General features: G+C 48.5%; 2 protein-coding genes and 1 pseudogene across 2 annotated transcripts; 1 reads left to right on the top strand and 2 right to left on the bottom strand.

Annotated features, from left to right (window-relative positions):
- Positions 1-203: 203 nt before the first annotated feature.
- Positions 204-2,968, bottom strand: LOC125536801 (cysteine-rich receptor-like protein kinase 6). Its single transcript, XM_048700069.1, has 7 exons — positions 2,041-2,968; positions 1,826-1,951; positions 1,582-1,721; positions 1,281-1,491; positions 927-1,164; positions 684-834; positions 204-598 (listed from the first exon to the last, which is right to left on the bottom strand). Exons 1-7 carry the CDS (start codon positions 2,885-2,887, stop codon positions 323-325), a joined length of 1,989 nt encoding a protein of 662 aa, XP_048556026.1. The 5' UTR covers positions 2,888-2,968; the 3' UTR covers positions 204-322.
- A 2,216-nt stretch (positions 2,969-5,184) lies between these two features.
- LOC125536800 (cysteine-rich receptor-like protein kinase 44) lies at positions 5,185-8,591 on the top strand. The gene is made up of 8 exons (XM_048700068.1): positions 5,185-5,719; positions 5,814-6,235; positions 6,373-6,501; positions 6,589-6,710; positions 6,786-6,996; positions 7,475-7,712; positions 7,796-7,943; positions 8,053-8,591. Exons 1-8 carry the CDS (start codon positions 5,307-5,309, stop codon positions 8,371-8,373), a joined length of 2,004 nt encoding a protein of 667 aa, XP_048556025.1. The 5' UTR covers positions 5,185-5,306; the 3' UTR covers positions 8,374-8,591.
- A 44,011-nt stretch (positions 8,592-52,602) lies between these two features.
- LOC125541410 lies at positions 52,603-54,811 on the bottom strand (annotated as a pseudogene).
- Positions 54,812-60,948: the final 6,137 nt, after the last annotated feature.

Below are 60,948 nucleotides of genomic sequence, written 5' to 3'. Positions count from 1 at the left end.
GTTCAGCATCGACGCACCAAGCACATCGAGATTGATATTCATTTTGTTCGTGAAAAAGTGGCTCTTGGCGAGGTCCGTGTGCTTCATGTTCCTACCACTGCGCAATTTGCTGATATTTTCACCAAGGGGCTCCCCACTGCAGCATTCACTGGCATTCGCTCCAGTCTCAACATTGTTACACCTGATGTTGACACTGCGGGGGGTATTAGAGTATATATTCGGTTTGTATATTTGGTAGTTCAAATTGTAATCTATCTCTACTATCCTTGGCCCCCAAGTTTTGTATCTTATATAAACAGTCCTTTGAGGCTCTAATACATATTCAGAATTCAATAATCTTCACAGTGGACGAGATGACCGAGTGATCGGCACCGGCGTTCCTCGCGTAGAACGCCGGCTTGGACGGGGCGCTGAGAGGGACTGTTTCGCCTCCGAGCATCATGACCACCGACGACATCACCGGCCGATCCGCCGGGTTCCCCTGAACGCACAGAAGCCCGACGTGGACGCACCTTCGGACGTCGCTCTCTGAGAAGCTGCTGCCGATGCTCGGGTCCACCGTAGCCAGCACTGTTCCGGCCGTCCAGTGCTCCCATATCTGGGTCATTCGCAGCAGCCATGAGCCAAACATTCTTTCTGATACATACATATATATTCAGAGGTAACCAAACAACAGCACGTACCGTAGTCAAGACATCTTCAGACTGCTGGGAGTTGTAGCAGTCGTTGTTCTTCCTGCCCGTCACGATCTCCAGCACCATGACCCCGAAGCTGAACGCGTCCGACTTCACGGAGTAGTTCCCGCGCATCACGTACTCCGGCGCCATGTACCCACTGGAACAACAGGGTGGTAATTCAGTCAGTTTCTCTGCACGGTGGGACGACTACTGCTGCCTGAACTCGAATATGTATGCTATGGTACTGACTATGTTCCGACGACGCGGCTGGTGACGGCCTGCGTCTGGTCTCGCCCGAAGAGCCTGGCGAGGCCGAAGTCCGAGATCTTGGGGTTCATGTTGGTGTCAAGCAAGATGTTGCTGGCTTTGAGGTCACGGTGGACGACTTTGAGCTGGGAGTCTTCATGGAGGTACTGCAGGCCTCGAGCAATCCCGTGTATGATCTTGTACCTCTTTCCCCAGTCAAGCTGCTCGCGTTTCTCCGTGTCTACCACAGGTTCAGAAAACTAGGAGTGGTGAATGTATGTACGCAAATAAACAGGCAGGCAATGGTATCACAAGTTGCAGAGAAAATGCCACAATAGGATTCGATTCTGTTAGTACCGAATAGGATCTTATCGAGGCTCCGGTTCGGGAGGAACTCGTAGACGAGCAGCCTCTCCTGCTGCTCTAGGCAGACGCCGACAAGCCTCACCAGGTTCTTGTGCTTAAGCTTGGCAACCAGGGCGAGCTCATTCTTCAGCTCCTCCACTCCTTGTGCCGAGCTCTTGGACAGTCTCTTTACTGCTATTTCTTCGCCGTCCGGGAGAGTACCCTGTGCAAATCGAACCATAACTAAAACTAAGCTCACTTACCAAAATTTCGATGAATTTTCTTCAAGATATATGTTTGCTTGGTACTGTACCTTGTACACCGCACCAAATCCACCTTCGCCGAGCTTGTTTGTTTCCGCGAAATCTCCGGTTGCAGCTCGTAAAGTTGAGATGTCGATCAGCATCGAGTCCACACTATCGATGTCCTCGGCTTTGGCGGAATAACCTGGATCTGTTGAAACATCAATGTCGTTTGTCACCACAAGTTATGTCATGCTAGCTAGGCCCTATGAACTGTTAAAATGTCGTAAATTTGAGAAAATTTGTAGGGCATACATGGCTGATTTGCCTCTGCTAGTGGCCGGCGCCTCCTCCAGAGAAGGAAGCAAACGACAAGGTTTATGGCTGCTGCGGTAGGAAGAAGAAGTATGAGAACCATGCCAGGAACACTGTACTTTCTCCCTGTGAATTAACCAGTTCAAGAGGACACATATCAGGCCAGTTGAGATTTGCAAATCTGAACTGGAAAAAACAGCTGGACTTGCACTCACCTTCTCCGGCGGCCGCCGCTGGCGTCAAAACGTTGGGCACCACAGCCGGCGCCGACGCCGGTGCAGCAGAGCTGGCCGACGTTCCTGCCAGTCGCACCATCACCGGGCCATCAAAGAAGGGCGTTGTTTCGTACCGGTAGCTGCACCTCATCCCAAGAATCCTGGCTCCTATAGAGTCCGTGAACACAGGCGCCCATGTCTTGATGTTCACGGTGAGGCAGTCCCGGCACCGCGCCAGCGTCAGGTCAGGCGTGCACTGCGCCCAGGCGTACACCTTGGGGAGCTCCCGGTCGAAGTCGGCCTCTCCGGACGCGTACAGCCGCGTGGAGTTGGCGACGGCGTAGCTCACGGTGGCGTTCAAGAGCGCGGCCACGACGCGCTGGAACCGGGCCGGCTCCGCCGTGGCGTTGACGTTGTTGCGGAGCGGGAGCGTGGGGTTGTAGGTGGTGTCGTCGTCGGGGCGGGACCGGATGTTGGAGTAGTGGAGCACGCAGGAGTCGTAGTAGATGGTGCTGTCCCTGCTGTAGGGGCACGCGTTGGGCAGGTCCTGGAAGGCCTGGTCCAGGCAGGTGAGGCAGTAGGAGGCGTTGGCGTCGCCGCGGCAGAGCGCCAGGGCCCAGACTTGCTGCGGAACGGCGCCGACCAGGGCGGTGGCGAAGAGCTCCGGGGACCGGGAGGCGTTCCTCGGAAGCGTGGCGCCGATGCGGTTGATGTTGGCCAGGTACTGGCTCTTGGCCGTGTAGGTGCTGCGGCCGCAAATTGTCCATGGGTATACTGCCGCGGCGGGGGAAGCCAGCAGTGCGACGGCGACGATGGCCACCACGGACAGGACCCGGTGGTGAGCCATGCTACCACAGATGCTCGAACCGAACGGGGAAGTTGGTGCTAGCTTTTGTACACCCAATTAAATTTGACCGTCGGACACGGCAATGACTTAGCAATTGGAAAAATCCTTGTCCGTTTTCACCATTTGTTTTGTGTATGAATGCCATGTTGATATACCGGGTGTTTGAGCTCGCGAGTGATCAATCCTCATTCAGTTTAACCTTTTCTTATAATAAAATAATCTGGATTCTGCATGGGTATGATGCACACAATCATCTTTATTAAAACTATAACATATTCAAAAGATCCTTCACAAGTTCAAAAAAACAAAGAGAAAAGAGCACAATTGATAAAAAATATTGCATGACTGCTCCCGCTCCAAGCCTCCCCCCCCCCCCCCCCCCCCCCCCACACACCCTGTGCGCGCGCGTCACCGGAGCTAGGGCTCCGGCCCGGCGTCCTTCCTCCCCCCCTTCCCTCCTCCTCACCACCGCCGCAAGGCTTCCATCGGGCAGAGCTGCTACGTCCATGTTGCCGCAAATAACACCCTGGATTATCTCAAGACGCCAGTCCCTGGAAACAATCCGACATCCAGGACACTGGAGGCCATCAGCATGTCCCAACTAAACACACAACTAGCCCTCCAGCAGCGATCACTAGCTAGAGGCCACGACAAGGGAGGCACAGTGGCACGAGACGATGACAAATGAACGACTGCGTCGCGCTTCGTGGCGACCTCCACACATCATCAACGACCTTGCCAACCGTGGTCGACTGTAAGGAGTAGAACAAGCTACAGAAGTGCCATCGCCACCGCCACCGACCCTATCCTGCGGCCTCTAGGCAGCCGCAACACTAGCAGACTGACTTCAAGCCACGCCAAAAGACCCAGTAAAACACAAAATTCTCACCACATAATCGTATGAGTTGTCATAAGAGGCGCCCCTCAACACACAAGTTTCCGACGGGCTTGCCAAGCGGGGATGGCCAAATTGTGGTCTTTGCCCTTTTTACAAAAAGGAGCAAGAGAGTGGGCCACATCTTTTCTTCAAGTGCCGCTACACCATTCGGCTTTGGAAGATGTTCATTGAGAAATTCCGACTAGAACAAATGGACACGTCCTTGTGGCATCTAGATGTTTCAATCAAGAATTGGTGGGCACATAGAACTGGCACAGGAGTCCCCAACAGAAAGGCGATGGCCTCGCTGACCATGCTCGTGACATGGACCATCTGGAACGAAAGAAATGCCCGGGTCTTCCGGCATAAGAGCGCCCCACCGCCAATTTTACTCACTACTATTGCTAACGAGGCAAATCTTTGGGTCACTGCTAGAGCAGAAACTAGGGTATATTCTTTTGCGTGAGTAATCATTTATGCCGTGTAAGGTTGAGTGTATTGTAACAAACTCTCCTCTATGCTTAATTAATATATGTTACAAACCTTTTGCCTTGGTTTTAAAAAAAGAGATATTAGGAAATGTGACTGATGCTCCTCGTGATCGTAATCAATTAGTTTATTTCAACACATTTTTAAAAAGGGGGCGCTTTATTACTTAAAAGGTTTAAGCATTACACCCGGCCTCTGCATAAGTAAGATGCACACAGCCAAACAAAGTCCATTTACCCACATACAAGCGTGTGCGAAAATTCGAGCTATACAATCGTGTGCGTGATGTTATCATAGACTTATCGCACATGCATCAGTCGATGAACAACGTGTAATCACACAGAGTTCAGCCATTGCACATTTTATTGTCTGGCACGTACATACAGTTGGATGATAGTGTGCTATAGGTGTGCACTAGTGCGAATATGTCGTATGCACATAGTCCACGTGCTTAGACTTGGATGGTGGTCAGAGGCGCTCCAATACCAGTTACCCATTTCAACGGCTTCATCCACAGATTAAAAGCCTAGTTGGCTTGCTGCGAATCATGTCCAAAGGCACCTTTTGGGTCAAAGGCGGCATGGAATTCGCATTAGATGGAGACATTTTGGAGGAATTCATCTTCCCTGTGAACTTTGTCAGTGGAAAATCCGCAGCCGTATCTGAGTGCCGCACGCACGGGGTGTCAACAAGTCTTAAAAACGCAGTGACAAAATCATCAATATAAGATGGAGGAAAGATAGGCGACTGCTGACACCCGAGTGGAAAAAGAATTCCTTTTCCACGCAGGGTGGACCTCCATTGTGGCAAGAGACACGAATCTCGCAACCTCCATGCATTGTGGGTCATGAGCAAGATCGCTATCGGCCGATCAACTTTGACTCCAAAAGGAGGTATCCACTTGCGCGGTAGGCAGTGGCAGTGGCGCGTCGTGGTCTCGCGGGTCAGGCTCAGGAGAAACTGGGCCATCTTTGTCGTCGATCGCGGACTGTGTCGTGCCATGCCGAGGAAACCACGATTCCTCCGCGCTCCCCAACCCCCGCCGCCACAGCGATGCTTCTGGCCGTCATGGCCGTCGTCCTGCTCCTGCTGCCGCCGGCCATGCCGTTCGAGGACTTCTTGTGCGATGGCAGCACCTACGCGCCCAACAGCACTTTTCAGGCGAGCCTCGCCCTCGTCGCCGCGGCGCTCCCCGGCAACGCCTCCTCCATGCCGTCCGGCTTCGCCACCGCCGAGGCCGGCGCGTCGCCCAACCGGGCCTACGCCATGGCGCTCTGCCGCGGCGACGTCAACGCCTCCACCTGCGCCGCCTGCGTGGCCGCCGCGTTCCGTGCCGCCGGCGCCCAGGAGAGCTGCCCCAACAACACGGGCGCCACCATGTACGAGGACGCCTGCGTCCTTCGCTTCTCCACCGTGCAGTTCCTCGACTTCCTCAGGGCCGACCAGTGGCAGCCCGGAGAGCTTACGTACGGCCTATTTCAGCTTTCTAATGAACCTCTTGATCTTGAATAATTCTGTGTAAACTAATGGGATTTCTACGGCCCTGTAAACTGGTTCAAGTTTTCAAATTACCCCGGCGTCTCGGAATGTCAAGTCGGCACAGGGAGCATGGTTCAGCGCCGCCGCCACGTCCATCCTCACCGCCGTGGTCGACCACGCATTGGCCGCGGCGGGCAACTCAACGACCGCCAAGAAGTACTTCGCCACGGGCGAGGTGGACTTACAGCCTAGGATCTACGCGCTCGCGCAGTGCCTCCCGGAGATGACGCCGTCGCAGTGCCGGAGCTGCCTCGGGACCCTCCTCGTGCAAACAACGCCCATGCTCAGCACCAAGCCCCGATGGATCATGTCTTTTGTGGTCTGGTGCAACCTGAGGTACAGCGTGCGGCCGTTCTACGAGGGTCGGTCGATGCTGCAGCTCCCGGCGCCACCACCGCCGGCAGTCGTGTCTCCATCTGTAACTCCAGAGCCTGGACCAACAGGTAGCACCTACCACACTCTTTCAATTCTTATTTTTATCTGCAGAACTGTTGCTATCATTTGTCTGCTTGCATAGCTCATACTACTTCATAATTTTAGTTTCAAGGTTAAGGTTCTTGTTTGGTGTATGATGTTGCAGGGAAGAAAAAGAGTGCAGCAGGAATCTCTGCGAGCATTGGTTGTTCCGTCCTCTTGCTATTTCTTCTTTCGGTTTTCGCTTTCGTTCGATTCAAGAGAAGGACTACTAAGCAATCAGAGGACGACCACCGTGAGTAGCATAACATCTAGCATGCTATATCAGTTTAAGGGCTGGAATTTGCAGTTCCTTGATGACATTCTTGTCATACGACACCAGCATTCAAGAAAATTGTGGGTGCACAATGCATGATCTTTGAGTTAGCAGCACTGCAAGAGGCAACTGAAAACTTCTCGGAAAAGAACAAGCTCGGAGAAGGTGGTTTTGGCATTGTGTACAAGGTGAGTAAATAAGCAACACATAACCGGGTGGGTGATATCAGTATAGCACCTTCTCTGAGGAAGACTCTGTTGCAGGGGATACTAGCAGATGGGCAGGAAATAGCAGTGAAGAAGCTCTTGGGAGGAACTGGGAGTGGTTTGCATCAACTGCACAATGAGGTGCGGCTATTGGCAGAGCTGCAGCACAAGAACCTTGTTAGATTACAGGGGTTTTGCTCGCATCGGGATGATACGCTGCTCGTTTATGAATATATCAAGAATGGGACCCTCGACAACTTTCTATTTGGTATTTTTCCTCTTCACTCACCTCTCTTGCTCTCGAGCTACAAATTATTGCACGGATTTTATTTATTTTTGCTTCTAAACACCCTGTAATTTTTTATCTGCCATGGATGAGAACATTTGACTATGCAGCAAAGCAAAGCATGTGTAATAGTGAAATGAATGGTGCATAGCTATACACCGGAGTTTCACTGTTTAGAAACTCAGTACAAACTACTCCCTCCGTCAAGAAATATAAGAGCGTTTAGATCACTACTTTAGTGATCTAAAATGCTCTTATATTTCTTTACAGAGGCAGTACTAAATATGCCCGGTAGCATTTCCGGCACAATAAGTTACCAACACATCCAAGGTTGTTTATAAGGTAAGCGAGTTAGTATTCGATGGAGAGGCCGGGGGTTAAACCCTTTTTGAGTTAGTATGATTATTGTGCATTTACCTTGCACCACCTAATATTATGAATTTAACATTGTGCGCAATAGAAACTAGTGACGAAAATACACTGAGCTGGGAGCAACAGTACAACATCATTCTTGGGATTGCCAAGGGAATATTGTACCTTCACGAGGATTCAAGCATGAGGATCATCCACCGGGACCTTAAACCTAACAACATTCTCGTTGATGACGGCATGGATCCGAAAATCGCAGACTTTGGACTTGCAAGGCTGCTAGGAGAAGGTCATACTCACACCAAGACAGCTAGAGCTGTCGGAACACTGTAAGCCCGTATATATTCACACATCCACGAAACGGCAGATATCGAGCGTGTGCTTGCAAAGCCTAACCGCTCATCCTTTGCAGAGGTTACATGGCACCCGAGTATGCAATACACGGCCGCGTGTCGCCCAAGATCGATATTTTCAGCTTCGGTGTCTTGGTCCTCGAAATCGTAACTAGGAGACGGAACAGCAGTTCTGACGATCGCGATGAAGTGAATCTTATTAGTGATGTAAGTGCTTATTTACTTCATTTTTGGTGCATCTGTACGCTGGAAAGACTCGTGTAAATTATATATGTCATGGCAACTGAAAGTACTGTCGACACTAACAATCTAACAGGTGTGGAACTGCTGGACGAAAGGGACGGTATCGCAGATGATAGACCCATCGCTGGACGAACACGCCCGAAGCCAGGCATTACGATGTATGCACATCGGGTTGATGTGCATCCAGTCGGACCCTGACGACAGGCCTTACATATCATCCGTCATTTTCATGTTAACCAGGGACAACACGGAGATTCAAGCACCCGCGCAACCTGCATTCTTCTTTGGGAGAGAAGCGGCTTTAGCTTCTCCGGCATATGACCGATCTGATTTCATCCTGGGACAGGATGTCTCTGTGAATGCGGTTACAATTACTGAGCCGTATCCTAGGTAGGTAATGTACCGGTGTGATGTTGAGGCCAAAGAGGTGAGTTGGCTGTGGTTTCAGCGAGGATTTTCAGAGATCTGGCCTTGGTTGTAGAATCCCTTTTGTTTAGGGTTGCTTCCATGTCTATGGGTCCAGTTACCCCATTATCTGGTTATATTTGATTTTATTTTGATCGAATATGTAAAAACTTTATTTTATAAAGTAAAATCCCCTGGATCATTTTCTTTGTCCGCCATTTGGTGTAGAGATAGTGCAAAGATTACTTTTTTCACTAAAGAGGCATCAAAATATAGCATCAAACAGATACAAAGCATAATAAGTAACATCTTGCCACTACATATTTAAGATGCACACAGCGACACACCATCAGTCCGATAGTAAAATAAAACCAAACATAACTGCAACAGTAAAGCCATAAAAGACTAACAATATGTCTATGCCAAATATGCAGGAGATGGTGGACCGATCCGGAGGTTATGCCTCCATCCATAATGGGTAAAAACTTGCGTGGCCACCCTCTCCAACCGCATACACACCGTCGTGGATATCGGTCGATACTACGTAAGGTGCAGAAGAGGAGCTTACGGTTGGGTCTTGGCCATCACATTGTGATCCCATTATCAAATGGCAACTCATGTCTATGCTTAAGAAACCCCAACCATCTTTGATCAACGAGCTAGTCTACCGAAAAAGGCTTTCGCCCCGCTTTATAAATAAAGTAACCACCAAGCACGGAGTAACAAGGTAACAACGGAACACGACACACACCCACACAACGCCACCGCAGGCAGGGTCCAACACACACACACAAACACACACAGACCCAAGTTCCGCTGTGGGCACAGCACAACAAGCCCAGCACAGACGCACTACGAAACGCCCCAAGACGGCAGTGGCGGAGGCGTGAAGACGACGATCTAATCTGGTTCCGGAGGTGGTGGGGGAAGCGGTGGAGCCAACCGGAGAGCCATCGCGCGAAGCTAGGTGATGATGGAGGTGATGGCGTCTCTTACGGCTAAGCGGTCGCCAAAGCTGCAAGTAACCAGACCATTTGAACAAAGTGTCAGTAGCACGACGAAGAGGAATACGCTGAATCACACGTTTATTCCTAACAGTCCACAGCGTCCAAGCAAGGACCCCAATGGCCAGCCACCTAACGTGGCGCAACATGGGTGGGATCGCCTGGAGTTCGGCAAAGAGAGCGGGGAAGTTGTTATGGTCCTAGCTTCCACCCACAATCTCGCGGAAACAACTCCATAGGAACTGCGCAGACACGCAGGTGAAGAAGATATGGTTTGAGTCTTTTTCAGGCCCGCAGAGCGGGCAACGCCCATCACCAGGGCCATTGCACTTCAGAACCTCTAGGCCTGATGGGAGGCGGCCACGAATCCATTGCCACAAGAAGATCCTAATTTTCAGGGGGAGGCGAATCTCCCAAATGGAGGAGAGCGCCTCATGGCCAGGGGAGGGGGCGATGGCCAGGTATAGAGATTTGACGGAGAATTGACCAGAAGGCTCTAGTCGCCATCTGGCTCGGTCATTGTCCTCGTGAGATCAGGCTCGTGGAGTGCAATACAGTCGAGCAACTCCTGCCAGTTCGCGTTCTCAGCTGGGCCAAAAGGTCTCAGGAACGAAGGTTGCCCTAAGTCAGCCAGGGTGGTCGCCACGGAAATCCGGGGGGCAACCGTGATGGAGAACAGGTCCGGAAAGCGGGCCGCAAGAGGCGTGTCTCCAGTCCATCTATCGAACCAGAACAGCGTGGCGGTGCCGGACCCAACCGCGATCGAAGTCCCGATCCGGAGGACAGGAAGGAGATGAATGATGGATTGCCAGAACTGGGAGCCCTCAGAGCCACCAAGTCAGGAGGGCAATGTTCATGCGTTTGGAGGACATAATCCCGAGTCCGCCCTAGTCGCGAGGTTTGTAGATCTCAGACCACCTGACCATGTGGTACTTCTGCTTATCACCCTCGCCGGCCCAGAAGAAACACCCCTAAACAGTGGCAATCTCGTGATGAAGGGTCTCAGGAAGGCTATAGAAGCTCATGATGAATAGGAGTAAGCTGGAGAGGGACGAGTTAATGAGCACCGTACGGGCCGCTTTCGAGAGCCACCGACCCTGCCAGGGCTCGATACGGTGCTGAAGCTTCCCCACCGTGGGGCGCAGTTCGGCCACCGTAAGCCTGGAGTCGCTAATGGGTATCCCCAGATATGTCATGGGGAAGGACCCGAGCTGGCAATTAAGCCTATCCGCTATGCGATGTCGCTCGTCTTGGGCGTAGCCCAAGACCATCACCTCACTCTTGTCGAAGTTGATCCTAAGGCCAGACATCTGCTGGAAGCACAGAAGGAGGAACTTGAGGTTCGAAATATCACTCTTCAAACCCTCCACCACAATAATGGTGTCATCCGCATACTGGAGAAGGGAAATCCCGGATCCCCCAACTAGACGTGGCACTATCCCCTTAATGTGCCCTGCCGCCTTGGCCTTATCCAGGATGGCCGCCAGAGAATCAACAACCATGTTAAACAGGAACGGAGCGAAGGGATCACCCTAATGCACCCTACAAAATGTGGGGAAGAATGGGCCGATCTCCCCATTAATGTTCACCGCGGTGCGACCCAAGGATACCAACTGCATCACTCGGGTCACCCACCTGTCGTCGAAACCCTTACGGAGCAGACATTCCCGAAGGAAGGTCCAACTGACTGTGTCATAAGCCTTGTGGAAATCCAGTTTCAGGAAGAGTGCCTTGAGGTGTTTGGAGTGCACCTCATGGAGAGCTTCGTGGAACACCAAGACTCCATCAAGGATATACCGGCCCTGGATGAAGGCCGACTGGTCCGGGTGAGTAATCCGGTCGGCAATAGGGGCCATCCTAATGGCGTACCCCTTCGCGAGGATGTGGAAGATGACATTAATCACCGTAATCGGGCGAAACTGTCGGATGTCCGAGGCCCCATTCACCTTGGGAATGAGACTGATTACCCCATAGTTCAGCCGTGCGAGGTCAATGGACCCAACAAAGAACTCGTCAAAAGGGCCATCACCTCAGGTTTAATCACCTCCCAGAAAGTCTGAAAGAATTTCACTGGGAGGCCATCCGGGCCGAGAGCCGAGGAAGGGTTCATGCCCTTAATTACCGCCCAAACTTCCGCCTCAGTGAACGGGGCGAGGGTCGTGTTATCCTCAGGTGAGACGCAGAAGTGGGCAGGCCAAATGTCTTGCGCCAGGGCAAGACCTCCCTGGAGGGAGGCAGAGAATAGGTCTCTGTAGAAGCCGTCTACATGGGCCCGGATGTCCTCACTAGGGACATAGTATTTGTTTATGTATTCACATGTGTATTTAAGTTTCCGGTCAATACAATTCTAGCATGAATAATAAACCTTTACCATGAACAAGAAAATATGATAATAACCAGTTTATTATTGCCTCTAGGGCATATTTCCAACACTTATTTCGCAACAAGGTTTGTCACACACCATCCTTAGTAAGTAGTTTGGACAACCATTTACTAAGTAAGACTGTAAGACATCATTCTTCTCTTGAAGGTCATGAATGCCTAGGCCACCTTGTATTTTGGTTTGTAGACCACATTCCATTCGCCTAGCCAATACTTTTTATTTTCACTATCTCCTTGCCAAAAGAATCCGAATCTAAAGCAATCTAATCTTTGGAGGACCCTTTTGGGAGTTGGAAGAAGGATAACATAGATAGAATCATGTTTGTGAGGACATAATTGATCAAGAAGAACCGTCCTCTAGCTCAGAGCAACATTCCTTTCGAACTACTCAACCGTTTCTCTAAGTGCTCCTCTAATTGTTTCTACTCCACATTAGTTGGCGCCGATAATGGTCCGGGCTTCCCAAATATTTAATCGGGAACTATCCTTGTGCACTACCAAATAATCAAGATATACGACAACTGCCTCACTGGCTTCTCCGAAGCAGAATAATTCACGTTTATGGAAGTTAATTTTAACGCCCGTCATTTCCTCAAAATATGAAAGCAAGAACTTCAAGTTTCGAGCCTTGTCCAGGTCATGTTCAACAAAATTAATTGTATCGTCGACATATTGCAAAATAGAGAGGCTCCCATCCACAAGCTGTGGCACGACTCCAACAATGTGACCGTCCTACTTAGCGTGATCAATCAGAATAGCAACATGTCGCCGCAATGTTGCACAATATTGGAGACATGGGGTCACCCTGCTATAGATCATTTTCTGTTTGAAAGTAATGGCAAATGTCGTCATTGACTTTGATGGCCATACTACCTCCAGTAACAAAATTTTAGATCCATTGTCGCCATTTCACGAAGAAACGTTTCATTCGGAGGGACTATTGAAGGAACACTCATTTGCCTTTATCATAAGCCTTTTCAAAGTCAAACTTAAATATTATTGCACTCATGTTCTTCTGATGCGTCTTGTGAACAGTCTCATGTAGGATTACTACTCCATCGAGTATATTTCTTCGTTGCATGAAAGATGTTCGAAATGGTCTAACAACATGGCCAGCAATTGAATTGAGCTTATTAGTAGCGACCTTAGCGAATATCTTAAAGCTAACATTAACGAAGCATATGGGTTTATATTGTTGGATCTACTCAACATGCTTAATCTTTGGCAACAAAACAATCTTGCCAAATTTGAGCTTTGATAGGTCAAGTTGCCCGGCACAAAGAGCATTGAACAACAACAAAAGGTCAGACTTGATGACATCCCAGAAGTTCTCGTAGAATTCTGTAGGGAAGCCACTAGGGCCTGGATCTTTTTTATGTTCCATTTGGAAGACAACAGCTCTCACCTCCTCTTTAGATAAAGACGTCATGATGATATCATTTTCTTCTGCTGTGACTCGTGGGATATCATTCGTTCAAGTCTCATCTAGGGTGAAATTCCCTTTGTCCGGCGCCCTAGACAAATATTTGAAGTACATCGTAATATAGCTGTTGAGCTCTGCCAATCATTCAATCCGGCCCTCATCTTGTTGAAGACTAAAAATACTCTTCTTATTATGTCATCCATTGGCGATCAATTGAAAGTCTCTTATTGCTGTCTCCCTCCAAGATGAAGTCAGATTTGGATCTTTGGTACCATTTGATTTCCTATCCTCTCAAAAGTCGTGCAATCTTCTCATTGGATTGAATTTTCAAATAAATCTCCTGTTGAGACAAGCTGCGAGTTTCTGTTATTTTGTCGAGGTCCTCAATAATGGTAGAGAGGCATTTTTTTGCAGATACCGTTGGTGCGTTTTGCCCATCCAGAAAGGAATTGCCTCATGTCCCTTATTTTAAAGTTCCATCTCCGGTTTGGTGTACAACCAACTATATGCCTCTCCCATACATTCTTGATTAATTCAAAAAAGCCACATTGGATATTTTGAATATGAATCTTAACAATATTTCAAGTCAAAAAATATATGTGATGCAACAATTTTTGGTCATTAATAAGGTTGCCAATCATTTTAACTATATGTAAGTTGCCTGACTTTTAAATTTGAGTAATTCGATTTTGTAACCGTTGATTCTCTTGTTAAGATTCATGTTGTCTTTTGTTTTCTTGTGTTATTTTTTATGCTTCTTTGGCTGAATTTTTGACTTGCCCCTATTTGGGGCCAATCAATTTTCTTACTGGGCTTGAAGCCCGTTAGGCATTGCCATTTTTCTACTATTTTTATACTTTTTGCATTTTTTTTCTTTTTCACTTTAGTATTTTTTTCTTTTTCTTTATTGATATTTTTGGGCTGTTGGGTGAGTGTAAACATATACAGGCAAGTATGATATAATATGTGTGTAAATTATAAGAGTCCAAAATTGGCACTATTATATGCTTATTGTCTTCATGTTATAAAAGTGTCATTTCACTGCAAATTAATGTGCAAACTTTTTAAGTTTTTTCTCACTTCTTAAAGGGTAATACCAATTCCACTAATTCATTTTTGAATTAGTTTTTATTATTTTTATTTTTTTCATTCTTTAACGGTAATACAATGTAACTAATTCATTCCTTTTTAGAAAACATTTTCTGTTGCAAAAATGCCACCATTATATGCTTTTTCTTGCATATTATAGGAAAATGAATTTATATTTCAATTGTCTGCAAATTTTGTCATTGTTATTTTTCTCATTTTGTTTTATTCTTAAAGGGTAATACCAATGCCAGTAATTCATTCTTTCTTATGAAACATCATTTTCTATTTTTTGTGCATAAGTATACACATAAATACTATATAATGTGTGTAACTTATACTAGAGTGCAAATAATTGCACTATTATGTTTATTCTTCGCCATATTACAAAAACTGTAGTGTCAGTGCGTGTGCAAGTTTTTTCCATCTTATTTCTTCTTAAAGGGTAATACCAATACCATTAGTTCATTATTTGTTAGAAAAATCATTATTTTGATTTAGTTTTAGTTTTTAGTTCATTTTATATCTTTTTCAGTTTAATACGACTCCACTAATTCATTCTTAAAGGGTAATATCAGTGCCACTAATTCATTTTCTTTAGAAAACTTCATTATCTTGATTTTTTTCATGTTGATTTCATATTCTTTCCCTTTTAAGGATAATACAAATGTCTTGCATATTATAGAAAGAGAAACTTATGTGTAAATTATGTGCATTATTATTTCTTTTTTTACTACTAATGTTTTTTTATTCTAATTTTAGTATTGGTACAGGGGGTATAAGAAGGCCAGAGAAAGTAGAAGGAGGCCAAGCCATGGGATCTTGATTGGGTGGTGGAGAGTGATTTGACTTAATGCCCCCCAAAAAATCCAGGCGCCTGTTAAATAGTTGTATTTGTTTTTTTCCTATTGTATGATCATGTGACACTATTTAATCTTGTGAGATGCATTTCATTTTTGTTGTGACAAGAGACAATTAATGTTTAATCTAAACACTACATATAATATAGACACATATCCTAAAGTTTTATTCTATATGCGTGTCGGTTGTATTGTCTTATAAAAATTTACACTAATGTGAATTTTTATATATAAAGAAACATTGCAATTTTTGTGCAAATTGTGTCCAATCTTCTTCACCCCCCTTTCTTTTAGGGTAATACCAACGCCCTTAATTCATTCTTCGTTAGACATGCTTTTGTCTTTTGTGTTTTGTATGTGCTTTAGTTTTTGGCTTTCTTAGTGAGTGTTAGTTATAGTATGTAACTTATATCACCTATTGATTTGATTACAATTTATAGAATATTATAATAAGGGACAGAGGGGAAGCTGTATTTAGATGAAGATATGGGGCTACACAGTGGAGCAAAGGAAAAGTCAAACATAAAATTCAGTAGCTTGAGCCATAGCTAGTCCATTAATTTTTTTTAAAGGAGGATGTACCTCCGGCCTCTGCATCTGGGCGATGCATGCAGCCATGCATGCAATCATTTTATTAATTATTCACAAAGTCCTTACAAAGGTAATACATCAGTAAGCCTGAAGCCACCATCTTGGCAACACCTGTCGCTACTCCTATCCCTGTGATGAAGAGGTGCCGAATGTCCGAACCTAATACCAAACAGACATCACACCAACACCTAACATCTAATGTCAGATGCCCCTAATGAAGCGATGTACCTAGGGTAGGGTCATGGATCTGTCCAAGATACCCTCCCCAAGGACATCTCTAAAGGAACCAGAAGCGGTCGAAGCAAAATCATCATCCACTCGATCGTGAAGCTATGTTCCACTCGACAGTATAGAAGACACTGGACTATGCGAACAACCACTTGACGATACGAGAAACCACTCGGAGTGTAGAAGGCCTAACGTCACTCAGGATGACAACGGTCGGTCATTCACTCTACAACCTTAAAGATCATTTATATCTCTTTATTACTAGCGTTACTAGTAACGCCCTGCCTTAATGTACATTGAACCCTTTGTAACGTGGGCTGGCTGGGGTCCTGACGCACTCTATATAAGCCTCCCCTCCTCCGAGACAAGGGTTCGCACCCTTTGTAATTCACACGCATATATCCAGTTGACCGCCTCCGGGCTTTGAGACGTAGGGCTTTTACTTCCTCCGAGAAGGGCGTGAACTCGTAAAACTCGCGTGTACAACTCCTCCATAGCTTGGATCTTGCCTCTACATTCCTACCCCCCTATTCTACTGTCAGGCTTAGAACCACGACAGTTGGCGCCTACCGTGGGGCAGGTGTCTTAACGATTTGTTGGAGAAGTTGCAATTTTTCCGATCCCCTTCATCATGGTTTCAGGCGGAGGTTTGGTTGAGGGCCGCGAGATCTGTCTCGGCGCGCTCGTGTTTGTCGCCGACGACTCCGCTTGGCTTCAGGAGGCTCCACTCGACGTCGACGCACTCCCCGCCCGCGGGGCGACTCACGCGTGCGTCCGCGGCGTCCTCCTGTGGCAGCCATCGACCCAGTATCAGTCGGCTCCAGCAGCTTTCACCCTCCCTGTGGCCCGCCGGAGTAAACGTTCTGGTCGGTCGAGGCTTCAGCGGTGGGTGAGGCATGTGGTGGCTCGCCAGTCGGCCACCCCTCAAGTCGCGGCAATCGAACTCGACGAAACTCTCTACGGCATGTTCATCTGTCGACTGGCTCCGTAGAGACTGCATCCAAGTGCGACAGCAGCGACCCAGCGGCAGAAGTTTTGATGGTTAGTGGACCACGCAGTCCTCCTGGCTTCACCCGTGAAGACAGAGGTGATGGGGGCGGCGATCCGTCGCGCGTTCATGAAGAGTACCACCCCGAACCCCTCTCTTCGCAGCAGAGGGAGGAACTTTGCCACCGGAACATGGATGCACTGCATACTCCTATAGTCGGAGAAACCCCTGAGGCCCAGGCCTTGGAGCAGGCGCGCCTGGCCAACTTGGCTGAGCGCACTCGACTGGAGAACCTCCAGCGCGCACTCGATGATCGCGCTCGGCAGCGTGCTCCCGAATCCAGTCGACGCCAACTTTTTCCGCCTCCGACTCAGGTATACCGAACCCCGATCCAGAATCTAGCAGTTACTGCCCGGATAGCGGAGTCGATCCAACCTTCCCAGTCAGAAGCTGGCCGAGGTTTGGTGCAGATCCGAGCTTTGCTCCGGGCGGCGGGAGAACAGAATACAGCCGTATCTCAGTCGCGGAATAGGATCCATAGCAGATCCGTGGTTGCAGAGACAGTTCAGTCGGCTCACAGCCCAAGATCGCCCCCGAGGTGTGAGGGACGTGGAGATCGACGAGATCAGTACAGAAACCGTGAGCAGTATGATCACCGAGTCGATCGCGATGATCGTCGTCGAGTGCCCACGCCTCCCCCAAGGAGTGGGTCGTATGTGCCTCGGCAACATGATGACAGGCGCCCTCACAGTGTTGGGCGAGGGATTCCAGTCGACCCCAGGGAGCCAGGCTTTGATGCGAGATCTATTCTCGTTCAGGGCTTGGTCGATAGAAACAGAGCTCACCGAGAGGGCCATGTCAGAGATCCGCAAACCAGCAGCAGGGTGCATGTCTCAGGTCCAGAGTGCTTCAGTAGAGCCATCAGGGCTGCAGTGATTCCTCCCAACTTCAGGTTGGCGACTGGAGTCAGTAAGTTCACTGGTGAGTCCAAGCCTGACACTTGGCTTGAAGACTACCGAGTGGCTGTCCAGATTGGTGGCAGCAATGATGAAGTTGCCATGAAACACCTTCCTCTGATGTTGGAGGGCTCGGCTAGAGCATGGCTGAATCAGTTGGCACCTAGCAGTATTTATACTTGGGAAGATCTCGCCTGAGTGTTTGTCAGAACATTCAAGGGCACTTGCAAACGGCTGGCAGGTTTGACAGAATTACAGTGTTGTGTTAAGAAACCGAATGAAACTTTGAGGGATTATATCCAGAGATGGATCACCCTGCACCACACGGTGCAGGATGTGTCTGATCATCAGGCAATTTGCGCCTTTAAGGAAGGTGTCAAGTATCGGGAGTTAAATCTGAAATTCGGTCGGACAGGAAATATGACTCTGACTCGGATGATGGAGATTGCCACCAAGTATGCCAATGGTGAAGAAGAAGAACGGCTCCGGAGTGGCAAGCACAAAACAGACGCCCATGAAGCCGTTGGAGGAAGTTCCAGTCGGAAGCAGAAACGCAAAGCCGAGCCAGCAGCTCCTGGCGAAGCCTTAGCCGTGATTCAGGGAAAGTTCAAGGGGAAGCCCAAAGGGTCGTGGAACCCCCAAAAAAATAAAAGACCAAGATGGAAACAACATGCTGGATTTGCCATGCCTCATCCACACCAAAAAAGATGAAGAGGGTAATTTCATTTACCCGAAGCATACCACTCGACAATGTCGACTCTTGATCCAACAATTCCGAGAGAAACAGCCCAAGGAAAAGGAGAAAGAAACTGACAAGGTTGAGGATGAGGAGGAAGATGATGATGGTTATCCCCACGTGAATTCCACTCTGATGATTTTTGCTGATGTTGAGAGTAAAAGTCGATTGAAAACCATCAACAGAGAAGTAAACATGGTCGCTTCGGCGACACCCAGTTATTTGAAATGGTCCCAGACTGCCATTACATTCGACCAGTCCGATCACCCAGCGCACATAGCCACCCCTGGGAGGCAAGCGTTGGTGGTCGACCCAGTAGTCGAAGGCACCCGATTGACTAAGGTTCTGATGGATGGTGGCAGTGGCCTGAATATTCTGTATGCAGAGATGTTGAAAGGGATGGGCATTCCGATGTCCAGACTCAGTGAAAGTAATATGAGTTTCCATGGGGTCATTCCAGGCAAGAAGGCTGCTTCACTCGGCCAGATTGCTCTCGACGTGGTTTTTGGCGACTCCAAGAATTACCGCAAAGAAAGGTTGACATTTGAAGTTGTGGATTTCCAGAGTGCCTATCATGCTATTTTGGGCAGGCCAGCTTATGCACGTTTTATGGCTCGACCATGCTACGTGTACCTCAAATTGAAGATGCCTGGTCCCAAAGGGGTGATCACTGTCACTGGTAGTCGGAAGAAGGCAGAGGAGTGCTTCCAGAAGGGCTCAAAGATCGCCGATGCACAGATGGCCGTAGCAGAATTGCAAGAGTATCAAAAAAACGCAGATCCGAGTGATTTGTTACGAGCCAAGAAGCCTGCCACGGATTCAGCATTCCAGTCGTCTGGCGAAACAAAGTCGATTCACATCCACCCGACGGATCCTAATGCTGCTCCAACTCACATTTCAACAATGCTCGACTCCAAATAGGAAGAAGCGCTCACCCAGTTCCTCCATGAGAACTGGGACATCTTTGCATGGAAACCTTCGGACATGCCAGGTGTTCCCAGGGATCTGGCTGAGCATCATTTGCGAGTCGACCCAAAAGTGAAACTAGTCAAAGAACATCTTCGAAGGTCCGCCGTACAGAAGAGGAAGGCAATCGGTGAAGAGGTGGCTCGGCTTTTGGCTGCTGAGTTTATCCGTGAGATTTACCACTCCGAGTGGTTAGCTAATGTTGTCATGGTCCCAAAGAAGGACGACTCACTTCGCATGTGCATCGACTTCAAACATATCAATCGGGCCTGCCCGAAAGATCACTTTCCTCTCCCTCGCATCGATCAGATAGTTGACTCGACTGCGGGGTGCAAGCATTTGTCCTTTTTGGATGCCTACTCCGGGTACCACCAGATCCGTCTGCACGGACCCGACGAGATAAAAACAGCTTTCATCACCCCATTCAGATGCTTCTGTTATGTCACTATGCCATTCGGCTTGAAGAACGCTGGAGCCACATTCATGCGGATGATTCAGAAGTGCCTGCTCACTTAGATCAGTCGGAATGTGGAAGCATACATGGATGACATTGTGGTCAAGTCACGTAAAGGTTCCGACCTACTGACTGACCTTGCTGAAACCTTTGCCAACCTCAGAAGGTATGATATCAAGCTCAATCCATCAAAGTGCATGTTTGGAGTTCCGGGCGGAAAATTACTCGGTTTCCTCGTTTCCGAACGAGGGATCGATGCTAACCTAGAGAAAGTGGGTGCTATACTCCGAATGAAACGCCATGTGCGTGTGCATGATGTCCAGAAGCTTACTGGTTGCTTGGCCGCCCTAAGTCAATTCATTTCTCGCCTCTGTGAAAAGGCACTGCCTCTTTACCGACTGATGAAGAAATCAGATAAGTTCGAGTGGACTCCTGAAGCTGACGCAGCATTTGCAGAGCTAAAAGCCCTGCTTTCCACCCAGCCGGTGCTTGCTGCCCCAATCAGCAAAGAGCCTTTAATGCTTTATATAGAAGCCACTGGACAAGTCGTCAGTACAGTACTTACGGTCGAGCGGGAAGAAGAGGGAAAAGCCTATAAAGTTCAGCGCCCAGTTTATTATATTTCTGAAGTCCTGACTCCGTCAAAGCAGAGATATCCGCACTATCAGAAGCTCGTTTATGGGATTTACATGACCATGAAGAAGGTTGCACACTATTTCTTTGATCACTCTGTTACAGTCGTTAGCGATGCTCCATTGTCAGAGATTCTGCACAACAGAGATGCAACTGGTTGAGTGGCAAAATGGTGATTGAACTCCTCCCCTTAGATATCAAGTTTGAGGCAAAGAAAGCTATTAAGTCCCAAGCAATAGCAGATTTCCTCGCTGAGTGGATTGAACAACAATTGCCGACTCAAGTTCACTCGGAGCACTGGACCATGGTCTTTGATGGATCCAAAATGCTGAATGATTCCTGTCGTGGTTTTGTCACGGCAGATGTCCTAGAGAAAGGACTTAGTCGTGGAGTCATCGCGACGGGTTAGCTTGAAGGGGTTAAAGTGGACACAGGGACGCAAGAGAGTTTATACTAGTTCGGCCCCTTCGATGAAGGTAAAAGCCTACGTCTAGTTGTGACGGAATTGATGGGGTTTCGATGACTAGGGAGCAAACAAGCTTCGCCTAAGTCTCGAGTTATTGTCTGTTGTCTGAACCGCCGCCGGGTCGTCCCCTTATATACACGGGTGACGCCCGTCGGTTCACAGATTCCCAATACCGGCTCATAGATGTGTCCGGTTTGGTCTCTACTTATTCCTAACTTACAATACAAGTTACATACCAACGTCGGTTTACGGCTACAGGCCTTGAACGGACTATGGGCCTTGAGCCCTCATCTGCCTTCTTGGGTTTCAACATAGTTAACTACTGAAGAAGTTAACCCAGCCCAGATAGGCCGGTTTACGCCTAGTAGTGATATCCTCAACATTAGGCCCCAGATTGATTTGAACAGGTTCATGTCAATCCTTAGCAAAAATCTTCATCTTCAACACCTTCTTGTAGTTTGTTGAATCGCCGTGACGTCATCTTCTCTGGTCGTTGTAAACCGGCATGACGTCACCTGTTATAAAGAAACTTATCCATGATACCTTTTTTGTTTAATAGGTATGCGACAATCGAGGCGACAGCTCTGTTTCCAGACCCATGGTTCCTTGATTTTCGCGCCTGACACATGCCCCTTGCCTTATAAATAAGACCGAAGGGTCATTTCTTTTTCCCCTTCGTGCCCTTCTGCTTCGTCTTCTCCGCGTCGTCCAGCTTCGGAGTTGCGCCGCCGTCGACGACTTATGCTCCAACCTTGGCTACTGCATCACCCTGATTGTACCAGAGCATCGCGACGACCTTCTGTTTCTTCCTCGGCTCCGGTGAGTTCTTCACCTTTTCCTCCGTAGATCCCTTCTAGGGTTTCCAAGTTCTTCAATGTTCATCGTCTGCTTCGTACTCATATGATAGATCCTAGATGAACCTGTGAACCTTTGCTCTGTGTAGCGGTAGTTCTTAGCATCCGCCTTTACTTATATGCCTCAAGACCATAGATCTACCTGTATCTCTGCCCATTGATTCAGTACTGTTCTTTTTTGAACCTTGAATATTTTCCTTCTTTTCTGAACTTGCTTCAGATCCGTCGCTGTAGAGAAATCTTGTGAAATCTGTTTCTGTACACTTATCTATCCGCAATCTCAACTGTTTCAATGCTTAGATCCGGCGGTTTAACTTTGTAGAAAAATTGCCAAACCGGTATATACCATTAGTCCCCTTGTTGAACCGCCAGATGCTGTTGCTTCATAAAACTCCGGTTTAGATAGAGCTGTCTCTGGTTTAACATTGTACATACCAGTGCACTTTAATAAATGCATTCTTGAACCGGAATTACCTATCTTGTAGATTTCATCATGGCCAAGCAAGTATATGAGTGCAACTGGGTTCCTTCTCGCGTCACAGAGACTCAACTGAATAATTTAGTCCTGATCGGCGCTTTAGGCAGCAAAAACACCATCCATTGGAGAGCTCCTGGCAAAGAATGCCCTCCCACACCTCAAGAAGGAGAGGTCGTCGTTTTCGTAGATCACTTAGCCCGGGGCTATAAGCCGCCCGGTTCTAAATTTTACCGGGACGTTTTAGCTGATTTTCAACTCCACCCACAAGACACTGGTCCCAACTCTGTTACAAACATGTGTCACTTCCAAGTGCTCTGTGAGGTGTTTTTTCAAGAAGAGCCCACAGTGGAGTTGTTCAGAGACTGTTTCCATCTAAACCGCCGTACTGAGTTTTCTGACGATTCCAATACGGAATTGGGTGGTGTGGCGATTCAGAAAAGGAAAGAGGTCACATACCCTCACACCAAGCTGCACAGCCACCCCAAAGAGTGGAATTAAACATGGTTCTATTGCAGAGACACCTCCCCTGCTGGTGAAAATCCTTTGCCTGGCTTTTGTCCGGAGCGGCTTAGCAATACACACCCCTTTCCGCAAAGGTTGACTGCCAAGGAGAGAAGCAAATACGCTCCTCAACTGTCCAAGCTCAAAGCCTTCATGGCCAATGGTTTAACAGGAGTTGATCTCGCTCGCTGTTGGATATCGTGGAGCATACTGCCCCTTAGTCAGCGCTCCGGTTTGATGTGCGAGTATACTGGCAGTGTTGATGACCCATTGCGACATGCTAACATCCAGCTTACCGACGAAGAAATCACAGAGGCTGTGAATAAAATGCTGAATGAACCGGAACACGTCTGTGCTCGAACTGGCTTGCTTCCCTTCTGTGCCACCAACAAACCGCCAGCTGTAAGAGTTTGATTGTTCTTTTTTCTGAACCTGTTATTGATATATCTGGTCATTGTTTAATATCAATGCCTGTTTAAATAGGGCAATGATCCGTTTTGGATCAAGAAACTGCCGCAGGAGAAACCAGAAAAACCAGACAAACCGGAAAGATCAATCCGGCAAAAGACTAAAGCTGTGAAGAAGACTATCCACAGGAAAAGAACCACTGCATCCTCTAATCCGGCCGCTGATGACGATGTGGGTAACCCGGACCTTGAGGTAGAACTTGATTCACTTGGCTTATTTTTCACGCGCCTTATTGATGATGATATTTGTCAGGATGATGCCGAAGCCAGTCATGCTGATGTTGCAGAGGTAATTATTCTTTCCTCCGATTCAGATCCTTTGCCTTCACTAAAAATCCGTTAGGCAAACCGGAAGGTTAAATTTTCTCATCCTCTTACTTACTTGAATACCAAATTTCTTATGAAGACCCAACAGCACGAAGCTCGCTGCACGACCCGGCATAGTGGCCAGGTAGTTACCTCCGCCGGTTTACCGAATAGTCCGGTTCGGAAACGCCATTCAGAGGTCTCTAATTTGCCTGTCAGTGCTTGTCCTAAAATGGGCTGTTTTCATCAACCTCTTAATCCGTCTGACTCTAATTATCAGGTCACTTCCCATTCATCATCTGGCGAGTCATCAGCTACCCAGCTGCCGCCGCTCAAAACGGTGCTTGGGTAAGCCATACTTATCATAATGCTTCTGGTGTATTACTTTGTAGCATATACTGTACTGACCTTTGTTACTCCTTTCAGGGCCAAGCCTAAGCCAAGCAAGAAGGCTCACCTAGATAAAGCGGCTGAAGAAGATGCTATTCCTGAACCGGACAGAGTACTCAACCCTGAAGCAGCCATCCGTGAGAATGTGCCAAACGACCCACCACCACAAGATGATGATTTTATTACTGAAGAGAGACATGTTGATACCTCCGGTCCTGTTGACCAGCCCAGAAGCCCCATCCGGATTGAGAAATCCACCAGTCCATCCAAGTCTACTGATAAACTGACGGCCCCAATGCAAACCGGCAACGCCAAGGATGATGAAGTTTTTATTACTGGCATTGGCCATACAGAGCCAAGCAATCCTGTCGCTTTGTCTAAACATACTGCCAAGGAAGAATTTGCTGCCTTTGGCAAGGGAAAGTTGACTGTTGATCTGGCGACTTACGCTGCTCTGAACGCCCAAGACATCCATTCCGGCTATCTGAACCGGCTGTATACTAGTCGTGACTATGAAGCCGGTCTGGTTAACATGATGAAAGATAAATATGAGGTAACTTCCATATGCTCTTTCCTGCTTGTATGCTTCAATTCTTGCCGACTCTCCTAGCCCCCAAGGACCGGTTTGTAATCTTCTTTCAAAGCGGGACTTACTAATATAAATCTTAATGCCTCAAAATTCGCTGATGTAGCCCCCAAGGGCCAGTTCAACTTAGTGTAGTCAAACCAGGACTTAAGTAATTAATATCGCCGCATCAGAACTTATTTGAATAAATAGCCATTAGCCCCCAAGTGCCAAGTTGAATACTTGTATTGAGCTTGGGACTTTATAATCAAGTGAAATATGAAGATCAAATAGGCATTAGCCCCCAAGCGCCAAGTGCATAACTTGTTATGTGGTTGGTGCTTCAATTCTTGCACTGCTTGTTGAATCATATAACTGTCTGTATGCAGGCTGAGCTGAAGACAAAAGAGACCCAAATCGCCGATCTCCAAGAAAATCTGAAGTCCCAACAGACTGAAACCTCAAAAGCAAAAGAGGAGTTGACCAGCGCCTTAAGCGTCATGGAACAGCTTAAGAAGGATTTCAAGAAGGAGCGGGCGGATTGGGCTATTGAAAAATCCGCTTTAACCAAACGAGCAGAAGACGCTGAGGCTGCACTAAAACCGGTGGTGGATGAACTGACCAGCATAAAGCAGCACGTGCATGCCATGACCGCTGCTATCTTTGGTAAGCCGGTTTGATTTCTGAATTGATCCTGCCGTCTTACAGAGCTGCCGGTTTGTTAATCCTTTGTGATATTTCAGGGACACGCATTGGTCATTTGGGGTCAGATGTGCGGAAGAAATTGAAAGCCGCCTATACGTTGATTGAACAACTGTACACTGGTGCACAGCGGATCATCTGTACTGCATCCCACAACAAGCCGACGCCCACTTTGATTCAGGTCACTCTGCAGAAACTGTCGGTGCTTCCTGCCCGGGTTGAAGAGCTGAAGAAATCCGCTGCTCGAACCGGTGCGATCAATGCCTTAATCCGGGCAAAAGCTTGGGTGCCGGATTTTGATCCTATTGAAGCGGATCAGGGCTATCCCAGCTTGAAGGAAGACGGGTCAGAGTTTAGTGAAGCGGGTCTGCGAGCAATAAACCGGGAGGTGCGTCCGCTAGCTTGTCAATTGGCTGAAGAAGCAGACTTGTCTCATTATCAAGCCCAATATGACAATCAAAACAAGCGAGTAGCTACACCAATTCATGAACCGGAAAATCTTATCCCTCCAATCCGTAAGCATACTTATGCTCCCGATATTGAACCGTCGTTGCTGATCCATGATGAAGCTGTCTTTCAAGCATTAATGGGAATCGACTGGACAACTGTTGATTTCCAGCCGCTGGGTAGAGAAACTGAAGTTGAAGTGGCGCGGGATGACCCACAACCATCAGGCCAGGCTGGTGACCAAGCTTGAACCGGAAGCCGGTTTAAACTGCTTCTCCTTTGAAAAAACAATTATCTTGTTTTGGGCACCGTGTTGCCTTGTAATAGGCTAGCCGATACTCTTTATTTTGATATGCCTTCGTGCATAATTACTGCAACTTGTTCTTCCTTTGGGTGATGAACTTTCCAAAGTATTTTCTGCAATATAAAAATCTTAAAGTGCCACCGTGGTTGTACCATCAGGCGGAGTATGATGTATGCATATGTGAAATCAAAATATCTGAAATGTAAGCATATGATCAAATCTTTGAGATACATGATACCTGCCATCATTGGGCATGAAGTTGGGTTAGCCAATCTTGAAACGGAGGTTTCATAAACCCACACTGTTGGAGGAGATAGCAGCTCCTGTATATATATAATGCCGGTTTACCATGTAAACCGTGCCGGGTTATAATAAAGCACCGTGTTACTCCGTAATAGGATGTTAACAAAAAATCAAACCGGGCAAATAGTCTCCGGATTAAAAATGAACCATGTTCCGTCAATTGACAGCCTGAACCGGTTTTAAAATTTTGTCGGTTTAAAAAACGCAAGAAAGAAAGAAATATCTATCAAAGAAAATTGTGAAGCAAAGGCAATGATAAAACCATTTGCAAAAAGAGGCTTATTTGAGCCGATCAGATGGCGTTACCATGGTCGGACATGACCAAGCTCCCGATAGGTGTAGCTATGGTTCAAGTCAGCCAGGTCCCCAAATGAAACCGTGGCATTTATGCCGATCAAGAGGTGTGGCAATGGTTCGGGTTCGACCAAGCCCCCAAGTGATTCTGTGGCCTTAGGCCGATCAAGAGGCGTGACTGGTTCAGACGTGACCAAGTCCCCAAGTTTGGTGGCTCTCGCCTATCAAGAGGTGTTGCATTGGTTCGGACACGACCAAGCCCCCAAGTGATATAACATGATGCTTTTGAAAAGCTAACTCAAGGGGTAAACCGGAGGCCGTTTTAGAACAACTCCGTGTAACCACACATGATGTAAAAGAACAGATACCCCGCTTTAGCTGAGGTTCCGGTTTATTATATTTAATCATAATATATACATTGTTGTAATATGTACATAAGTAGAGCCAATGGCTCAGGTATAGTAAGGCCAAAGATGAGCTATGTTCCACGGCCTGTTGGTCTCTTCCTCTGATGTACGTGAGTCTTTATGCTCTCGAATATCGATCAGATAGTATGACCCGTTGTGCAGATTCTTGCTAACCACGAAAGGTCTCTCCCAAGGTGGGGATAGCTTATGCATAGCAGTCTGGTCTTGGATGAGCCGAAGCACCAAATCTCCTTCCTGAAAGGCTCTGGTTCTGACTCGGCGACTGTGATAACGACGAAGATCCTGTTGGTAAATCGCCGAGCGGGCGACTGCTATGTCACGTTCTTCATCCAACAGGTCCAAAGCGTCTTGCCGTGCTGTCTCGTTGTCCGCTTCAACATAAGCCGCCACACGAGGTGAATCATGACGGATATCACTTGGGAGAACCGCCTCCGCTCCGTAGACCATGAAGAGCGGCGTGTATCCTGTTGATCTGTTGGGTGTAGTATTGATGCTCCATAACACAGATGGTAACTCTTCTACCCAACAACCCGGCGTTCTCTGCAAAGGAACCATAAGCCGGGGCTTGATGCCTCTCAAGATCTCTTTATTAGCCCTTTCTGCTTGACCATTGGACTGTGGGTGTGCCACTGATGAAACGTCAAGTCGGATGTGCTCCCGTTCACAGAACTCCTTCATGGCACCATTGGACAAATTGGTACCATTATCTGTGATGATACTGTGTGGAAAGCCAAACCGGAAAATCACTTTTTTGATGAACTGAACCGCCGTGGTCGCATCACACTTTCTAACAGGTTCTGCTTCCACCCACTTTGTAAACTTGTCAACCGCCACCAGGAGGTGGGTCTTCTTATCTTTGGATCTTTTGAAAGGCCCAACCATATCCAGCCCCCAAGTCACAAACGGCCAAGTAATTGGAATCATTCTCAATTCTTGAGCCGGCACATGAGCACGTCTTGAAAACTTTTGGCAACCGTCACATCGTCTGACCAGATCCTCCACATCAGCATGAGCAGTTAACCAATAAAAGCCATGGCGAAACGCTTTAGCTACCAAAGATTTTGAACCGGCGTGGTGACCACAATCTCCTTCGTGGATCTCACGCAAAATTTCATAGCCTTCTTCAGGAGACACACAACGTTGAAACGCCCCTGATACACTGCAATGATATAACTCGCCATTGACAATAGTCATGGACTTGGACCGCCGGATTATCTGTCGGGCCAGAGTCTCATCCTCTGGCAACTCGCCCCGGTTCATGTATGCCAGGTAAGGAAGCGTCCAATCCGGAATGATATGAAGAGCTGCCACCAATTGAGCCTCCGGATCAGGAATAGCCAAATCCGCTTCACCAGGGAGCTTGACCGACGGGTTGTGCAGTACATCCAGAAAAACATTGGGCGGGACCGGTTTGCGCTGAGAGCCCAGCCGGCTTAAAGCGTCTGCCGCTTCATTCTTTCGTCGGTCCACGTGGTCCACCTGATAGCCTTTAAAGTGACCTGCAACAATATCCACCTCACGACGATACGCTGCCATGAGTGGGTCCTTGGAATCCCAAGTGCCAGATACTTGTTGAGCCACGAGGTCCGAGTCACCGAAGCACTTAACTCGACTTAGATTCATCTCGTTAGCCATCCGGAGACCATGGAGCAAGGCTTCATACTCAGCTGCATTGTTAGTACAAGGGAAAATTAAGCGGAGAACGTAACAAAACTTATCACCTCATGGGGAAGTTAATACGACTCCAGCCCCCGAGCCTTCCAATTGCCTGGATCCATCAAAATGGATGGTCCAATATGTGTGATCCGGCTTTTCTTCAGGTGCTTGCAGTTCCGTCCAATCATTGATGAAATCAACAAGTGCTTGAGACTTAACCGCCGTCCGAGGCACATACTTCAGTCCGTGCGGCCCAAGCTCTATAGCCCACTTGGCAATCCGGCCAGTCGCTTCCCGGTTCTGGATGATATCCCCCAAAGGAGCAGAACTGACCACCGTAATCGGGTGCCCTTGGAAGTATTGCTTAAGCTTCCAGCTTGCCATAAAAACTCCGTACACCATCTTCTACCAATGCGGATACCTTTGCTTGGACTCAATGAGTACCTCACTGATATAATAGATCGGACGTTGAACCGGATGCTCCTTACCTGCCTCCTTTCGCTCCACCACAATGGCCACGCTGACCGCACGAGAATTAGCAGCAACATATAGCAGTAACGGCTCCTTGTCAATGGGAGCGGCGAGCATAGGCAGATTGATCAATTGCCGCTTTAAGTCCTCAAATGCTTCATCAGCAGCGGAACTCCAGACGAATTGATCCGTCTTCTTCAACATCTGATACAAAGGGGTTGCCTTCTCACCAAGGCGGCTGATAAATCGGCTTAACGCGGAAATCCGGCCTGCCAGGCGTTGAACATCATTAATACACTTCGGTTTAGCCAGGGAGGTGATGGCTGTGATCTTCTCCGGATTAGCCTCAATTCCCCTGTTGGACACCAGAAAACCCAATAACTTGCCTGCCGGTACACCAAAGACACACTTGGCCGGATTAAGCATCATCTTGTACGTCCTCAGGTTATCAAAGGTTTCCTTCAAGTCGTCAACCAAAGTCTCCTTCTCCCTGGACTTAACCACGATATCATCCACGTAAGCGTGTACATTCCGGCCAATTTGCTTGTGAAGACAATTTTGTACACACCGTTGATAAGTTGCCTGGGCACTCTTGAGCCCAAAGGGCATAGACAGATAGCAGAAGGCTCCAAAGGGAGTTATGAATGTCGTCTTCTCCTGGTCCTTAACTGCCATTTTGATCTGATGATAGCCAGAATATGCATCCAAAAAACTTAAACACTCGCAACCCGCCGTAGCATCAATAATTTGATCAATACGGGGGAGGGCAAAAGGATCTGCTGGACAAGCCTTATTAAGATCTGTATAATCCACACACATGCGCCAGGTGCCGTTTTTCTTAAGGACCAGCAACGGATTGGCAAGCCACTCAGGGTGAAAAACTTCAACAATAAAGCCAGCTGCTAAGAGCCTGACTACCTCTTCTCCAATCGCCTTGCGTCTTTCTTCGTTAAACCGGCGGAGGAACTGTTTCACCAGTTCGTATTTAGGATCCACATTAAGGGTGTGCTCAGCGAGTTGCCTCGGTACACCTGGCATGTCAGAGGGCTTCCATGCAAAAATGTCCCGATTCTCATGGATGAACTCGATGAGTGCGCTTTCCTATTTCGGATCCAAGTTGGCACTGATGTTGAACTGCTTGGATGAATTGCCAGGTACGAAGTCAACAAGCTTAGTTTCTGCTGCCGATTTGAACTTCAGGGCCGGATCATGCTCCGTAGTTGGCTTCTTTAATGGAGTCATGTCCGCCGGATCAACATTGTCCTTATAATACTTCAGCTCCTCGGTGGCACAAACCGACTCTGCGTAGGCCGCATCTCCTTCCTCGCACTCCAAAGCGATTTTACGGCTTCCGTGAACCGTTATTGTCCCCTTGTGACCCGGCATCTTGAGCTGCAAATACACATAACAGGGCCGTGCCATAAACTTGGCGTAGGCCGGTCGCCCAAACAGGGCGTGATATGGACTTTGGATTTTCACCACTTCAAACGTTAATGTCTCCGACCTGGAATCATGATCATCTCCAAAGGCCACTTCCAGAGCTATCTTACCAACAGGATATGCTGACTTGCCAGGTACCACACCGTGGAACACCGTATTAGACGGTTTGAGATTTTTATCTGTTAGTCCCATACGACGGAAGGTCTCATAGTACAAGATATTAATGCTGCTCCCTCCATCCATGAGCACTTTGGTGAACTTGTAACCTCCCACCTGAGGCGCCACCACCAGAGCCAACTGGCCTGGATTATCAACCTGGGGAGGGTGATCCTCTCTGCTCCATATGATTGGCTGTTCAGACCAGCGTAGATAATGGGGCACGGCCGGTTCAACAGAGTTGACTGCCCGCCTTTGAACCTTCCGGTCTCGCTTGTCCAAGCTAGTGGTGAAGACATGGTACTGCCCACTATGCAACTGCTTTGGGTTGCTCTGGTAACCTGACTGTTGCTGCTGTTGGTTGTAACCACCCTGGTTGTTCTGATTATTTTGATTATTATGTGGATTACCATTAAATCCTGAACCGGAATTTCCTCCACCGTAACCCGGCCCGGATCCTGAGCCACCGCCGGAGCTGTGATCATATCGAAAAGCATTAGAATTCTTGAACTCCTGCATAATGAAGCAATCCTTCCAAAGGTGGTTTGTTGGCACCTTCTTCGTCCCATGTCTTGGACAGGGCTGGCTCAGTAGATAATTTAGGCGGTCCGGGTTAGGGTTGGGTGCCCCACTGTGATTTGGCGGTTTACCCCTGCATCGCTGGCCCTTGTCCTGCGTGTTGGTATTAGCCACAAAGTCCATGTTACCATCCGCTTTACGCTTGCCTCCACCACCATTGCCTGCCAAGTGATGCTGCTGACCTTTGGAGTTGTTGTTCCTCTTTCCCTTCCCTGCCTTTTCATCATCAGATTCGGGATCCTTGGTACTATCAGAATCAGCATACTTTACCAAAGCAGCCATAAGGGTCCCCATGTCAGTGCAATGGCACTTCATTCGTCCCAACTTCAGCTTTAGGGGCCCAAACCGGTAGTTGCCTTCTAGGGTTAAGACTGCGGTGTCAGCGTTGATGCGGTCTGATGAATGCAATACTTGTGAGACCCGGTGCACCCAATGAGTCGTCGATTCTCCTTCCTCCTGGACACAGGTAGCTAAGTCTACTATCGACATGGGCTGCTTACATGTATCCTTGAAATTACTGATAAACCGGGCTCGTAATTGGGCCCATGAACTGATAGAATTGACCGGTAAGCTTTTTAACCAAGTGCGGGCCGTTCCTTCAAGCATCATGGTGAAGTACTTCGCACATGCCGCATCATCCACATCAAGCATCTCCATGGCCATCTCATAGCTCTCCACCCATGTCTCTGGGGGTTGATCCGGCGTGTAATTTGGTACCTTGCGTGGGCCCTTGAAATCCTTGGGCAGATGCACATTGCGTAAAGCGGGGACAAGGCAAGGTACCCCCAAAGAGCTAGAAGTAACACCGGGTTCGACCGAAATAGTTGGACGAACCGGCGTAAGCTGCCGAGCCTAATACTGTGCGGCTAACTCGGCCTCCCTGCGCGCTCGGGCCCGGTCCACCACTTCCTGAGCGTTATCAGCACCACCCGCCGGGTTGTTGCCGCGGGGTGCTCCACGTCATTCATTACTTGACACTGCTGGTTCATCCATACACCTGCTATAGCTCCGGCTTGGACGAGGGGTCAAGTGGATCCGGTCGCGGCTGTAGGAGTACGCTTCCTGTTGGACCAAAGCTGTCCTAAGAAGCTCCTTGACCCGTTGTGTCTCTACCACCTGCGGCGAGTCACCTTCAATTGGAATGGCCTCCAGCCGTGCAGCAGCGGCAACGAGATTGTCCATTGGGTTGGAGTAGTGACCCGGAGGTGTTGAAACAGCCTGAGGTATAACAGTGTTTTGACGAGGCGGATTTATCGAACGGGGCTGAACCGGCGCACCAGTCCCCGGAGATTCCGGCCGGTTTCCCTCCAGCGGATTGCCGGTTCCTGCTCCTGGGGTGTTGAAAAGGTCTCTGGCCTCGAAAGCCGAAGGCAAACGGGATCGGTACTTCCTCTTCATGACTTCATGCGACGCGTTCTGGTCCAACATGAGCCTGTAGGCTTGTGCGTCTAAAGCGGCCCGCTCTGTGGTCATCCTGGCACTCTTAGCTGCCAGGTCTGCCTTGGCCTGGGTGATCTGCTCCTTCACCTTCGCAATCTCCGCGTTGTGGACTTCCTGATCCGCCGGATTAGCTTCTGCCATAAGCACAACCAATGCATCAAATAGATCTGATAGAACTTGAGCCGGCGGGCGTGCAGAGCTTCCTGCCCCGGCAACTGTCGCCGCTACTGAACCGGAGGTTATTGGCGCAGCGGTCGAAGAATGAAGCGCTGCTTGTGTGCCGGCCATGAATATTCCAACTCGGTTGGGTAGATCAGAGGGGTCCGGAATACTGTCGCCATCGGAACAGCGCCCAATCCGGCCATCTTGTAGCTGATATAGAGATTCAGTTTCTCCGGTTGATGAGTCGCCGGAATAAACGATGGTCTCGCTACGAGATTCCGATCCATCCTTGTAACTTGCTCCATGGATGACTCCTACGAAGGCATGCTTCACGGCCGGTTTAACCCAGGCGGACCGCGCATGCTGAGCCGTTTCGACGAGGTCGGTGCAGATGTCCGGCTCAGGGCCCGGTTCACCGATCTTGCCGATGAAAACGTGTATGCCACCAAAGGGGACCCGATACCCGTACTCAACTGAGCCAGCCTCGGGGTCCCAGCCTGCATCATCGATGTAGAGCTTGCCGCGATAACTCTTAGTCATCCGGCCCACAGCATAGCCCTTGAGTCCTTCAAAGCGGCCCTCCAAGAACTTGAAACCATCGTGCGATAGCCCCACGGTGGGCGCCAACTGTCATGGTTTTGTCACGGCAGATGTCCTAGAGAAAGGACTTAGTCGTGGAGTCATCGCGACGGGTTAGCTTGAAGGGGTTAAAGCGGACATAGGGACGCAAGAGAGTTTATACTAGTTCGGCCCCTTCGATGAAGGTAAAAGCCTACGTCTAGTTGTGACGGAATTGATGGGGTTTCGATGACTAGGGAGCAAACAAGCTTCGCCTAAGTCTCGAGTTATTGTCTGTTGTCTGAACCGCCGCCGGGTCGTCCCCTTATATACACGGGTGATGCCCGTCGGTTCACAGATTCCCAATACCGGCTCATAGATGTGTCCGGTTTGGTCTCTACTTATTCCTAACTTACAATACAAGTTACATACCAACGCCGGTTTACGGCTACATGCCTTGAACCGACTATGGGCCTTGAGCCCTCATCTGCCTTCTTGGGTTTCAACATAGTTAACTACTGAAGAAGTTAACCCGGCCCAGATAGGCCGGTTTACGCCCAGTAGTGATATCCTCAACAGTTCCGGTGCTGGGGTGGTTCTGGTATCCCCCCGAGGAGACAAGCTCAGATATGTCCTCCAGATTCACTTTGATTCTTCCAATAACGAAGCTGAGTATGAAGCACTCCTGTATGGGTTGCGTATGGTCATCTCACTCGGCGTCCGTCGCCTCATGGTCTACGGCGACTCAGATTTGGTAGTCAATCAAGTGATGAAGGAGTGGGACGTCAGAAGCCCAGCCATGAATGGTTACTGCAACGCGGTGAGGAAGCTGGAAAAGAAGTTCAAGGGGTTAGAGCTCCATCACATACCCCGACTGAAAAATCAAGCAGACGATGACTTGGCAAAGATAGGTTCCAAGAGAGAAGCCATTCCCATCAATGTGTTTTTGGAGCATATTCACAAGCTGACAGTTCAGGAAGATCCTTTTACTGAAGAGCCCCCGCAGCCTAGGAGCACCACAGATCCGACTGAAGTCAAGGTCCCAGCCGTGCTCGACCTGATCATGGAGGTTCTGGCCATTACTCCCGACTGGATAGTGCCGTACATTGCGTACATCCTTAGGAAAGAACTTCCAGAGGACGAGGAAGAGGCTCGACAGATCGTCCATCGATCCAAGGCCTTTACTGTGATAAGAGGACAACTGTTTAGGGAAAACATGACTGGAGTCGGTCAAAAGTGCATAACGCCAGAAGAAGGTCGAATGATCCTCAACGACATCCACTCGGGGACCTGTGGTCACCATGTGTCCTCTCGGGCCATCATGGCTAAAGCATACCGAGCCGGATTCTATTGGCCACGAGCAAATGAAATGGCGAAAGATATAGTCGACAAATGTGAAGGCTGCCAGTTTTACTCTGACATGTCTCACAAGCCAGCATCAGCCCTGAAGACCATTCCCCTTGTCTGGCCCTTTGCTGTTTGGGGATTGGATATGGTTGGACCATTGAGAACTGGTAGGAGTGGATTCACTCATGTGCTCGTAGTAGTCGACAAGTTTACCAAATGGATCGAAGCTAAACCTATCAAGAACCTTGAGGCCAGCACCGCTGTCAGTTTTATCAGAGAATTGACATTCAGATATGGAGTTCCACACAACATCATCACGGACAATGGGTCGAACTTTGATTCTGATGAGTTTAGAGCTTTCTGCGCTTCTCAAGGCACACGAGTCGACTATGCTTCAGTAGCTCACCCGCAGTCGAACGGACAAGCAGAAAGAGCCAATGGCCTAATTCTCAAAGGACTGAAACCCCGACTGATGCGTGATCTCAAACACGCAGCAGGCACTTGGGTCGATGAACTTCCGTCAGTTCTGTGGGGTTTAAGGACAACTCCCAATCGGTCGACCGGACGAACTCCTTTCTTCTTGGTCTATGGAGCCGAACCTGTTCTGCGAAGTGACCTGCTCCACAACGCACCCCGAGTCGAGCTCTTCTCCGAAGAGGAAGCAGAGCAGGCCCGGCAAGATTCAGTCGATCTCTTAGAGGAGGAAAGAGAGATGGCCTTGATCCGGTCGACCATTTATCAGCAAGACTTGCATCGATTCCACGCCAAAAATGTGAGGGGTCGAGCCTTTCAAGAGGGAGACCTGGTTCTTCGAGTGGATCAACAGAAACCGCACAAGCTCGCCCCGGCTTGGGAAGGCCCCTCCATCATCACCAAAGTTCTCCATGATGGAGCATACCATATTTATAGTGTTGAGCATCAGAAAGACGAGCCACGGGCTTGGAACGCGGAGCTGCTCCGCCCCTTTTATACTTAAGCACTCATTCGAATAAAATGTAATAAGAAGTACCTTTGTAATTTGTTCGTCAAAGACAAGAGCTTTTCAGTCTTCTCGCATGATTGTTGTTGCTTTTATTTACCTCTAAAATCCCCAAGTGGGTGGGCTTAGCCGCGAATCCGTTTCGCCTAAGTTCGAAAGATAATCCTACCGAGTGATGGGTAAGCCTCTCACTCGGGAGGCTTAGCCGCGAATCCATTTCGCCTAAGTTTGTAAAATCCTAACGAGTGGTGAGCAATCCTCCCACTCGAGGGCTTAGCTGCAGTCCAGTACTCACCTAAGTTCTCTCACTCGGAGACTGCAGTCCGGTACTCGCCTAAGTTTGAAAAAATCCTACCGAGTGGAGAGCAATCCTCCCACTCGGGGGCTTAGCTGCAGTCCAGTACTCGCCTAAGTTCTCTCACTCGGAGACTTAGCTGCAGTCCGGTACTCGCCTAAGTTTGAAAAAATCCTACCGAGTGGAGAGCAATCCTCCCACTCGGGGGCTTAGTTGTAGTCCAGTACTCGCCTAAGTTCTCTCACTCGGAGACTTAGCTGTAGTCCGGTACTCGCCTAAGTTTGAAAAAATCCTAGCGAGTGGAGAGCAATCCTCCCACTCGGGGGCTTAGCTGCAGTCTAGTACTTGCCTAGGCTCTCCCACTCGGGGGCTTAGCTGCAGTCCAGTACTCGCCTAAGTTTAAAAAATCCTACCGAGTGGAGAGCAACTCTCCCACTTGGGGGCTTAGCTGCAGTCCAGTATTCGCCTAAGTTTAAAAAATTCTACCGAGTGGAGAGCAACCCTCCCACTCGGGGGCTTAGCTGCAGTCCAGTACCCGCCTAAGTTTAAAAAATCCAATCGAGTGAAGAGCAACCCTCCCACTCGGGGACTTAGCTGCAGTCCAGTACTCGCCTAAGTTTAAAAAATCCTACCAAGTGGAGAGCAACCCTCCCACTCGGGGGCTTAGCTGCAGTCCAGTACTCGCCTAAGTTTAAAAAATCCTACCGAGTGGAGAGCAACCCTCCCACTCGGGGGCTTAGCTGCAGTCCAGTACTCGCCTAAGTTTAAAAAATCCTACCGAGTGGAGAGCAACCCTCCCACTCGGGGGCTTAGCTGCAGTCCAGTACTCGCCTAAGTTTAAAAAATCCTACCGAGTGGAGAGCAACCCTCCCACTCGGGGGCTTAGCTGCAGTCCAGTACTCGCCTAAGTTTAAAAAATCCTACCGAGTGGGGAGCAACCCTCTCACTTGGAGGTTTGAAGCTACACCACAAGTACAACGTGCGCTCCATCCCTATCCGCAAGGACGACGAGGGGCAGGTCGACTGCAACCTTCTCCTTCGGAGCTATGCCACAAGTACAACGTGCGCTCCATCCCTATCCGCAAGGACGACGAGGTACAGGTCGACTGCAACCTTCTACTTCGGGACTACGCCACAAGTACAACGTGCGCTCCATCCCTATCTGCAAGGACGACGAGGTGCAGGTCGACTGCAACCTTCTCCTTCGGAGCTACACCACAAGTACAACATATGCTCCATCCCTATCCGCAAGGATGACGAGGTGCAGGTCGACTGCAACCTTCTCCTTCGGGACTACGCCACAAGTAAAATGTGCGCTCCATCCCTATCCGCAAGGACAATGAAGCGCAGGTCGACTGGAGTCGCCACCTCAGAGCTGCATCTCCAGCGCAAAGACTATTCCGAGTAGAGAACAAAGTCCACTTGAAGGCAAAACGCAAGCATATTCGAAAATAAACCAAATTCGGATAAATCTTAAAGTTCCAAGCAGCAAACCAAAAGTATTCGAGTATCAAGCCCGAAGGAGTTTAACGGTTACAGCAACCACTCGGCATTTCGAGACAAATTTAAAGCATATTCAAGTCTCATAAGTTCGTTCACTCGGCAGGAGGAGGGCTGGCAGGCTCGACGAATTCGTCCAGGTTGATTCCATCCGTGATCCGAGTGGCAGCAGTGATGAAAGTCTCCATGAAGGACTAGAAGTCATGCCTTTTGGTGTTAGCGACCTTGATCGCCGCCAGTTTGTCTTCACGAGCTTCCTTGCAGTGGACTCGCACCAAGGACAGCGCCACGTCAGCACCACACCGGGCGGAGGATTTCTTCCATTCCTGCACTCGGTCAGGGATCTCATTGAGTCGAGCCATCAGGGATTCCAGGTCATTTTGAAGCGTCGCCCTTGGCCAGAGCAATGTGTCGAATCGTGAGACTGCCTCCTTCAGGCGCGCGAGGTAGCTTGTGACGCTGGCGACATGAGACTCCAGTCGGAGCACGTTCATTGCAGTTTCGTCGCAAACTAGAGAAGTGATAGGGTCCAGACCCGTCTCAACCTTTCCAGTTTCCTCGTCAAAGTCTTGGCAGAATTCTGCAGCCAAAAAATAGTGAGTCGACCGGATAGGATCTGTTCGCAAGCATCAACACAGTCGGTTTAAAAGAAATACCTTCCAGCATAAGATAAAGCTTCTTGGCGAGAGTTCTTAGATAAGCCTCCGTGTCATTCCTCTTGTGGACCGCAGACTCCAGCTTTTCGTTCAGGGTAATTTTGTCCTTCTTCAGACGACTCACCTCTCGGTTAGACTCGTTGAGACAGGACTTCAGCTTGGTCACCTCCCCTTCCAGTGCTTCGACTGAAGCCAGCTTCTGGTCTGCGAGGGCAGTTTTATCTTGGGCTTCCTTCTGTGCAGCGGCGAGGTCCGAGTCCTTCTTCTCCAGAGCCAACTTCATTTTCTCTACAAAAGAAGCAATCGGATCAGACAAGAGCTCGAAGAAATTTTTTAAGAAGACAGTCGACAGGCATTTACCTTCCATACCAGCAGCTTCGTCTTGAGCTTTCTTCAGATTCTACTGGGCCAACTCTAAGTCGAGGTTGATTTGCCTCTTCTTCTCCTCAAGTTCAGCAAACTTGGAAATGAGAGTACAAGACTTTTGCAGAAGGCAAAAGACGTGTCAATCGACAAGATCAAAGGTTGTTCACTTCCGAGTGGATAAAACTTAAAGAAGTTTGCTTAGACCCCAGCCGACTAGACATAGTCGACTGCGGTCTCGGGGGCTACACCCAGCGGGTGCACTTGGCGTGCCCCTGCTGATTAAGACCCAACTCGACCGGTCCGCCCGGGTCAAGTAAAAAAAACTGTTCAGACCCCAGTCGACTGCCAGCAGTCGACTACGGTCTCGGGGACTACACCCAGTGGGTGCACTTAGCGTGCCCCCACCGGTTTCGATCCCATTCGACTGGTCCGCCCGGGTCGAGTGGAAGAAAAGAAAGGAAGGTAGAACTCAGACCCCAGTCGACTGCCAGCAGTCGACTGCGGTCTCGGGGACAACATCCAGTGGGTGCACTTGGCGTGCCCCCACCAGTTGAGATCCTACTCGCCCAGACCGAGTGGAAGAACGCAACTACCAAAGACAACAAAACACCCAGTGGGTGCACTGATTCGATGCAAACAACAGGAGATTGTATAGAAGAAAATTTTTCGGGTAGCATATCCTGATAGAGCAAGGTCGGTTGAAAGTCTACTTAGTTGGACATTGGCCCGGAGAGTAGAGCTGGCGTCATAAGCAGCCTGGCTATTCTCATGCACCATCTTCATCCGCTCCATCATCACGTCAGCCTGACGGATGGCTTCCGCAGCCGCTTTCGACTGGTTGTCTGGAATGGGGTAGCTGGTGAAAAAGAGAGCAGAAGACCCAGGTGTGGCAGCTTGGAGCTCCGTGGCGTGGATTTGGACGACTGAAGGAATCACCGGTGTAGTCGACGGTGCGGGGTGCTCACTCGACAAGGGTGCAGTGAAGGTTACAGAGGCCCTGCCCGCGTCTTCAGGTTGACGGACGGGTGGTGTTGTTGTTGTTGGCCCTTGCTGAGACATCTTGCCAGCTGCTACCTTTTTGCTCTTCCTGGGCTTAAGAGCCACATCTTCATCGTCATCTGGAAGATCGATGATGTTGGGTGGAACTGCAAGACAGATTAGTCGACCCCAAGTGAACCGCTAGAATACAATCGACCAAGTAATCAAGAACAAGATCATAAGAGTTTCTACCTGGGTTGGAGGTAACAACGTCTTCCATCTCCTCGTCTCGATACTGGAGGGAAGAGGTTCCCGATGTAGCAGCACTGCAAGTGTCCGTACTCAATCGGTTACGTTCTGTTGCCCGAGTCGACGAAAAGAACAAGTTAGATGATTACCCGGAGATGGTAGGGACGGTCACTTTGATCCTAGGCAAAGCCTTGGGCAGTTTGGAGGAGGTGGCCTTCAGTGCTTTTGGAGCTGGAGGCGACACAACCTTGGGCTGCTTTGGGGCCTTCTCAATCGGTGCTGGAGAAGATGTCCGGGGGCGCTTCGAAGACTACCCAGTCGGCGCGGTCACCAGGTCCGGGGTGCTCGCCGGGTCGTGTGCGTGCTTGGATCTCATCTCTCTGCGAGGAGGCGAGTCGACTTCTTCGTCATCGCTCGAGTCGTCACTCTCCTTGTCCTCCTCTGCATCCGAGTGCCACTCGCCGCTCTCACCCCCGCTCGCTCCCTCCTCGACGTCTTGCTCCTGCACTCCGTTGGGCACCGAGTACATGTCAATGAGAGCCTGAAAGAACAACGAGCAAAAGGAGTATAGTCGACCATCAACAAGGTGTCACACAGTGAATCAGAAAGATATTTGGGAAAACTGAATCATACCTGCTCCAGCTGGCGCGAGTGGTCGAATGGAATCACCCTCCTAGACCCCCGGGGGTTGTCTTTGTTGCTGGTGATTCCCATCAGCCACTTCTCCAAGATGTCCTCACTGACGTCCTCCGGGTGGATCCGAGTGAAGTCCTTGAGTCCAGAGTACATCCACATCAGATGATCACGGGCCTGGAGCGGTTGGATGCGTCGACCGAGAAAGACCTCCAGCAGGTCCATCCCAGTCACCCCGTCGCGGACGAGTTGGACGACCCGCTCGACCAGCACCTTGACCCGCGCCTTCTCTTCGGGGACCACCTTCAAGGAGGAGGGCTTCTCCACTCGAGCTAGGGAAAAGGGAGGAAGTCCGGTCGACTGACCCGGGGTCGGCTGATCCTTGCAGTAAAACCAAGTCGACTGCCAGCCGCGGACCGAGTTGGGAAGGATCATCGCCGGGAAGGTGCTCTTGTTCCTCATCTGGATCCCCAGCCCCCCGCACATCTGGATCACGTGCGTCCTCTCATCACTCGGATTGGCCTTTTTGACCGAGTGGGAGCGGCAGGTGAAGATATGTTTGAAGAGGCCCCAGTGCAGTCGACAGCCCAAGAAATTTTCACACATTGACACAAAGGCAGCCAGATAGACTATGGTGTTTGGAGTGAAGTGGTGGAGCTGAGCCCCAAAGAAGTTCAAAAAGCCCCGAAAGAAAGGATGGGGAGGAAGAGAAAATCCGCGATCGACGTGGGTGGCGAGGAGAACGCACTCACCCTCCCTTGGCTGCGGCCCGGTCTCGTTCCTCAGGAGCCACGCCGATTTGTGGGGGATCAGTCCCCCCTCCACCAGGTCATCGAGGTCGTCCTAGCTGATCGTCGAGCGGATCCAGTCGCCCTGGATCCAGCCCGGTGGCAGGCCAGATCTCGATGAGGATCCGCCCCGGTTGGTCCGCTTTCCCTTCGCCTTCGCGGTCGCCTTCTTCGCGCGCTCCAGCGCCACCATCTTCTCTTTCCCCATGGCGGCGGATCGAGTTCGAGCGAGGGTCCGGCGATGAGAGCAGAAGCGAGCGTGGCAGAGAGGTCGGAGGAAGAAGAAAAGAAAATGGGAGCGCACGGTGCAGAGACCCGGTCCGGTGCCTTTTATAAGGTCATTCCCCGAGTGACTGACTGGTAGGCCCAGACGATCTAAACAAATCCCGCAATAGTCGTGCACGCAGTACGTGGCGAAAAAGGTGGCACTGAGATCGAGGAGACCTGCCTAATCCGTCCCGATTACCACGGCCTCGCCCGTCTGGCGCACTTTCCGAAATTCGAATCCTGCGAAATCCGCGGAGAGCAGAGCAACTGGTCAGACCGAAAACATCATCCACATTATCATTCGGAATTCTACCGTGAAAGTTCACTCGACAAAAACTAAGAATGGACCAAGGCGACTGAAAAAGAAGTTGATGTTGTCTCCTCGGTTCATTGTTCCAGAACAAGTTATACTCATAGCACAAAGAATGAGTCGGAAGTGTTCCCAACTCCTTCCTCACTCAAACCTTGATTCATTCGGGGGCTAATGATGCAGCGATGTACCTAGGGTAGGGTCATGGATCTGTCCAAGATACCCTCCCCAAGGACATCTCTAAAGGAACCAAAAGGGGTCGAAGCAAAATCATCATCCACTCGACCGTGGAGCTATGTTCCACTCGACAGTATAGAAGACACTCGACTATGCGAACAACCACTCGACAATACGAGAAACCACTCGGAGTGTAGAAGGCCTAACGTCACTCAGGATGACAACGGTGAAGGAAATACGCCCTAGAGGCAATAATAAAGTTATTATTTATTTCCTTATATCATGATAAATGTTTATTATTCATGCTAGAATTGTATTAACCGGAAACATAATACATGTGTGAATACATAGACAAACAGAGTGTCACTAGTATGCCTCTACTTGACTAGCTCGTTAATCAAAGATGGTTATGTTTCCTAACCATGGACAAAGAGTTGTTATTTGATTAACGGGATCACATCATTAGGTGAATGATCTGATTGACATGACCCATTCCATTAGCTTAGCACCCGATCGTTTAGTATGTTGCTATTGTTTTCTTCATGACTTATACATGTTCCTATGACTATGAGATTATGCAACTCCCGTTTGCCGGAGGAACACTTTGTGTGCTACCAAACGTCACAACGTAAATGGGTGATTATAAAGGTGCTCTATAGGTGTCTCCAAAGGTACATGTTGGGTTGGCGTATTTCGAGATTAGGATTTGTCACTCCAATTGTCGGAGAGGTATCTCTGGGCCCTCTCGGTAATGCACATCACATAAGCCTTGCAAGCATTGCAACTAATGAGTTAGTTGTGAGATGATGTATTACGGAACGAGTAAAGAGACTTGCCGGTAACGATATTGAACTAGGTATTGAGATACCTACGATCGAATCTCGGGCAAGTAACATACCAATGACAAAGGGAACAACGTATGTTGTTATGCGGTCTGACCGATAAAAGATCTTCGTAGAATATGTAGGAGCCAATATGAGCATCCAGGTTCCGCTATTGGTTATTGACCGGAGACGTGTCTCGGTCATGTCTACATTGTTCTCGAACCCGTAGGGTCCGCACGCTTAAGGTTTCGATGACAGTTATATTATGAGTTTATGCATTTTGATGTACCAAAGTTTGTTCAGAGTCCCGGATGTGATCACGGACATGACGAGGAGTCTCGAAATGGTCGAGACATAAAGATTGATATATTGGAAGCCTATATTTGGATATCGGAAGTGTTCCGGGTGAAATCGGGATTTTACCGGAGTACCGGGAGGTTACCGGACCCCCCCGGGAGGTATATGGGCCTTAGTGGGCTTTAGTGGAAGAGAGGAGAGGTGGCCAGGGCTGGACCGCGCCCCCCTTCCTTCTCTCTCTCTCTCTCCTCTTTCCCCCCTCCCGATTCCTATTCCAACTAGGAAAGGGGGGAATCCTACTCCCGGAGGGAGTAGGACTCCACCTGGCGCGCCCTCTCCTGGCCGGCCGCACCCCCCCTTTGATCCTTTATATACGGAGGCAGGGGGCACCCCTAGACACACAAGTTGATCCATGTGATCATATTCTTAGCCGTGTGCGGTGCCCCCTTCCACCATAATCCTCGATAATATTGTAGCAGTGCTTAGGCGAAGCCCTGCGACGGTTGTACATCAAGATCGTCACCACGCCGTCATGCTGACGGAACTCTTCCCCGACACTTTGCTGGATCGGAGTCCGGGGATCGTCATCGAGCTGAACATGTGCTAGAACTCGGAGGTGCCGTAGTTTCGGTACTTGATCGGTCGGGCCATGAAGACGTACGACTACATCAACCACGTTGTGCTAACGCTTCCGTTGTCGATCTACAAGGGTACGTAGATCACACTCTCCCCTCTCGTTGCTATTCATCACCATGATCTTGCGTGTGCGTAGGAATTTTTTTGAAATTACTACGTTGACCAACAGTGGCATCCGAGCCTAGGTTTTATATGTTGATGTTATATGCACGAGTAGGACACAAGTGAGTTGTGGGCGATATAAGTCATACTGCTTACCAGCATGTCGTACTTTGGTTCGGCGGTATTGTTGGACGAAGCGGCCCGGACCGACATTACGCGTACGCTTACGCGAGACCGGTTCTCCCGACGTGCTTTGCACAAAGGTGGCTAGCGGGTGACAGTTTCTCCAACTTTAGTTGAACCGAGTGTGGCTACGCCCGGTCCTTGCGAAGGTTAAAACAGCACCAACTTGACAAACTATCGTTGTGGTTTTGATGCGTAGGTAAGATTGGTTCTTGCTTAAGCCCGTAGCAGCCACGTAAAACATGCAACAACAAAGTAGAGGACGTCTAACTTGTTTTTGCAGGGCATGTTGTGATGTGATATGGTCAAGACATGATGCTAAATTTTATTGTATGAGATGATCATGTTTTGTAACCGAGTTATCGGCAACTGGCAGGAGCCATATGGTTGTCGCTTTATTGCATGCAATGCAATCGCGCTGTAATGCTTTACTTTATCACTAAGCGGTAGCGATAGTCGTGGAAGCATAAGATTGGCGAGACGACAACGATGCTACGATGGAGATCAAGGTGTCGCGCCGGTGACAATGGTGATCACGACGGTGCTTCGAAGATGGAGATCACAAGCACAAGATGATGATGGCCATATCATATCACTTATATTGATTGCATGTGATGTTTATCTTTTATGCATCTTATCTTGCTTTGATTGGCGGTAGCATTATAAGATGATCTCTCACTAATTATCAAGAAGTGTTCTCCCTGAGTATGCACCGTTGTGAAAGTTCTTCGTGCTGAGACACCACGTGATGATCGGGTGTGATAGGCTCTACATTCAAATACAATGGGTGCAAAACAGTTGCACACGCGGAATACTCAGGTTATACTTGACGAGCCAAGCATATACAGATATGGCCTCGGAACACGGAGACCGAAAGGTCGAGCATGAATCATATAGTAGATATGATCAACATAGTGATGTTCACCAATGAAACTAATCCATCTCACATGATGATCGGACATGGTTTAGTTGATTTGGATCACGTAATCACTTAGAGGATTAGAGGGATGTCTATCTAAGTGGGAGTTCTTTCAGTAATATGATTAATTGAACCTAAATTTATCATGAACTTAGTACCTGATAGTATCTTGCATATTTATGTTTGATTGTAGATAGATGGCCCGTGCTCCGTTGAATTTTAATGCGTTCCTTGAGAAAGCAAAGTTGAAAGATGATGGTAGCAATTACACGGACTGGGTCCGTAACTTGAGGATTATCCTCATTGCTGCACAGAAGAATTACGTCCTGGAAGCACCGCTGGGTGCCAGGCCTGCTGCTGGAGCAACACCAGATGTTATGAACGTCTGGCAGAGCAAAGCTGATGACTACTCGATATTTCAGTGTGCCATGCTTTACGGCTTAGAATCGGGACTTCAACGACGTTTTGAACGTCATGGAGCATATGAGATGTTCCAGGAGTTGAAGTTAATATTTCAAGTAAATGCCCGGATTGAGAGATATGAAGTCTCCAATAAGTTCTATAGTTGCAAGATGGAGGAGAACAGCTCTGTCAGTGAGCATATACTCAAAATGTCTGGGTATAATAATCACTTGATTCAATTGGGAGTTAATCTTCCAGATGATTGCGTCATTGACAGAATTCTCCAATCACTGCCACCAAGCTACAAGAGCTTCATGATGAACTATAATATGCAAGGGATGAATAAGACTATTCCCGAGCTTTTCGCAATGCTGAAAGCTACGGAGGTAGAAATCAAGAAGGAGCATCAAGTGTTGATGGTCAACAAGACCACTAGTTTCAAGAAAAAGCGCAAAGGGAAGAAGAAGGGGAACTTCAAAAGGAACAGCAAGCAAGTTGCTACTCAAGAGAAGAAACCCAAACATGGACCTAAGCCTGAAACTTAGTGCTTCTACTGCAAGCAGACTGGTCACTGGAAGCGGAACTGCCCCAAGTATTTGGCGGATAAGAAGGATGGAAAGGTGAACAAAGGTATATGTGATATACATGTTATTGATGTGTACCTTACTAATGCTCGCAGTAGCACCTGGGTATTTGATACTGGTTCTGTTGCTAATATTTGCAACTCGAAACAGGGACTACGGATTAAGCGAAGATTGGCTAAGGACGAGGTGACGATGCGCGTGGGAAATGGTTCCAAAGTCGATGTGATCGCGGTCGGCACGCTACCTCTACATCTACCTTCGGGATTAGTATTAGACCTAAATAATTGTTATTTGGTGCCAGCGTTGAGCATGAACATTATATCTGGATCTTGTTTGATGCGAGACGGTTATTCATTTAAATTAGAGAATAATGGTTGTTCTATTTACATCAGTAATATCTTTTATGGTCATGCACCTTTGAAGAGTGGTCTATTTTTGATGAATCTCTATAGTAGTAACACACATATTCATAATGTTGAAGCCAAAAGATGCAGAGTTGATAATGATAGTGCAACTTATTTGTGGCACTGCCGTTTAGGTCATATCGGTATAAAGCGCATGAAGAAACTCCATACTGATGGACTTTTGGAACCACTTGATTATGAATCACTTGGTACTTGCGAACCGTGCCTCATGGGTAAGATGACAAAAAACACCGTTCTCCAGTACTATGGAGAGAGCAACAGATTTGTTGGAAATCCTACATACAGATGTATGTGGTCCAATGAATATTGAGGCTCGTGGCGGATATCGTTATTTCCTCACCTTCACAGATGACTTAAGCAGATATGGGTATATCTACTTAATGAAACACAAGTCTGAAACGTTTGAAAAGTTTAAAGAATTTCAGAGTGAAGTTGAAAATCATCGTAACAAGAAAATAAAATTCCTATGATCTGATCATGGAGGAGAATATTTGAGTTACGAGTTTGGTGTACATTTGAAACAATGTGGAATAGTTTCGCAACTCACGCCACCCGGAACACCACAGCATAATGGTGTGTCCGAACGTCGTAATCGTACTTTACTAGATATGGTGCGATCTATGATGTCTCTTACTGATTTACCGCTATCGTTTTGGGGATATGCTCTAGAGACGACCGCATTCACGTTAAATAGGGCACCATCAAAATCCGTTGAGACGACGCCTTATGAACTTTGGTTTGGCAAGAAACCAAAGTTGTCGTTTCTGAAAGTTTGGGGCTGCGATGCTTATGTGAAAAAGCTTCAACCTGATAAGCTCGAACCCAAATCGGAGAAATGTGTCTTCATAGGATATCCAAAGGAAACTATTGGATACACCTTCTATCACAGATCCGAAGGCAAGACTTTTGTTGCTAAATTCGGAAACTTTCTGGAGAAGAAGTTTCTCTCGGAAGAAGTGAGTGGGAGGAAAGTAGAACTTGACGAGGTAACTGTACCTACTCCCTTATTGGAAAGTAGTACATCACAGAAACCTATTTCTGTGACACCTACACCAATTAGTGAGGAAGCTAATGATGATGATCATGAAACTTCAGAACAAGATACTACTGAACCTCGTAGATCAACCAGAGTGAGATCCGCACCAGAGTGGTATGGTAACCCTGTTCTGGAAGTCATGCTACTAGATCATGATGAACCTACGAACTATGAAGAAGCGATGGTGAGCCCAGATTCCGCAAAATGGCTTGAAGCCATGAAATCTGAGATGGGATCCATGTATGAGAACAAAGTATGGACTTTGGTTGACTTGCCCACTGATCGGCAAGCAATTGAGAATAAATGGATCTTCAAGAAGAAGACTGACGCTCACGGTAATATTACTGTCTACAAAGCTCGACTTGTCGCAAAAGGTTTTCGGCAAGTTCAAGGGATTGACTACGATGAGACCTTCTCACCCGTAGCGATGCTTAAGTCTGTTCGAATCATGTTAGCAATTGCCGCATTTTATGATTATGAAATTTGGCAGATGGATGTCAAAACTGCATTCCTGAATGGATTTCTGGAAGAAGAGTTGTATATGATGCAACCAGAGGGTTTTGTCGATCCAAAGGGAGCTAACAAAGTGTGCAAGCTCCAGCGATCCATTTATGGACTGGTGCAAGCTTCTCGGAGTTGGAATAAACGCTTTGATAGTGTGATCAAAGTATTTGGTTTTATACAGACTTTTGGAGAAGCCTGTATTTACAAAGAAAGTGAGTGGGAGCTCTGTAGCGTTTCTGATATTATATGTGGATGACATATTACTAATTGGAAATGATATAGAATTTTTGGATAGCATAAAGGGATACTTGAATAAGAGTTTTTCAATGAAAGACCTCGGTGAAGCTGCTTACATATTAGGCATTAAGATCTATAGAGATAGATCAAGACGCTTAATTGGACTTTCACAAAGCACATACCTTGACAAAGTTTTGAAGAAGTTCAAAATGGATCAAGCAAAGAAAGGGTTCTTGCCTGTGTTACAAGGTGTGAAGTTGAGTCAGACTCAATGCCCGACCACTGCAGAAGATAGAGAGAAAATGAAAGATGTTCCCTATGCTTCAGCCATAGGCTCTATCATGTATGCAATGCTGTGTACCAGACCTGATGTGTGCCTTGCTATAAGTCTAGCAGAGAGGTACCAAAGTAATCCAGGAGTGGATCATTGGACAGCGGTCAAGAACATCCTGAAATACCTGAAAAGGACTAAGGATATGTTTCTCATTTATGGAGGTGACAAAGAGCTAATCGCAAATGGTTACGTCGATGCAAGCTTTGACACTGATCCTGACGATTCTAAATCGCAAACCGGATACGTGTTTACATTAAACGGTGGAGCTGTCAGTTGGTGCAGTTCTAAACAAAGCGTCGTGGCGGGATCTACGTGTGAAGCGGAATACATAGCTTCTTTGGAAGCAGCAAATGAAGGAGTCTGGATGAAGGAGTTCATATCCGATCTAGGTGTCATACCTAGTGCATCGGGTCCAATGAAAATCTTTTGTGACAATACTGGTGCAATTGCCTTGGCAAAGGAATCCAGATTTCACAAGAGAACCAAGCACATCAAGAGACGCTTCAATTCGATCCGGGATCTAGTCCAGGTGGGAGACATAGAGATTTTCAAGATACATACGGATTTGAATGTAGCGGACCCGTTGACTAAGCCTCTTTCACGAGCAAAACATGATCAGCACCAAGGCTCCATGGGTGTTAGAATCACTAATGTGTAATCTAGATTATTGACTCTAGTGCAAGTGGGAGACTGAAGGAAATATGCCCTAGAGGCAATAATAAAGTTATTATTTATTTCCTTATATCATGATAAATGTTTATTATTCATGCTAGAATTGTATTAACCGGAAACATAATACATGTGTGAATACATAGACAAACAGAGTGTCACTAGTATGCCTCTACTTGACTAGCTCGATAATCAAAGATGGTTATGTTTCCTAACCATGGACAAAGAGTTGTTATTTGATTAACGGGATCACATCATTAGGTGAATGATCTGATTGACATGACCCATTCCATTAGCTTAGCACCCGATCATTTAGTATGTTGCTATTGTTTTCTTCATGACTTATACATGTTCCTATGACTATGAGATTATGCAACTCCCGTTTGCCGGAGGAACACTTTGTGTGCTCTACAGGTGTCTCCAAAGGTACATGTTGGGTTGGCGTATTTCGAGATTAGGATTTGTCACTCCGATTGTCGGAGAGGTATCTCTGGGCCCTCTCGGTAATGCACATCACATAAGCCTTGCAAGCATTGCAACTAATGAGTTAGTTGTGAGATGATGTATTACGGAACGAGTAAAGAGACTTGCCGGTAACGAGATTGAACTAGGTATTGAGATACCGACGATCGAATCTCGGGTAAGTAACATACCGATGACAAAGGGAACAACGTATGTTGTTATGCGGTCTGACCAATAAAAGATCTTCGTAGAATATGTAGGAGCCAATATGAGCATCCAGGTTCCGCTATTGGTTATTGACCGGAGACGTGTCTCGATCATGTCTACATTGTTCTCGAACCCGTAGGGTCCGCACGCTTAAGGTTTCGATGACAGTTATATTATGAGTTTATGCATTTTAATGTACCGAAGTTTGTTCAGAGTCCTGGATGTGATCACGGACATGACGAGGAGTCTTGAAATGGTCGAGACATAAAGATTGATATATTGGAAGCCTATATTTGGATATCGGAAGTGTTCCGGGTGAAATCGGGATTTTACCGGAGTACCGGGAGGTTACCGGAACCCCCCGGGAGGTATATGGGCCTTAGTTGGCTTTAGTGGAAGAGAGGAGAGGTTGCCAGGGCTGGGCCGCGCGCCCCTCCCCCCTAGTCCGAATAGGACAAGGAGAGGGGGCGGCGCCTCCCCTTCCTTCTCTCTCTCTCCTCTTTCCCCCCTCCCGAATCCTATTCCAACTAGGAAGGGGGGGGGGGAATCCTACTCCCGGAGGGAGTAGGACTCCTCCTGGCGCGCCCTCTCCTGGCCGGCCGCACCCCCCCTTTGATCCTTTATATACGGAGGAAGGGGGCACCCCTAGACACACAAGTTGATCCACGTGATCATATTCTTAGCCGTGTGCGGTGCCCCCTTCCACCATAATCCTCGATAATATTGTAGCGGTGCTTAGGCGAAGCCCTGCGACGGTTGTACATCAAGATCGTCACCACGCCGTCGTGCTGACGGAACTCTTCCCCGACACTTTGCTGGATCGGAGTCCGGGGATCGTCATCGAGCTGAACGTGTGCTAGAACTCGGAGGTGCCGTAGTTTCGGTACTTGATCGGTCGGGCCGTGAAGACGTACGACTACATCAACCACGTTGTGCTAACGCTTCCGTTGTCGATCTACAAGGGTACGAAGATCACACTCTCCCCTCTCGTTGCTATTCATCACCATGATCTTGCGTGTGCGTAGGAATTTTTTTGAAATTACTACGTTGCCCGACAAACGGTCGGTCATTCACTCTGCAACCTTAAAGATCATTTATATCTCTTTATTACTAGCGTTACCAGTAACGCCCTGCCTTAATGTACATCGAACCCTTTGTAACATGGGCTGGCTGGGGTCCTGGCGCACTCTATATAAGCCACCCCCTCCTCCGAGACAAGGGTTCGCACCCTTTGTAATTCACACGCATATATCCAGTCGACCGCCTCCGGGCTCCGAGACGTAGGGCTGTTACTTCCTCCGAGAAGGGCCTGAACTCGTAAAACTCGCGTGTACAACTCCTCCATAGCTAGGATCTTGCCTCTGCATTCCTACCCCCCTATTCTACTGTTAGGCTTAGAACCACGACAGCCCCATCCAAGCCATATACCTGGACTGGCTTACACACCGGTCCGACACACTTTCAGTGGGCACCACATGCGCACGCTGCAATTGTCATCACCTCCTTTATCCATCGATCCATCCTCAGATCAGATACTGACGCATCGACCTTGTCAGGCATTTCTGCCATCGACGCCACCACGACGCCAGACAACGTCATCCTCCTGCACGAGTCCATCGCCATCCATCGGACGCCGAGTCTCCACGGCGCCACGCCGCCGAGATCCGCCGTCATCGATGTGTAGGATGAAGCACCTTTCCACCACCTACCGACGCCCAACCACCAAGCCATCCACATGTCTGTCCAGCTGATGAATTTCTCCAAAGATGATGCCCCCATGGGGGTGACGATGAAGACGTCGCCATCATCCGATCCAAGAGGCCCCTCAACGCCTCCAACGAGGGCTACGACGCCCACGGACGCCACCGTCAATGGTAGCCTCCTCTAGATCTGAGGTTTCCCCGGAAACAATGGAGCGAGGGACGCCCCCAACGTCGCCTCCAGCGAGGAAAACGACACCCTTGGGCGCCACCGACGACGGTGGCATCCTCACCCGCTTCAGCAGCTAGGCCACCATCTCCTCCTCCACTTGATCCGTCGCCGGGAAGCCGCCGCAAGGCAACACCCACCGACCAGATCTCTTTGGACCGACGATGAAGACAACCAAAGGTAGAGGAGGTTTCATCGCTGCGTGACCGGCGCCATGGCCACACACACGTCATCCCGAGGCGCCCACTCAAGATCCACCGTCACAGCCACGCCTCCAAACCGCGACGAAGGGACGCCCCGCCGCCGCCATCATCCCCCCGCACGGGCTTTGCCCAGCTGGGATCCGGCGACGGCGGGAGGGGAGGCGGACTAGAGGTCTGGACGGGAGACGAAGGGGAGGAGGACGGGCAGCTAGTCCGTTAGTTATCGTGTTTATTCAATGTTTGGTTAGATTAAGTGTCACTTAAATTGCCTCTATAAATTTGAAGCAAATGAAAAAAAAAACAAATAGAATGAATGTTGTGGAGGCTGCCATTTGGCATTTCCGTGTTTGTGCACAAGCCTGGCAACCTAAAAAACATTTTGAAGTGTGCTTCATATGGTGGATGGCGGCTCAAGTTTTGGTGACTCTGCAAGAGTTGCTCTAATATGAGCAGCAAAGATACCATAATGGCGTTATATAAGACGTAAGCATGGGTTTATTCGCCTAGTTTTACAGCAGAAAACTGGCTATATACTTCTTTGATACGAAGTGGTTTTCTTTCTTTCTTTGAGACACTTTGATACGAAGTAGTAGAGCGTTGAGTTCATTATTCCAAGCTAGTAATAGCTAGGAGCCAGCCTAGCCTTTGGTCTTCGCTACCAGTTGTCGGTTCAGGTCTTCAGGCCCTTGATCGCAGCACGCAGTTTCCGATCTCTGCAAACAAATGAATAAACACTAATTAAATCAGATGAACTCATTTGCAGAAACGTCATGTTAGTACTTAGTACTGGAGTAGTATATAAGTTTTGAGCGTCAGGAACTCACTTGGTGCCTGATGAACAACGGAGCCGGCTCCGCCAAAATGGCATGAACTGCCAGACCGCCCGTTGCGTTGGTAGTAATCGTTGAATGCGTAAGACGCGTGCGCGACCTTTGTGTCAGGATCAAAGCACCGCGCGCCGGGCTGGATGGCGCTGCAGTCCGCCCCGTGGCCACACGCCCAGTCCAGCGCCGCCTGGAGCCGAGCGTCCCCGACCGCCGCGTTCGCCACGCACCAGCTCCCTGCCTTGGGGTCGCAGGTGCCTATCACCGCATGCATGCAAACAAACGATGATCATCTGGTATTGGACAACAACTTAATTGACTAGGAGAAGGAGCGGAAGCGGAAGCTCACCTGCTGGTTGCCGGTAGACAATGGAAGCGGCGCCGGAGAAGTCGCACGTCCCGCCGGCCCGGCCCTTGCGCTGGTAGTAGTCGTTGAAGGCGTAGGTGGCGTGCGCCACCTTGGTGTCGGGCTCGTAGCAAGGCTTCCCGGGCTGGATGGCGCTGCAGTCTGCCCCGTTGCCGCACGCCCAGTCCAGCGCCGCCTGGAGGCGTGCGTCCCCGACCGCTGCGTTCGCCTCGCACCAGCTGCTGGACTTGTCGCCGGCCCCGAAGTCGACCTGATACACCGGCTGGCCGTTGGGGTAGAACAGGCCGTAGTTTTGCTCCTCCGCAGTCGGCTTCTCGTTCTCGTTGAAAAGTTCGAAGATGTACACGGAGATGTCGAATTCAGGGCGGTGGGGGGTGCCGGCGCCGGAGAGCGCAAGTTTGATGAGGTTGTTGGTGTAGGCCTGGGCGTCCGCCTTTGTGAAACCCAGGCTCTGTGGGCAGTAGGCACACCCTCCCGGGCTCGACTCCCCGCCTACTGCGGGCACCTTGGGCTTCGGGGCACGCCTTCCTCCCCTCAGCACTCTCATCTTCTTAGTGTGGTTCCTGGAGCTGGAGGAGCCCAGCCTCTCCATCGCGTAATACACAGCGTCGAGCTGGGCTTCATATAGGCTATAGTAGGTGAGGCCGCTCCGACTGTCGCCCACGCCGCCGTTGGGGCGGAAGGTCACGTAGTTGATGTCCATGGCGCCATTGGACGACGCATACGCGTAGTACGGGTAGATGTTGACCATGAGGTACGAGCCTGTCTGCGCCAAGAAATCAATCATGGGACTCATCACCGACTGCGCGATGTCGTCCTTGAACTCACCTTCGGACGGCGGGAACGATACCTTCAGCGCATCGAGCGCAATCGGGGTCGTCACCTTCACGGCGTCGGCGAGGCCCAGGCCAGCCAGCGCCGCCTGGACATTCTTCATGGCCGGGACGAGGTGCGACGTATGCTCGCTTGCCTGCTTGAAGACCTCGTTCCCTACCGTGACGCCACGGATATCCGTGGCAGGGTAGTAGGGCAACAGGTTGTTGTTGGCCCACTGGATGGCCCAGTCTGGGTCCCCGGCCGCGGACGGGAGCATCTCGTTGGGTACCGCCACCACCATCTTTATGCCGCTGTTCTTCATCGCGTCCAGCACGCCCTGGTCGGTGTCGTACACCCTCACCGACGTGATGCCGTTCTTCTTCAGCAGCTGCACCACCGACGCTGGGTCCATCAGGTTGTTCCCGTTCCTGCCGTAGCACACGCCCACCTCGCCTGCCTCTGTAAACAAACGTCGCCGGCCGCTGTTACAAAACTGCACCTACCTACAGTATTCCTCAAGACACCAACCTCAAGTCTATTTGATTTGATTACCTGCACGCGAGAAGAGGAGCAGTGGCAATTCAGTGGCAATCCGGCGCAGAGTAGGACGAGGCTCAGGCGAGTGAGTTCCATGCTGTTCTGTTGCGTATCAGAGGATAGCCGGGAGGAGCACAAGGCGTACATGTATTTATAGCCGGCGGCAACAAGGCCAGGATGGAGGATCGTCAGTGGAGGGTGGCACGCCCTCACATTGGCTCTAGTGGAGAGGCTTAAATGGCCGCCAGTAGGGGGATAATGTGAATTAGTTCACTTTACCTATACCCAAGCCGCTTGAATTTTAAATTTGGGTCAGTCGAGATGCTGCTCTAGGATTCATGCCACTAGTAGAAAAATGGTCAAATGTGAGACACATTAGTTCCGGTTTGTAACAGAACCGGCACTAATGTGTCCATTAGTGTAGATTCCAACGGCCAGGCGGGAGGAGATCTTTAGTATCGGTTCGTGGCGAACCTTTAGCACCGGTTCGTGCCACGAACCGGTACTAATGAGAGTGGTGGCAGGATGTTGTCAGAGAGGGGCCCCTCCAGCACCTTTAGTACCGGTTTGTGTCACGAACCGGTACTAAAGGTCGCCCTATATAAACCCTTCGTCCACCAGCACTCTGTTCTTCCCCCTTTCCCCTTTTCCTCTCCTCTGTTCTTCCCTTCTTCCTCTCGAGTTCATCACAAAATTTGCCCCAAATTTGTCAAGATTTGCAGGCCCCCATCCATTCAAATGATCACAAAGGTTAGCAACTTTGTTCTTTCATCTCTCATTGCTAAATTAGCTCTTGTATTGGTTTATATAGTGATTAATTGTGGGTTTTAGTAATTTGGGAGGAATTATATGTGGTAGTATTTGATTTATATGCAAATCGAGGTCAAAATAACACTTAGTTTGCATATGTAGGTGTGGTTTACTTAGTGCATTCTAAATCTCCATCGTAACCACCGTCGATCGCCTGCACCGTCCCGTCGCCGGCACCACCTTGTGGTGAGCCTCTTGTTCATGAAATTTTATATAAAAATTGATGTTTGTGTGATTTGGATATATAGTTACTCGTATAATTATCTTACCCGTACGCTGTTTGTTATACATAGTGCCATGGTTTTGATATCCGTCCCCATTGGCCCTCGTCCTTGTTATGATTCGAATGTGGTATATTCTCTTTTAAAACTATTTGTTGCATTTCGTGTTTATGACAAATTATGCCCATCAAACTGACATAGATATTTGTATGTAGGAGGTAGTTGAACCGGAAATTCCAACCGACCCTATTGTCGAGAGGTTAAATTTAGTTGAAAGAGAAAACGAGGATTTGAAAGAAAAATTGAAAAGAATTGAGAGGGAGAAGATGGAATTGGAGTTGCATGTTGCCGATGTCGTCAATGATCACAAGATTAAGATGGAGAAAATGCGCTTGAAGATTAGAAAGATTAGAAAATATGCCATTCATAGTGAGGCTCGGTATCATTATGCTGTTGGATCAATTGTTACCTTAGTTGCGATCTTGATCGCATTTGTTGTTTCATTTAAATTCTTTAGCTAGAGAGTTATTTGTTTGTTGCATTTAAGTGTTGTATGAACTTTATGTATTGTATTAATTTGGTGTTTTCGGTGCTGTGTATTGAAGATGAGCCGGCAATGGATGTACGATGACCGATGCTCTCCCGAGTTCATTAATGACATGCATACTTTTCTGCTTGCGGCTGAGGCAAACAAGCGGGCGGATGATTTTATGCCTTGTCCATGTGCTGGCTGTAAGAATGGTCACAATTACTCTACGTCAAGAACCATCCACGTCCACCTGTTTGAGTCCGGTTTCATGCCCCACTATAATGTTTGGACCAAGCACAGAGAAAGAGGGGTTATGATGGAAGACAATGAAGAAGAAGAGGACGACGACAGCTATCCTGGCCATGGATTCCCTGAATACGATGATACAACAATTAGGGAAGAAGCTGAGCCGGTAATGCGGGAAGAAGCTGAGCCAGCAATGCGGGAAGAAGCTGAAGAAGAGGCATCGGATGAGCCCGTTGATGATCTAGGTCGGGCCATTGCCGATGCAAAGAGAAACTGCGCAAGTGATTTGGAGAAGAAGAAGTTGCAGCGCATGTTAGAGGATCACAAAAAATTGTTGTACCCGAATTGCGTAGGTGACAAAAAAAAGCTGAGCACCACACTGGAATTGCTGCAATGGAAAGCAGAGAATGGTGTATCTAACAAGGGATTTGAAACTTGCGGGTAATGATAAAGAATATGCTTCCAAAGGACAACGAATTGCCCGAGAGTACGTACGAAGCAAAGAAGACTGTCTGCGCTCTAGGGTTAGAGGTGCAGAAGATACATGCATGCCCTAATGATTGTATCCTCTACCACGGTGAGTGCGAGGATTTGAACGCTTGCCCGGTATGCGGTGCATTGCGCTATAAGATCGGCCGCGATGACCCTGGTGATGTTGAGGGCGAGCGCCCCAGGAAGAAGATTCCTGCCAAGGTGATGTGGTATGCACCTATAATACCACGGTTGAAATGTTTGTTCCAAAACAAAGAGCATGCCAAGGCGATGCGATGGCATAGAGAAGACCGCAAGAAAGACGGAAAGTTGAGAGTACCCGCTGACGGGTCGCAGTGGAGAAAAATCGAAAGAAAGTACGGGAAGGAGTTTGCAGATGACGCAAGGAACGTATGGTTTGGTCTAAGCGTAGATGTCATTTTTTGGGGAGCAGAGCAGCAACCATAGCACCTGGCCTGTGACTCTACGTTTGTATAACCTTCCTCCTTGGTTGTGCATGAAGCGGAAGTTCATTATGATGCCAGTGCTCATCCAAGGCCCTAAGCAACCCGACAACGACATTGATGTGTACCTAAGGCCATTAGTTGAAGAACTCTTACAACTGTGGAATGGAATAGGTGTACATGCGTGGGATGAGCACAAGGGGGAAGAATTTGACCTAAAGGCGTTGCAGTTCGTGACCATCAATGATTGGCCTGCTCTCAGTAACCTTTCAGGACAGACAAACAAGGGATACCGCGGATGCACGCATTGTTTGGACGATACCGACAGTATATATTTGGCAAATTGTAAGAAGAATGTGTACCTGGGACATCGTCGATTCTTCCGACCAGGCATCCCGTAAGAAATAAAGGCAAGCATTTCAAAGGTGAGGCGGATCATCGGACGAAGTCTCGCCACCGTACTGGTGCTGATGTACATGATATGGTCAAGGATTTGAAGATGGTCTTTGGAAAGGGTCCTGGTGGACAATCTGTTCCGAATGACGCTGACGGACGTGCACCCATGTGAAAGAAGAAATCTATATTTTGGGACCTGCTCTATTGGAAAGACCTAGAGGTCTGCTCCGCAATCGACGTGATGCACGTGACGAAGAATCTTTGTGTGACCCTGCTTGGCTTCTTGGGTGTGTATGGGAAGACAAAAGATACACCTGAGGCACGGGAGGACCAGCAACGTATGCACGGAAAAGACGACATACATCAGGGTCATGAAATCTACGCTCTTACCAAAGAAGAGAAGAAAATCTTCTTTGAATACTTGCTCAGTATTAAGGTACCGTCTGGCTTCTCGTCGAATATAAAGGTAATAATAAACATGGCAGAGAAAAAGTTTCAGAACCTAAAGTCTCATGACTGCCACGTGATTATGACGCAACTGCTTCCGGTTGCATTGAGGGGGCTTCTACCGAAAACGTTCGATTAGCCATTGTGAAGCTATGTGCATTCCTCAATGCAATCTCTCAGAAGGTAATCGATCCAGAAATTATACCAAGGTTAGAGAATGATTTGGTGCAATGTCTTGTCAGTTTCAAGTTGGTGTTCCCACCATCCTTCTTCAACATCATGACGCACGTCCTAGTTCACCTATGCGAAGAGATCAACATTTTGGGTCCTGTATTTCTACACAATATGTTCCCCTTTGAGAGGTTCATGGGAGTCTTAAAGAAATATGTTCATAAACGTGCTAGGCTAGAAGGAATCATCTCCAAGGGCCATGAAAATGAGGAGGTCATTGAGTTTTGTATTAACTTTATTCCTGACCTTAAGCCGATTGGTGTTCCTGAATCACGGCATAAGGGCAGACTGGATGGAAAAGGCACGCTAGGAGGGGATCAAATAATATGTATGGACGGACATTCTCTCACAGAAGCACACTACACAGTTCTACAGAATTCCGCCTTGATGGATCCGTATATGGAAGAACACAAGAATTTGCTACGCTCCAAACACCTGGAGCGGTCTGATGACTGGATTACACGTGAACAAACCAGGAGTTTCGCCAGCTGGTTGCAGACACGTACCATGCATGAGCCTCTATTGAAGATGACATGTACTTGCTGTCCCAGTTACCATCTTCAAATATAATGACTTTCAAGGGGTACGAGATAAATGGTAATACATTTTACACGATCCCCCAAGATAAGAGAACCAACCAAAACAGTGGTGTCCGCTTTGATGCAGAAACCAAGACAGGAAAGGAAACATATTATGGTTATATATAGGACATATGGGAACTTGACTATAGACGTGGTTTGAAGGTCCCTTTGTTTCGGTGCAAATGGGTCAATATGACACGAGGCGGGGTAACGGAAGACCCGCAGTATGGAATGACAATAGTGGATCTCAACAATCTTGCATATGCAGACGAACCATTCATCCTAGCCAATGATGTGGCACAAGTTTTCTATGTGAAGGACATGATTACCAAGCCGAGAAAAAGAAAAGATAAAGAAGCGAATGCATCATACGATGAGCCAAAGCAGCACATAGTTCTTTCTGGGAAGAGAAACATCATGGGAGTGGATGACAAGATAGAAATGTCAGGAGATTACGAAAAGTTTGATGAAATTGCTCCATTCACAGTGAATATTGACCCGAGCATCCCGTTAAATGATGAAGATTTTCCATGGTTACGGCGCAAAGTGACACACGCGAAGAAAAAGTTTCACACCCAAAGATCTGGGATGTGATCGGCTTCACTATATATCATCAGTTTCTTCTGTGTTTCACACCCAGGAGGGAATCTCTGTAATAGTTAGGGGTAGTTATGTGTATTGGCATTTGAAACGCGAAGAAATTTGTGCAAATAAATTCTTTCATACATTTACTGATTTTTTTCAGCTAAATTGAAAAACACTTCAAATAAACTCCGAAAAGGTTGAAAATTGGCATGGTATCATAATTTCACCCACATAGCATGTGCAAAAAAGTAAAGAGGGTTACGGCAAAAATTGGATGCACTTTATGTATAAAATGGACAATCTCTTTCGAACTATCAGGGTTTCGGACGAAAACTCATCTGTTACAAAGGCATTTAATTTTTTAAATAACCTAAGCATTATCAAATTGAATATAATGATAAAACACACTAATATTAAACATAATAAAAAAGAATCACTGAAAAATGTATTTTTAAAGTTAAGTTATTCACAAACTAGTGATTCACACAAATTTCAAATAATTCAAAATTTAAACTATTCAAATTTGAAAACTACCGGCACTAACAGAAAGTTTCTAATTTTTTGTACCTAAAGCAAAAATATTCACAAAGAAATTCTAAATACAGCAAAAAACAACTAAAAATAAATAAAACAAAATAAATAAAGTAGAAAAGAAAAAACTAAATGAAAAAAAGCCCACCTACTGGGCCACACCGGCCTGCATACGACTAGAAACCCAAATTCTAATTGGGTCAGGATGCAGGCCCGCTAGCCCAATAGGCCCATCAGGACATAGCAGCAGACGTAGGCCCGGAAGACCTGCTTATGAGAGGAGTTCGAGAGAGCTACCACACTGGGGCTTATAAACCAGTGCGGGCGCCCCTCGGCTAGCGAGGTGGGACTAAACTTGCCGCACCGCACCTGCGCCAGCGCACCACCTTTAGCACCGGTTGGTGGCTGGAACCGGTACTAAAGGGTGGGTCTTTAGTATCGGTTCCAGCCACCACCCGGTACTAAAGGTGTGCTCTTCCCGCCGCTTGGCCTGGCCAAAACAGGCCTTTAGTACCGGGTGGTGGCACCAACCGGTACTAAAGGTGTCCCCTATATAACAAACACTTCGAAAAATTTCAGTTTCTCATCTCCCACTTCTCTCTGTCGCCGCCCCATCCCGCGCCGTCGCCGCCCCTGTCACGCCGTCCCCGTCGACTCCGCGACGCCCCCGTCCTCGTCGTGTCGTCCTCGTCAACTCCGCGCCGCCCCCGTCGCCGGCCCGTCCCCGTGGCAGCAC

This window comes from Triticum urartu, chromosome 2 (assembly GCF_003073215.2).
Source record: "Triticum urartu cultivar G1812 chromosome 2, Tu2.1, whole genome shotgun sequence".
NCBI lineage: Eukaryota > Viridiplantae > Streptophyta > Magnoliopsida > Poales > Poaceae > Triticum > Triticum urartu.
This window is presented reverse-complemented; position numbering and strand designations above follow the sequence as displayed.

Bases quoted from the DNA above. Each gene is read 5' to 3' on its own strand.
- LOC125536801 (XM_048700069.1), bottom strand. From the start codon at position 2,887: ATGGCTCACCACCGGGTCCTGTCCGTGGTGGCCATCGTCGCCGTCGCA. The intron at 1,722-1,825 runs GTATGCCCTACA...ATGTTTCAACAG, and splicing joins AGCAGAGGCAAATCAGCCAT to ATCCAGGTTATTCCGCCAAA. The intron at 599-683 runs GTACGTGCTGTT...CGAATGACCCAG, and splicing joins CTGAAGATGTCTTGACTACG to ATATGGGAGCACTGGACGGC.
- LOC125536800 (XM_048700068.1), top strand. From the start codon at position 5,307: ATGCTTCTGGCCGTCATGGCCGTCGTCCTGCTCCTGCTGCCGCCGGCC. The intron at 6,236-6,372 runs GTAGCACCTACC...ATGATGTTGCAG, and splicing joins TCCAGAGCCTGGACCAACAG to GGAAGAAAAAGAGTGCAGCA. The intron at 6,711-6,785 runs GTGAGTAAATAA...ACTCTGTTGCAG, and splicing joins GTTTTGGCATTGTGTACAAG to GGGATACTAGCAGATGGGCA.